General features: G+C 37.2%; 1 protein-coding gene across 1 annotated transcript; it reads left to right on the forward strand.

The window, feature by feature from the left end:
• Positions 1-14,964: 14,964 nt before the first annotated feature.
• On the forward strand, positions 14,965-57,928 carry TRHR (thyrotropin releasing hormone receptor). Its single transcript, XM_020970280.2, has 3 exons — positions 14,965-15,145; positions 15,730-16,609; positions 50,240-57,928. Exons 2-3 carry the CDS (start codon positions 15,821-15,823, stop codon positions 50,639-50,641), a joined length of 1,191 nt encoding a protein of 396 aa, XP_020825939.1. The 5' UTR covers positions 14,965-15,145; positions 15,730-15,820; the 3' UTR covers positions 50,642-57,928.
• The last annotated feature ends 6,261 nt before the right edge of the window (positions 57,929-64,189 follow it).

A 64,189-nucleotide genomic window follows, 5' to 3' on the forward strand; every position in this document is an offset into this window, starting at 1 on the left:
GATGAAATAAAGGCACAATGCAGAGTCAAGTCATTTCTGCCATGTGTTTTGCATGAAAAGGGCACTTAGAAGGAATACATCTCTTGCCGTGGTTTCTTGCTGTGTTCTTACAACCACTCCTAAGTCTACACAGCCTGAATGGCTACAATCTTAGCTTTGACTGACTGTCAGGAAATTGAAAGTTGGAGTTAGTGAAGACACTGAGGAAGGGGGGAAGAAAGGAAAGGGGATCAAAGGCACTACAATTTTCGAGAGAGGAGATATTTGGGGTCAATAATCAGGTTCATAAAGCTTAAAGGGGTAGAATTTTTTTCAGTCTGGACCTGTAATTTTATCTGCATAACAAATTCCCACTGTAAAAACTACTACCAGTGGAGATCGGCTACTTTCTGTAATTTGTAGTCTTAGAGAATTGCCTGTGTCACTGAGTAGGTAAGTGATTTAACCACATTAATATCACTAGTATGTGTCCATCTAAAGATCTGAACCTAGTCCTTCCTGACTCCAAAGCAAGCCCTATATCCACCATGCCTGGCTTCATACTGTCTTGCATATAACAGGTGCTTAGTAAGTAATCTGCATTGGTGGAGGAATTACTGACAATGATATGATCTTGGATCCATCAAAATATTTATAACCATCATAACTGTTTATTTTCTGCTAAGGTGATGAGATATACATGTCATTTTATACACACACACACACACACATACATATATATGTAAACCCTATTTTTTAAAAGGAAGAGAGTCATTTTCCTATGTAGAAAATTCATTTAAGATTATTTTGATTTAGTGGCAAATTGGGTCTTTTATAAATGTTGAATTTCATTGATAATTTCACCAGAGAACATTGGCAAATTGCTTCTACTTGCATTTCTGCCAAGGTCTTTGAACTTCTTTAGTTTAAGAGAATAGTAGTCAGTTATAGGCAAAGGGAAAAGGATAATATAGAGAATTACTGCTTGCTCCATGATGCTTTTTCTTAGAATTTTATGTCGTATTTTCAAAGTTGCCATGATCTATGGCCAAAAATTCACACAATTTACACACCATGAATTTATACTCTACCATCACAGACTTTTGAAATTATACACCATCTATCTTTTTTTTTACCTTATTTTATCTCTCATTTTTATATCACCATAATTTCTGAAGATATTTTCCCCTCCATGCTCAGCAAGCCATCTTATGTAACAGAATTTAAAAAGAAAGAGGAGGAAAAAGTAGTTTATGAAAAGCAATTTAAACTAATCTGCTATGTCTGGCAGTATTTACAGTATTCCCTACCCATAGTTCTATATCTCAGCAAAGAAGAAGAGGCATATTTTCTCGACTCACGTTTTCTCTAGGTCCCAGTTTGTTCATTGTAATTACATAGCCTTCAGTTTCAGGTTTTATGTTCTTTCCATTTACATTACTCTAGTCGATTTGAATTTTGTTTTTCTGGCTATGGAGCATTTTCTGTGTCTTCATAAACTTTTTAAAGAATATATTCTTATTTGTCATTTTGTATAGTACAGTAATATTTCATTATATTCTTGTATCACCATTTGTTTAATCCATTCCCTAATCAATCAATTCCCCAAACTATCTCTGCTCCACTGTGCCAACTAGCTACCTCTTTGGGGAGACTTATTTTTATCCAAGTTATTATCCATCATTGCCATCCCTCTAGCATCTACAAATCTGATAAGCACGCTATCTACTTTTTAAAAATAAAAATGGTAAGTAGCAAAGGGCCAAGAAGGAAGTAGTTCCTGGGTTTGAAATGTCGGGAGGAAGTGAACACAATATTCTTAGAAATAAAAGCATAATCTAACATGCTGCTATGCCTTATCTTCAAAATCACCTAATATCCATTTTGTTTCAACTTTTATATATACCTGTTTTATTCCCTAACTAGACTATAAACTCCTTGAGGGCAGGGATTTTTCACTTTTGTCTTTGTATCCTCAGTGCCTACCACAGTTCCTGGCATATAATTGACATATAATAAGTGATTGTTGAGTGAGTGAGTGAATGAATGAGTGACATGTGCCTTAAACTTCTGAGAAGCAGATTAAAAAAAAAAAGGTTTATTGATGTTATGCCTTTCCATTGCATTTACAAGCTATTTTCTCATGAGAGGTCTCTTATAAGAAAACAAAACAGCTAAGCTTAATAATACAGTGATTTGATCTAAATGTATATAATCTGCAAAAAAAAAAAGTAATAATTTTTGTTTTTCTTTATCTATGGTTATTCCCTCAATTTCTTTCTCTTAACAGTATTGCTATAGTCAGCACTTGAAGTATTGCACCAAGTAGAAGTGGTTTCAGTGAACTTTTTTTTGTTTTAGTCCTGTGTTTACTGGATATGATAATAGTTTGTCTCTTACAAATAAAGGTACTTTTTGGTTTTATATATATATATATATATATATATATATGTATGTATATGTATATGTATATGTGTATGTACATATGTATGTATATGTATATATACACACACACATATATATATATTCAATATCTATAGTACCTCCCCCTTCTTTTTATGAAAAAAAAATAATAAATATATTTTCTCTCCCTCCCAGTCCTTATACCACTGGAAAAAGAAAAGAATAAAACTTTTTTTTATAACAAACATGCATCATCAAACAAAATAAATTCCTTCAGTGGTGGTGCAACACCACACACACACACACACACACACAGATACAGATATAGATATAGGTATAGATATAGATATACTGCATTCTAAATCCATCACCTTTCTGAAATAGATGCCATGTTTCATTACTAGTCCTTGAGAATCATGCAATCATTATATTGAACATAGTTCTTAGCTTTGAAAGTTAATTATTTTTATACTGTTGTTACTGTATAAATTATTCTCTTGGTTCTGCTATTTTCATCCTTCATCAGTTTTTAAAAGTTCTCCAAAAATATTTACTTTCATAACATTGATTTTATAAATTGATTAAGTATATATTGTTCTTCAGGTTCTACTTACTTCATGACACATCAGTCCATATGAGAATCCACATCTTTTTTAAATCATCCATTTCTTCATTTCTTACAGAATGATAGTATTCCATTACATTCATAAACCACAACTTATTCAGCCATTCCTCAACTGATAGGAATTCTCTTATTCTCCAGTTGTTGTTTTTTTGCCACCACAAAAAAAGAGTTGCTGTAAACATTTTTGGATATATAGAGCTTTTTCTTCTTCCTTTGATCCCTTTTGGGTATATGCTTAGCAAATGTATAATAATAAGAGTTATTCTTTAATTGATAATCTAAGGATATGAATAGAGAGTTCTCAAGAGAGGAAACCCAAGGTATTTTGTAGCCATGTTTTAAAAATTCTCCCAAACACTACTAATAAGAGAAATACAAAATAGAGCATTTTTAAGATACCACATTACATTCATCAGAGTGGCAAATATGACAAAGAAAAGGAAAATTATAAATGTGAGGGATTATGGGGAAATAGACACATTGATGCACTGTTGTTGGTCCTGTGAATGATTACAGCCCTTCTGGAAAGCAATTTTAAAATATTCACAAAGATGTTAAAGTAACATACTACTAAGACCATACAGTATGATCAGGCTGGATTTATACCATGAAGTCATTGTTAGTTTAATATTAGAAAAACTATAAATTTAACCAGATTAATGACAAAATCAACAAAACTCATAGAACTGTATCAACAGATGCAAATACTATTATTATTATCTCTTCTATCACAAAAGAAATATTTAAAGCACAAAAGATTAATAAATTCAGACAAATAACATAAAACCAAAAAATAAATGCAAAGTTTTTGATAGAATATACCACCAATTTCTGTTAAAATCCTAGGAAGCATAGGAATAAATGAAATTTTCCCCAAATGGCAAATATATATATATATATATATATATGTATGTATGTATGTATATGTATGTATGCATATATGTATATGTGTGTGTATGTATGTATTATATATATATGTATATGCATATACCAAAAGTCACTTTATTTGTAACAGAGATAAACTATTAACATTTCTAGTAAATACAAGACTAAAAAAAAAAACAAAAAGTTCACTAACACCACTTCAACTTGGCATAATGCTGCAAGTGCTGACTATAGCAATACTACAAGAAAAAGAAATTGAGGGAATAACCACAGATAAAGAAAAATAAAATTGTTATATTGTCATAGATCATATGATGATATATTTAAAATGAAGGTACATTTAATTTTAGTGTCAATTAAATTGATTAAAACAATAACTTCAGCAAACATCTTGCAACTGCAAAATATAAAATAAATCCACACAGATCATTAGCACTTTTGTATACTGCCAATGAAATCCAGTAGGAAGAGATAGGAAGACAAATGCTATTTAAGATTACTCTATATTGGGGCAGCTAGATGATGCAATGGATAGAGCTCCAGCCTTCCAGGCAGGAGGACCTGAGTTGAAATGTGGCCTCAGACATTTGACACTTACTAGCTGTGTGACCCTGAGCAAGTCACTTAACCCCAATTGCCTAAGCAAAAAAAAAAAAAATTACTACATATTGTAATGAACGCCTGGAAGTCTAACTTCCAAAATATTCACAAGAACCGTATAAATACAACTACAAACCTTACATAAACAAAGACAGAGCTAAACAACTGGAAAATATTACTTGCTCATGAGTAGGACAATATAATAAAATGATAACCCATGACCCCGTGGACCATGCTGGAGTAGTTGGCCATTTCCTTCTCAGCGGTTTAAGGAGAACATAGGTTAAGTGACTTGCCCGAGGTCACACAGCTAGTAAGTGTCTGAGGAGATATTATGTGGACTGGAAATGAAGAATAAAAATAACTACTAGAGAGCTGTTACTAACATCTTGCTCCTATCTCCCTCTCTTGTCCACAATGATTACATGAGAGATTTTTATTTCCAAATGCTTTATTGAAGTCCAAGTAAACTACATGTATAGCATTTGCCCTGTCAAGTAATTCTGTCATAAAAGATAATGTTGATCTGGCATGAATCTGTTCTAGTGGAATAAGATTTTTTTTCAAAGAAACCCATATATCCAAATCATAGCAAAATAGAAGTCAGAGGAAAATATACATAGAAAAATATCTACCAGACAATACAGAGGGAAGGAGATCTCCCACTAGGAATGATGTAACTCAGTTCAACCAAGAAAGAGAGTCCTAGAACTCACCAAAGGGGAAGTTCCCCAAAGTCTCTAGTGAAGCAAGTTAGAGACAGTGGCATGATGGAAACTACTAGCTCCTGTCATATAGACAATCTGAATAAGCATTCATATAGCACCACTGTATACTATAGAAAAGAAGGAAAAAAAACATTTATTAAGTGATTACTATGTTCCAGGCACTGTGCTAAGTGCTTTACAAATATTGTCTCATTTGATCCTCACAACAAAGCTGTGACATAGGTCCTATTATTGACCACATTTTACAGTTAAGAAAACCAAGGCAAACCATTAAGTGACTTGAGCAGGGTCAAGCAGCTAGTAATTATCTGAGGCTGGACTTGAACTCAGCTTTCTGACTCAGCCTAGCACTCTATGCATTGTGCCACTTTGCTGGTTAGGAAGGAAACCATGCCTATTCTTTGTGTTCACTGCTCCTTTGGGTGAGCATGGTGTAACGTGTATGAAGCATCCCTTTAAAAATATGTTCTAGAATTTTGCCCACAGAGTCAAGCTTACTAGTTTAAATCAAGCTCCAATATTTTTGCTTTTTTGAAAATCATGAAAATTATTGTTTTTCTCCATTCCTGCAAAATCTGTCCCATCCTCTATGACTTTTTAAAGATCAGCTGATAGTGGCCTAGAAATCACATCTATCATTTATTTCATTGTCCTAAACAATGTTGTCAAACTCAAAAAAGAAATGGAGACCACTACTCTGTACATAAAAACCCCTTACTTAGGCTTCAGATATAATATTTATTATTATTATCTAATTAATAATCAGTTAACATTTTAAATATTACCTGTATTTTATTATATCCTAATTTATTTTAGACAAGTAAGTGGCACAGTGAATAGGGTGCCAGGCCTGAAGTCAGCAGGACTCTTCTTCCTGAGTTCAAATCTGGCCTCAGACACTTAATAGTTGTGTGACTTTCAGCAAGTCACTTAACCCTGTTTGCCTCAGTTTTCTCATCTGTAAATGGGCTGGAGAAGGAAATGTCAAACCACTCTAGTATCTTTGCCAAGAAAACTCCAAATGGAGTCACAAAGAATCAGACACAACTGAACAACAATTTTTTTTTAATATTTCCCTCTTATATTTTAATCTGGTTCAGGTTGCGCTTGGAGTGTTGTGGGCCGCATGTGGCTTTCTGGTTGAGCGTTTCAAATGTCTGCCCTAGGATACAGTTTGACTTGGCCTGGTGATTTGAACTTAAGGGCAGCTGAGTACTCTCCTAGCATTCCCTTATTTATCATTGAATTGAATTCCTTATTTACAATTTCTATTCTTTCTTTTCCAGTCCAAAGAGTGTTCTCCTTGGCAGAAAAAAAAAGTAGCAGGATAAGAGCTGAGTTTTGCCTAGTCTCCATCACTGATTATAATCATCCCATTTCTAGTTCATTTTGCTAGTTACCCTTGCCTTATATATTTATGTATAAATATCTGATTCCTTTCTCAGATTTTGTATTTAATTAGTTATTTGCCATCTTTAAAACTCTTTTTATTTTATAGTTATTCCCTGTGTTTGAAATTGAAAAGGCCTTTATTAAGAACTTCCTGTGTGTCAAACACTATGCTAAGTATCAGGGCATACAAAGAGAAGCTCCTTGCTATCAAAGAGCTTCCATTCTAATTAGGGAGGACAAGGTGTATAGACTAGGGCAAAGATCTTTGTGGGATTACACTGTCAGAGTGAGGCCTGAGTGAAGAAGTTTTATACTTTAAAGATAAACTTGGTTGAGGACTTGTAACCCATGTCAGATACTGAAGGGAGCATTCCTAATCAGACTTGGATGTGGTAGGGAAATTCCTTTGATTGCTTATCAAGACTCAGGGAGGGGTGTTTCCTCATCAGGACTACAAGGATCTGAATCCATAATCAAGGATCCCAGAGATGGGTGCTGGTGCAATATTGCTGCAGTCAGCCAGAAGCCTGGTCTAATCAAGAGCCCTGATCAACTACATGTTTGACACAGAGTCAAAAGGAGTCAGGAGAGGTGAAAAGTAGAGGCTTCAATTCATTGCTTCAGTGTTTGTGGTCATCGGTACTATTTAGCTTAAGTAACTCCATATTGGAGTCCTATCACTTAACCACAACATCAATACATTTCAAAAATCACAGCTGTCTCAGAAACACATTGAACTTTTCAGTGCTAAAGGCAACTTTCTAAACCTATAAGTTACTGAAGAGCTGCAAATCCGTAAAGATAGAGAGAGAGCCACACACTGATTAAATCTGTTCCTACTGTAAGTTTAAAAAAAAGTAGCAGGAACAATGCGAGGCTTTGGAGATACAAAGACAAAACCAAAACAATCCCTCATCTCAAGAAGCTTATATTCAACTGGAGAAACAACATGTACTCAAGTAAGTGAATACGAAATATATATAGTTAATACAGATTAATGGAGGGTGGCACTACCAACCAGAGTGTATCCGTACAGGTTTGGCTGGAATTCAGAAAAGTGGAAGTGAGCCTGTGCAAACGCATGCAGGTAGGAGATAAAATGTCACAGACAGCAAACTATAAACAGACAAATTTGGTTAGAGCTTGGAGGGTACAAAAGGTAGTAATGTGGAATAAGTTTGGAAAGGTAGACTGGAAATGGACTGTGAAGGGCTTTAAGTTAACAGATGAGCTCTTGAGCAGAGGAATTGCATGATTATGCCTGTACTTTAGGGAAATATCAATAGACCAATTGGGATGTGATTGCAAAAATTTAGGCAAGAAATGATGAAAACCTCTGATGTCACTTGTATTTCTGAGATTCTGTGAAACCTCTTAGCTATACCTGAGGATTGCAAGTACAATAAATGTCCAAGAAGCCTCCTAGATATAAATATTGAGGCAATGAAATAATCTCACTTTTTTTTTTACCTTTTCCTGATTGTGTTCATCCAGCAATTTGAATTTGCCCACCTTACTCATGTGATTCCATAGCCTTTGGGTCTTTTCTACCCTTTGTTTAGATTTACTTGCTCTGAGTCACGTCCTTTCAAGGCTCTGCCTTTTGCCAACTAACTCAGAAAATGGAGCAAATGGAAGTATACTAATGTGTTTGTGGATTCTAGTGGGTTAATATTCTATTTAACTAAGGCCATTTGGATGTGGTGCCTTTACTAAAAGAATAGCTGTCATGTTTGAAATTGTGGACCTTGTACTAGTCCTTTAGTAAAGGAATTTTGGAGTAAATATACTCATCAGAATCTCACCATGCTGGTATGCTACCATCCCATGCTCAGAAGTATCTAAGTGGCACAGTAGATGTAATATAGTACCTGCAGTCAGGGAGACCCAAATTTAAATCCAGCCTCAGATGTTTACTAGCTGTGTGACTCAGGGCAAAGCACTTAACATTTGTTTGCCTCAGTTACCTCAACTGTAAAATGGGGATCATAATAGCACCTACCTCCCAAGGATTTTGTGAAGATCCAATGAAATAATATTTGTGAAGTGCTTAGCACAATGCCTAGACTTAATAAATGTGTCTTTCCTCCCTTCATTTATTCCTTCCTTCCTTCTTTCCTTCCTCCTTTTCTTCCTTCCTTTTTTTCTTCCCTTCCTTCCTCCCTTCCTCCTTCCCTTCCTTCCTCACTTCCTACATTCCTTCCCATGTATATATAGGGGCCAGCCCAGGTAATATAATAATATCATACACATTTACATTGCACTTCAAGGTTTGCAAAATGCTTTCACTAAACAACACACTGAAGTAAATGGTGTAAGCATTAACTTCAATTTACTGTTGAGGAAATTAAAGCTCAGGGAAGCTAAATGGTCACATTTCACCATAGTCATGCAGTCCATAGTCATACAATTAGCAAATTTTAAGAACCCGGCTTTTGAAGAATATGAATGAAAAAGTATTTATTAAGGTATGATTGTGTGCCAGATACTATGCTAACCACAAACGGCTCCTGTCCTCAAGGAGCTGACTGTCTAATAGAGGAAGAAAACAATTAGGGAGAATGCCAGAAAAGTCTGGTTTGGTCTGGAAAGTGACAGAGATGTTGAGAGGAGCTAGAGGGCAACTGACTGAGAAATCTTTTCCAGGAATGGTAGTGTTGATTTGATTAATTTTCCCAGAGCTAGGAACTTGCTGAGATATAGGTAGAGAGCTTATAAGGGGAAAGATAGCACAAAGATGGCCAAAGAGCAGCATGGTGGGATGGCTTAGGCTAGATATGGAGGATTCTGAGCAGTGAGGGCCCACCCAGAAGCCCAGGGCCCCAGGGCAGGAGCTGGAGTGCCCAGGGGGAGGCAGAGGTAGAAGAAGCCAGTCCAACTTCACCACATCACCATAAAATACTAAGCTTAAGACTAGAGTCTAACATCTATGAATACTTCAAGCTTACAGTCTGAATTGCCACTCCCATTTATTTCCCAATAGTAGTGTAAAGGCCTTGGGTTCAAATTCCACCTGTGACACTATTTGTGTGATCTTGCCCAAGTCACTCTACTAACCAAGGCCTCAGTTTCCTAATCTCTAAAATGAGGAGATTGGACTAAATGGCCTCTGATATACTTTCTAGCTCAAGCTCTGTCATCCTTTTTCTCTTGTGCACCTGGTGGCCTACATTTGGGAAATATGTTTCTCTCTGGATTAGCCAAGGTCTGAAATACTAGAAGTACAAAAACTCCTAGTTGATGAGAACTTAATATATCCTTTCCTGAATTCTCTGTATGCTACAGTTATGCCCCTGAATTGACATAATACATTATACATAACTATTCAATCAATATCAGCTGGTTTGGGGCTGGAGACAATAACTTGATGTAAATGCCATTGTTTTGTAAACTCAAATTTTAGATGGGTATGAAATTGATTGATGGACATGGGACCACAGTACAATAGACAGTTTGGGGCCAATATGACTGTGAGCCAGGAGTTATGAGGCAGTATGGGAGATATCAGGGAGGAGAGTGAAAAGTGAAGAGAGGCTGAGAATGAATGTCTGTGCTCTAAGAGTAGAAAGGAGATAATAAATCACTCCAAAGCCGAAGAGAATAGGAGCTTGTGCAATTGGACCAAGACTGGAAATTTATGGAAGAGATATGTTCAGAAAGTTCTGGAATTGCAGAGCACTACAGGGATAGCAGTTAGAATCCAATATGGACACTATGACTATGACCAGAGTTTAGCCAGAAAGGACCTTCCTTTCTACAAAGATCAGAGGTTGAACATACCTGGCCTTAAAGTACAGGGTTTCTGAAAAAAGTCAGAATTGGGTATGGGGATGAATAAAGATAAATTGTGTAACTATTCTAGGTATGCCAGAGGTGTCAAAATACCCTCTGCAAAACTCTTGAGTTTAACTGGAAATGTGTAACAAAATAAGTAAAAATACAGTACGATATAGATAATGTTAATTTGTGGTTTTCCAAGTCAATACATTACCTACAAGGATCTTTTTTTCTATTTGAGTTTGATACCACTGTTCTATGCCATTGAATCCTAATATTATAGCAAAGTATTTCATACCTGTCTGAGTTTAAGACATATTGATAATCATCTATGGAGAGAAGATTGTTCTCCCTCTTCATCTTCATCTCTGGAGTCTCTGGCTTCTTTCAAGACTCAATTGAAGTTCCACCTTCTACAGGAGGCTTTTTCCAATTAACCCTCCCTTCATATGTTGGAGTTTTCCAATTTTACCTTGGGTATGCTTTATTTTGTAGATGTACATATCATATTAATGTCATGTAGTATCAGTTCATGTAAGCCTCTCCACGCTTTTCTAAATTATATATGCATATACACGTGTGTATGTATGTGTTTGTGGATGGATAGATGGATGGGTGGATGAATGGATGGCTGTGTGGAAGAATGAAGTAGATAACTACTACGTAATCATCCTTCCATTCATGACACACACATATTGCCTGTAATTGTAAGCTCTCTAAGAATAGGGACTATTTCACTGTTTTCTTTGTACCCCCAGCACATGGTAGGCACTTAATAAGTATTTACTAATTAATTAATTGGCTGATCAATTGATCCTAGAGAGGAGCAGCAGATGCCCAGTCTATACTACCAAGGTATCAGTCTTTTAGTAAGAATCCAATGCCCATTTTTCCCTAGGAAGCAGCTGCAGAAGGAGCAGCTGCCTATGACATCAGGGTTCTATTTGAAAGGGGTCCTGCCAAATTCATCACAATCTTAAATCAACACCTGTGTCTCTTGAAGATGTCAGTTGAATGATCAAGGTTAACACTTCACTGGCAAAAGAAGAAGGCATAACAAATGAACAACAATCCCCCCCCCCCAAAAAAAGTGTGGCATAAAAAAGAATACTATATTTGGAGTCAGAGAAGTTGGGTTCAAATTTCATGTCTGCTATTTACTATATGTATGAACTCAGATGGGTTTCAGTTTCCCCATCCATAAAATAAGGGGGATTGAATTAGATGATCTTTAAGTTTCCTTTCCTATAACCCTTGCTGCTAAAAGGTAACATGATATAGTAGATTCACTAGGAGACTGGGGTTCAGGAAGATCTGAGTATCACTGGAGGCACTTACTTTCTAAGTGGTGTTTAACCTCTGTAAGGCTCACTTACCTCATCTGTAAAAAGGGTGTAATAACAATAGAACCTCCAAAAGATTACTATAAGGGCATTTGTAAAGTACTTTGGAAATCTTAAACTATTATATAAATATAAACTATCATAATTGTTATCTATGGTCGTATGCTGTATTACAGATGCCATTTACTCAATAGAGCACAATGTGTATTTTGGGGAGGTTAAGTGACTTGCCATGGTTACATAGCTAATACGTGTGTGAGGCTGGATTTGAACTCAGGTCCTTCTGATTCCAGGAGTGGTATTCTATGCATTCTGCCACCTATCTGCTCCATATACAATGTGTATTGAAAAATCTTCCCTGGCATCTCATTGATTATAAATGATTTTGAAGACCTCTAAATCAGTATCTAAGCAAAGATTTTTTTTTCATGCCTGAAAATAGTACCTATTTATAAGGAAGAGTCCAAAATTTCATACAGAAGCCATCTAACTTCATCTAACCAACAAAAGAGTCATCTAATGTCTTATTTTTAAAAAATTAATATTTTCTGAAATGTGTTTATTTGTTTTTAAAAATCATAACATAAGGAAGGTACTAAAATTAGTGAAATAGCTCCAAAGAAATGTGTTCCAGGTTTTAAGAGGGTTGAGGAAGGAGGTACTCTGAATTTATTTTTAACCAGACCTCCCTTTCCTTGTTTTCCCAATGTCCCCTGCCTGCAAAAAAGAAACACTCACTTGGTAATATCTGATTAGATATGTGCTTTGTGGGTGTAATTAATTAGTGGTACAAGAGAAAGACTGCTGGATTTGGAGTCTGAGAGTGTGGGCTTATATCCTGGCACTACTACTCACTACCAGTTTGAACAAGTCACTTAATATCTCTAAGATTCAGTTCTTCATCTGTAAAATGAAAAATTGACCTAGGTGATCTCTAAGATTGTGGTTCTAAATCTAATTATATTCATTTGAAAAATCTCTCTTTCTCTCCCACATGCCATTTGTTTATTTATTGGCTGATGAAGAATGAAAGAGAATAAGCATTTATATGTTACCTACAGGCACTTTACAAAGCACTGTAATCTTATTTGAACCTCATTAGCAATGGTGGGAGCTAGGAGCTATGATAGGCAAGCAAAAAGAGCTTAAGTGACTTGCCCAGGGTCATGCAGCTAAGTAAGTGTCTGAGGGTGGATTTGAATTTGAGTCTCCCTGAGTCTAAGCCCAGTATTTTATCAACTGTGCCACCTAGCTGCCTCTGATGAAAAGCCATTAGTCCAGGAGAATAGGAATCATCTAGAATATATTTTGGAGGGAAGATCTTTAGGTGATTGACCAAGGGAATCAGAGAACTGCCAGACATCAGAGCCCCTGAATTTACACTTGGTCAGGTGAATAAATTATGTTTCGTGTCCAGCCTGACTGATCCTCCAAGCAAATGACAATCCAAGCTTCTTTTTTTTTTAATTTTACTGACATTTTTAGAATTTACATCTTTTTAAATTTTTAAATGTATCTTTCTGCCCTCCACTATCAAGAGGACCTTCCCTAGTAACAAAAAAAGAAAAAATAAAGAAAAAATAAAAGGAGTAGGGGGTGGTTTAGCAAACCTAACCAGCGCATTGAGTGCATTTGATAGTATAAAGGAGATACATTTTCTCTTTCCTTTTTCATAGCAAAGCTTGTTTATTATAGTTACAATGTTAAGTTTATTCTGTGGTTGTTATTTTTATTTTTATTTTCATTTTGATACAATACATATTGTTTTCCTGATCCTGTTTGTTTCATTCAATATCAGTTTATACAAGCCTTCCCATGTTTCTCTGAATTCTTCATATTTATTGTTTTTGACAGTGCTATAATATCCCATTCCACTCGTGTTGAGATGTCACCTGATCAATAGACATCTAATTTATTCCTGAGCTTTCTGTCGATTGAGGTGGGGGGTGAGATAGGAGGTGATTAAAGAGCTTCTAATTGTCTCCCATTTCATAGACTGCTCTTGTATCCACTTCACCGTGGCTGGGCCATTTCTTATACATTCTGACCCAGGACTCACCAGTGGAGTTTGACACTTTCCACTGTAATCCCTGAAAGGTGGTATTTTTTCAGGATCAATTAACAAGACCGAGGAGGCTAACCGTTGGTTTTGAAGAGGCTTTAGCATTCTGAGGCCAACTGGGTTTGGGGAAGATGGATTTATTTTTCTGGACTTTCAGTAAAAGTAGTAAAATATGCATAGGAGCTACAGAAAAGAAGTAAGGGTCAAGTTAATAACCCTCTGGGCCAACAATGTAGCAGGAAGGTTGCACTTTCTGGAAGAAGACAGCCTCCAGGAACCTTCCCTTACAGGGCTGAGGTATCAAAAATTTGTGTAGAATTTGATTTCTATTAGGATCCTCTTTGACTTAGGAACAAGGTGCAATGGAAATATAACAACAGAGTAAATAGAATGGTGCAGGAGCACAAGTGAAGAAAAAGAAATGGGTGGAATAGTTAAAACATTTGACAAAAGGGACTAGTACTCCGGGGCCAGAAAGTCTTAAAAGTAAAGTTAGGTCATTCCTACCCTCAAAATTATGCCTTCATAAACCACTTTTTAATTTTTTTTTCACAGACCCTGGAAGATTGAAATGAAAATGCTTCAGAATCAACTCAATCTTCATTTTCTCCCTCTACAGTTTGAGAGGTGAGAAAAGCCAATTTCTCTTTTGTGAGGGGAAATAGTCCACAGGTTTCTAAAGCAGCGAGTGAGAAATTGATTTCAGCTCAGACCCACAGACGTTTTCAAGATACAAAGGCTCTGGATATCTCTTTAACTCTGAACTGAGGAGGTTTTGCTAGCCACTTTCTCACTGCAAGTAGCATTAAACAGCAGGTGACTGACTCAGAGCCAGAAGTTCCATCAAAAGAGGAGTGAGCATATCCACATTTCAGGTTAGCTTGGCTTAGAAATGGGAATTTCTGCAGTGCTGCTTAGACTCCCCGTGAGCTGCTGAGAGCCCTGCTTTTCTGCCAGGTCTCTCGTTTGTGGTTTGTTTTTGTTGTTTGTTTGGTTTGTTTTCTTTTTTCAAAGTCCTCTTGGTTAAGGCTGTCAGAAAAGGAATTCTCCAAAGAAAAGATTCTGAATTGGTGAATACTGGGTAGGAAGATCGTGTGCATGTGTGTGGGTGCTCTTATTAAGGGGACGGTCTGTCATTTGACAGTTTTAGTGAGGCTGTATGGTCTGTCGTCCCTTGGAAAGGACTGGGAGGGTGGAGAGGGTGGAGGGAACTGCAGTTCTGAGGACTGAGCAGCTGCCAAGTGATCTCTTCACGAAATAAAGTACAGACAAGATTTTCTGCAGGACTGGGAACTTGGACTTGTCACCTTTTCAACTACCCAGGAAACAAGGCAGTGCTACAGAGAACAAGGTAAGGGAAGAAGCCCATCTATCCTTATCTGGTACACAGGGACAGGAAGCATTAGGCAAAATTGTGGATCCTAATATTTGCTATTTTATTGCACAGGGACATCATCCCTTTATAGGAAAAAGGAGAAGAAATTAATTGCTAAAGTTACTGATATTTCTCTTTGATTTTTTTTCCATCTTTATGCCTTTCCCTCCCACTTTATATTTCTCCTCAATAGTTAAGCTGGACTGTTTAAATTTCTAGTTCTTCGTATTTAGTTTTCTGTTTCAGCATCACAGTCAGAATAAAGAGCTCTCCTTTTCCTCTCGCATTCAGTTTTCCCCAAGGTGGGGTTGGGGGCGTGGGGGGAAAGGCAGGGAGAGAAAGGCTTTATTCCTATAAACTAAACCAATCTGTCGTCATATTCTCCAACAGAAGGGTAATGGAGTTACTGAATGTCCCTCTGCCAGACACACCATAGAAGGGGAGAGGGAGCTCAAATGAGAAGTTAAAGTTACATGGGAGGGATTGTCATTTACTATGAAGTGGTAAAAAGGTGAATGGGTGTCTCATACAATTATCCATTTGTACCCACTTTGTTACAGGGAAGGCAGTAACACTGAATGAAAGTGAAGACCCTGGAAGATAAAATGTGCTGAGCACCAGGGGTTTGAGAGAAGCTTCAAGCTGCTAAAGATGGAAAATAAGACAGGAGGTGAACTCAACCAGACACAACTTCAGGCCCGAGCATTGGTATCCCTAGAATACCAAGTGGTCACTATCCTCTTAGTTCTCATCATCTGTGGATTGGGCATCATAGGCAACATCATGGTGGTCCTAGTGGTGTTGAGAACCAAACATATGAGGACCCCAACTAACTGTTACCTGGTGAGCCTAGCAGTAGCTGACCTTACGGTGCTGGTGGCTGCAGGTCTCCCCAACATCACTGACAGTCTCTATGGTTCCTGGGTCTATGGCTATGTAGGATGTCTCTGTATTACCTATCTCCAGTACTTGGGCATTAATGCTTCTTCTTGTTCCATCACAGCATTTACAATTGAGAGATACATAGCCATCTGCCACCCCATCAAGGCCCAGTTCCTCTGTACCTTTTCAAGAGCTAAAAAGATCATTATCTTTGTGTGGGCTTTCACCTCCATTTATTGTATGCTTTGGTTTTTCTTGCTTGACCTCAATATGGTCACTTACAAAGATGCCACTGTAGTGTCCTGTGGCTACAAAGTATCTAGGAATTACTACTCACCCATTTATCTGATGGACTTTGCCATATTCTATGTTGTACCAATGATTCTAGCCACTGTCCTCTATGGACTCATAGCTAGGATACTATTCTTGAATCCCATTCCCTCAGATCCTAAAGAGAGCTCTAAGGCATGGAGGAATGATCCAACTTACCAGAAGAAGAATTTGAATGCTAAGACAGCCAGCAGATGTTTCAATAGCACCATTTCTTCCCGGAAGCAGGTAAGAAATCCAATTAAATGAAAAAGCAATAGGGGATGGAATACAGGAGTGAGAAGGGATTTTTTTTTAAGTGCTCAGCTGACAAAAAACAAAACATGTCCAGTTTCTCATGTTTCCTATCTTCATGTTTCCCACATTCAGCTAATGCTAAAATCAAGTCCAATTCCAAAGCAACTTAAAAACCTAAAAACTGATATTATGAAGTTTTAAGTATATATGTTAGATCTTAAACATTGAGCTACTAATAAGATTTAAAGGAATGCTAAAAATCTATTCTTCAATTTTATATTCCTCTCTGGAAAATGTTATATTAAGTATGGTATACAGATCAACGTCAAGAAAGTACTCTCACCTGAAGATGTTAAAGTATGGTTTTATTGAATGTCAAGAAATTGACAAGATCATAAAGATGAGTAAAAATATGAAAATTAAAAAAAATTTTCTCTACAGTAACTTACAACTCAGACTCACAACCTCTATTGGGGTCTTAGAATTATTGCTCTAAACTACAGCGAACAGAGGCAGAGAAAAATGAGTTGATAGATTCCCTTCCTTTTCCTAGAAAAACAGCGATTCTCAAGAATGGTATTTACGAGACTGAGCAACAAGCCCAGCCTAATGCATATAGTGATTGAATTTTAAAGACTACCTGTTATTTTTGCAAACTGATTCTTACAAATTAGTCTGTATCAAAGGCAATAGAAGCACATGTGGTCACAACTGCATGGCAAAACTCCAGGGTAGTTATGTATAGCCATAATTATCCAATTAGCAAATGTTCATCAAGACAGAGAGAGAAATAGCCACCGAATTACATATAAGGTACATATATGTTTACATTTGACTACTTTCCTTGTTTCCATATAGTTATTCTTTTGTACATGCCAATGCATGTACAAAACATTCAGTCTTTTTTAGCTCTTTGCTGAAGAGACAATACTCAGTAAATACCAATTGTTGTCATTGAAAAAAGTAAACACTGGAGTGCTGCTGCTTTTACATGGATGCTGAATGTCATCAAGATATTTGGATGATGAATATAATTCTAACTGTGTAAAGTCAAAATACACAATGTATTTTGTGCATGTTTTTAGAGGCTGGGAGTTAAGGTAGATACAAGTAAATATGATCAGATATAGAATATCCTTTTTCTTTCCAATCATCTCAGATCTGTGAAAGAGACACTGGAAACAGTGATAAATATTTGTTGAATGGAACAGGATGGGATGAAATGGAATTGATAAGGCAGCATGTATAGTTGGAAGGAGCAATAGCTGCACTTGGAGGCTCTGGGTTCCAATTATGACTCTGACATTAAGTGATATTATACAAGTCATTAAAAACCTCATTGGTGCTCAATTTCCTCCTCTTTTGGCCTAGATTGCCTGAATTTCATTTCAGCTTTAGATCTATGATCCTATGAATATACTAGAATGGAAAATATCAACTTTTTCATCAGTGCTTTCCAATACTAAGTTTCAACATCGACCAGCACATTTGGCAGAGTTAGTGAAAGTCCTAACTTCACTTGGGGAACTGTAGAGAACAGATTGGTTGACCACTGCCAAATCTATAATTAATTGACATAACAAAATAGTGAAAACAAGGACTGCATGAGGGGGAGGAGATGACATGCTGAGCATCAGAAAGCTCTGAGTTCAAACTCCTTGTCTGATATTGTGTGGTCTCAACAAAATATTGAATGTCTTTGTGCCTAATGCATGTCTCCAGGACCAATCTACTACTACATCAAGTAAACAAAGATGTATTAAGCGACTACTATGTGCCAGACACTCAGTTTGCATTGGTGAGGGGATTTTCCCCAGTCCAGTTGAAATCAAATACATGTATCACAGACAAAAGTCATGATAGGGACTAATATCTGGAGTAAAGAATACCAATTAGGAGGTTCATTAATTATACTCCTATTTAAAATTTTGTTATCAATTCCATGCACATTAGTCTGAATGCCTCCAATGCTTAGCACAGTACCTGGCACCCAGTAGATGCTTAATAAATGTTTATTGATTGATTGAATGAAAGTTCCTATCCTTTATCTCGTTATTAATACCTAATAACAAATGAGGTATAATGTTTCAAATTTCATGAATATGTTACATTTTTTATACTCAAGCATTTCGAAGCACTAACCCCATCTCCCTCTTCCCCGCATACCAACATTTGTATCCAAGGTGGAGAAATTTTTTGCTGTTTAGTCATTTTCAGTTATGTCCAACTCTTCATGACTCCATTTTGGGTTTTCTTGGCAAAGATACTGGAGAGGTTTGTCATTTCTTTCTCCACAGAAAATCATCTAAGGTAAAATTTATTCATTCATATATTTCTTCAACAAAAATTCTTTGAATCTCTTCTGATTATTCCAACCTCAGCTTCCTACTGCCCCAAGGATCTTCATTTAAATCCTTTCTCTTCTTTTCCCTTTATCAGGCAAGTGCAATTTACATTTTAATAAATGTCTTGTCTAAGTCAGCTTTTTGTTTATAATAAAGCCAATTTCACACAACTTAAAAGAACTACACAAAAAGGAAATAAGGGCATAAAAAACTTTCTAGGAAATGTGAGGGGCACATAGGAGTTTTTTATGAATTTCTATCTAATGGAGGAGCTGCAAAGAGTGAGTTGTTAGCATAGTAGAAAGAATGTTAGACTGAAAATAAGGAAACATGGGTTTGAATTCTGGTTCTGACACATACGTGCTATGTGGCTTTGGTCACACTTAATCAACTCTCAGAGTCTCATTTTTCACACCTGGGAAACAGAGATAATAGTTGCTGTATCTCCTTCATAGGGGTATTGTGAGAAAAGTGTTTTGCACAGTCCCTTGTGCTGCTTAACTATAAATTGCTATAATATTCACTTACATTGGAGTCTTTCTGAAGCCTCTTAATGGTTGTAGAATTGATCCTGAGTCCTCAAAAGCTGTAATATCAGAGCCCATCTCTGATAGAGCCCACTAATCTAGAAAGACTTTGAGGTTAGTTGTGTGTCTCATCTGCGGACCTGTCTAGGTTAGTTCAATGAGATTCAGCCACGTAACCACAGAGTAATGATCTTTCAGGGCTCAGCAATTCTCAAGACCATATGCCAAGTCATGGAAGGGTTGCAATCTATGTCAGCAGAGGGAGTGCCCCCACTGGGGAAGTCAATAGTCCACGAAATAATGAAACATTATTATTGTACACAGTCGAGAAAAGTGGAGGCAAGATGCTTTTCCTAACAGGAACAGATTCAATAACATTTAAAGGTCATACCTAAACACCTAGTTAACTGAAGCAAATCAATGAAAAAAAATCATCAAACTGGTCCTTCAGCATCACAGGTAAACAAATCAATTGATTTTCTCCCTTTTCTACTTGTTGTCTGGAGGTTGTATAGAACTCAGCTGAAAGCAGGATCATTTCCAAGTTGTTTTCTTGCTGCTAATTTTTTAAACTCCATGTGCCAAGGGTCGAAACAGCCATGAATTGAAACATCATCCAAATGATTGGCGTCATTCAAATGAAACATCTCAGTGGTGGATTGATTCTGTACTAATCTGACTAGATATTTTCACATTGTGAGCACAGCCACAGAACACACTTTTGTGAAAATATTGGTTTACAAGCAAATTGTGATACAGTGGAAAGAACTTGTATTTAGATCCAGAGGACAATGGATTCAAATTCTTCTCCTGCTTTGGGCTATAGTTTTCCTTCCAACTCAAAAATCTATAGTCTAATAAGAATGTTTAATTTTAAAATTAATCTGCCTTCTACTAAGTACAAAGAGAAGCAAGTAAGACATTGTGCACAGCAGACTTGTGCTTCTGTCTTCTACCAATACCCATTAAAATGCTCCTTTACTTTTCTCAGAATGAATGGTGTGATAACAATGTGTCATTATCTAAATGAGAAAACTCCAAGAGAACTTGGCAAAATGTTTAGAATAAGCTTCACTGACTACTAGATGTTTTCAATCAGTATGAAAATCCATGTATCCATCAATGTTTCCAAGACTTATTTCTTCAAAGGGGCTATTTTAGTAGAAAAAAATAGGAGGAAAAAGCAGTCTTATTTTTATTCATACAAACAATGCTACACACTTCAGGCAAAATCATAGAGTGAGTAAAATTTTCCCTTGCTATTCTGTCTCTCTCCATTCTCAGAAGTTTTCTCACCTTTTTGGTTTATCCACTTTCCCTCTACTTTCACTGCTACCACCATAACAGTGTCCCTTTCAAAGTCTCAATTGCAGATCAATTAATTATTTCTAAGGTGTTAACTGATTATGAGCCAAGGTATGACCCTCTCCTAGGAGTATTTGTATTTAAAAAGAAACTCTTGAAATGGAAAAGTAAAAGTATAATAGCATCCTGATAGGCAGCCCTTCCAAAATTCAGAGAGAAGAAGCATGCAATACTTCCTCAACAGCATAGCCCATGTGTAGCTGTCAAGTCTGCCTGTTCTTATAACTGGCCTCTATCTTACATAATTGTTAACCACAGCATGATGGGTAAGTAAATGGCCATTCACAGGGCTAAATAAACTCACTAATAAACATTCAGTCACATCCATGATGAGTATGATGGGAAATAATCCTTACCTTCCAGTCTATCAGTCAAAAGTATTTATTAAGTGCTTCTGATTTAACACTGAGGTTAAGAAGAGAAGCAAAAACAGTCCCTGCCCTCAAGGAGCTTATATTCTAATGGAGAAAACTACATGCAAAAAAAAAACCACTTATGTACATACTCTTTAATTAAGGTGGCCCAAAAGTCATAGTGCAATGTTAAGTAACTGAAAAGTGATCTCAAAAGGAAAGCAGTAGACCAACAGTATATAGGTGGGATGGGGCAGGAAAAGCTTCCAGCTAAAGGTGGGATTTGAATTTTGGCTTGAAGGAAGCCAGAAAAGCCAGGAGGAAAGAAGAATAGAATTTCAAGCACGGAGAGAACACCAAGCAGGCATGGAGTCTAAGGTGTGACATATAGCAAAAAGTCACTGAAACAAAGGACATGAAGGGTTACAAAGTATAAAAGGAAGGGGAAAGAAGGAAAAGGTCAGGCTGTGAAGGGCATTAGAGGTGAAAGAAAGCATGAAATATTTGACCTTAGTTGCAATAGGGAGTCACTGGAGATTACTGAGTAGGGTAGAGACATGATCAGAACTGTGCTTTCTGAAGATCGCTTTAACAGCTGAGTGCAGGATGGATTGGACTGGGGAGAGATTTGAGGCAAGAAGACCAACTGGAAGGCTACTGTAATAGCCCAGGCATGAGGAAATGAGGGCTGTATTTCTAGGGAGAAGGTGATGTACACTAGAGATTTAAAATTAGAAATGACAAGACTTGGAAACAGATTGGATGTTTGGAGTGAGTGTGAAAGAAGAGTCTAGAATGACATTGAAGTTGTGAGCATGAATTACTAGGAAGATTGATTACTCAATAGTAATAGTAATAGGAAACAGGAGAGGGGATGGTTTAGGGGGAAAGGTAATGAGTTCTGTTTTGGACATGTTGAGTTTGAGATATCTACAGGCTATCTAGTTCAAGATGTCCAAAAGGTAGTTGGTGATGTGAGACTAGAGTTCAGGGCTGCATAAGTAGATCTGGGAATCAACAGTGTAGAAAGTAAATTAACCCTTTAGGAGCTAATCAATCTCCCATAATAATATACAAACTCCTTAAGAGAAAAGACATTGTTTTTATCTCTGTATCCCTAACACCTATTAAAATGCCTGGAATATAGTGGGCTATTAATTAATGTTTTTTGAATTGAATATAGGTATGTATTGACCCAATCCCATAATAAAAATTGCTGAAACAAAATAGTATACAGATAAAGAAAAATGGTAAGAGAATAGGTAGCTTCCCTTGATAAATTTGTCACCTGGTTAAAAATAACTACATCCTCTGTATTGAAATAATTGGTACATATGATTGCTAAACTACTGTCAGTGATATTTGAACAACCATGGAAAGCAGGAGAGATATGACAGGAATGGAAGATATATGCTATTCTTATTTTGAAACACATGGATGGATGAATGAGAATAAAATCTACAAACTATAGACAGCAAGCTAACTTCCATTCCTGCCAAAATTCTAGAATGAATTATCAAAAATATGGGAAATGAATATCTAGAAAAGGAAGTAGCCATCACAGCAAGCCAGAATGATTTTATCAAAATAAGGTTATTCTAGACCAATTTCACTTCCTTTTTCTTGAATGAGTTACTGGACTGTTTGATCAGCAGAAAACTACAGATATAATTAAATTAAGTTTTAGCAAAGCAGTTAATAAGGCATATCATATTATTCTTGTGGAAAATACAGGTGCATGTCCAGGACTTCTTAAACTTCTTCCACTCGCAACCCCATATGGAGTTGCAACCCACAGTGTAAGAAGCACTAGACAAAAGCACAATTTCATGGATTCAGCCAGACACTAAGTAGTTTTTAATGGTTCCTCATCAGCTTGAAAGTAGGTATCTGAGGTAGTTCCCTAGGGATCTGTCTGACCTTGTGCTCTTTACTAGTGTAGTACATGCTATTTATGTTACTTTTTTTAACCAGTGTCTTAGATGAAGATGTTTTGTTGAGTCATTTCAATCATGTCTGACTCTTCATAACCCCATTTGGGATTTTCTTGGCAAAGATACTGGAGTGGTTTGTTATTTCCTTCTTCAGCTTATTTTGCAGATGAGAAAACTAAGGCAAACAAGGTTAAGTGAATTGCCCAGGGTCACACAGTTAGTTAGCAGGTGTCTGAGGCCCGTTTCAAACTCATGAAGATTAGTCTTCCTGATTCCAAGCCTAGTGCTTGAACCCAACTTAATCTTTACATATCCCTGTGAGATAGATAGTAGAAATCTTTATTCCTATTTTATAGGTGCAAAAACTGAGGGATAGACTTGATTGTATAAAACTAGAATGTAGCCTATGATCAGTGTTATTTTTCAGTATAGACCTATGTTTCCCTATCCTTTGAAAAAGATCCCATTTTTAGGAATGTGGACTCTGTTTGTTGGTAGCTGATATTCCCAAGTAGACGTGCCACATTCAGCTACTACAATCTGTCCTTACTGTCCAGAAAGACAATTAATAAATTTAAATCACCAGATAATTAGACAATTCTGTATTTCACTTCACACTGAGAGAGGGTCACTAAGTTTGACCAATTTATTATGTCTCTTCCAATAGCACTTGGGTTGGCATATTGGAACTCGTGGGGTCTGAATTTCCTTGCTCTGTTAAGCTTGTTTTTCTTTTCATGTGTTTCTGGCTTAAAATGTATCCTCAATCACACAGAGATGGCCAAGTTTAAAGGAAGGCAGTTTGATCCCCAAGTACCTGGCTGCCTGTCTGCTCTTTCATTTTCCTTGTTAATATGGCACCTTTCCACAGCAGCCAGCAAACAAAGCAGCACACTGTTCACAGTGAACACTTTCTGATTTACACACTGGAGATGGAAAAGCTTGTACATGCATTCTATCAATCGATTGGATGGAAATGTCTTGCAATTAAGAGGCCTTTTTTTTCCTTCTGTTAAAAAATAAATCTAATTTTAGATCGTTAGCCATAAACTATCATTTCAACCCTAGGAAAAATGCTTTTCCCTTCTTAAATGTCCAAGAGAAAATAAGTTCTCTACCCCTACAAATTCACTAATTTGAGCAAAGTTCTTAAAATTATGACTATAATTCAATCAACAAATATTTGTTAAGTGCCTACTATGTGCAAGCACAGCATTAAGTACTAGGAATGGAAAGGCAAAAATTTTTTAAGCAGTTACTGTCCTCAAGGAGCTTACATTTTACTAGGACAGCACAACATGTGAGAAAGAAGTATATTCTAGGCATAGAGAATGGCTTTCACAAATGAACAAAGGCCAAGATAGACTGTTGAGCTTGGGAAATGACTAACAATCCATTTTGGTTGGAACATATGGGAAGAAGTATAAAATGAGGCATTTTCTTTGTTATTAAGAGTTCATTAAGCACATAGTAAGTGCTTAATGATTACTTGTTGATTGACTGATTGAAAGCTAGGTGGGAGCTAGATTATGGGAGACTTCAAATACCAAGTTGAGAAATTAAGTTTTCTAAAACACTTTGTACACAAGTCCTTGCTTAAACTTCTATTAGCTACCAGTTTCCTGTATATCAATCCACAGTGTCCTTTTTCCCCCTTAGAGTTCCTCTTCTCCTTCCCTCCACCAAGGATAGATCTTAGAGTAAGGCCATCAGAGAATCAATCTCTTCTCCTTGCTTTCTCCTTCCTACCCTGACTTTGTGACATCTATTTTGGCTTTTCTTGAGTTCCTCTTGTGGAATTGACTGAAAGTGAAGACTAAGAGTCTCTTGTGGTCCTCTGGGATCCCTTTTTTCCTTGCATGGGATAAAGATATAGGGGCTTACCTGATCAAGTCTGTGTGGGCCTGTGGAGCCCTTTCAGTTTTTTAAATAATGTTTCTCTTCCCATCCGATGATCAGCCTTGAGAAGAAAAAAAAAAGAAAATTATCTAGGGCTCACCATTAGGATTTTAGATCTAGAAGGACCCTAGAGGCCAACTAGGTCAAACTCCTCACTTTACAAAAAAAAAAAATTGAAGCTCAGAGATGTGATTTACTCACAATCACTTAAAGCAGAATTGAGACTAAAACCCAGATGGTCTAATTCTCAATTCAGTCATCTTTTCTTTCTTTTTTCTTTTCTTTTTCTTTTTTAATTTTTTGGTGAAGGCAATTGGGGCTAAGTGACTTGCCCATAGTCACACAGCTAGTGAGTGTTGTATGTCTGAGGCCAGATTTGAACTGAGGTCCTCTGACTCCAGGGCCAGTGCTCTATCCACTGTGCCACCTAGCTGCCCCCAGTTGTCTTTTCACTGAACACCATACAGATCATTTGTGGATAGATTCCAGGTGGCCCATGAACTTGGATGGGAAAAATTACATCTTTATTTTCATTACCCTCTAACTAAAATTTAGCATTCCATTCAATTATGAAGGTAGATATCAAAACATTATTCTGAAAAGAGATCTCTCCATAGATAGGCTTCACCAGACTCTCAAAGTGTTCCATGATGATCCCCAAAAGGCTAAGTCTCCTTAAGACTGAAAATCTTATGTTCAGAGCTGTAACTACGGTGTTCTAATCAGGGCTTTTCCCACTGTGGTGCTAACAACCAAGTGGTAGTAATCCTATAGCACAAGGTCCTTGTTTCTCTTCTTCTGTCTGAACCTTGCCATGGAAGACCCCATACACACACACTGTTGCATGACCATTGCTATTCTCTCTTAGTCCAGAGCTGCTACCCCTGGGTGTCTTATCAGTACCATCTCCTGGAGTTTACATTCCCCTATCAGGAGTACCTCCTCCATCTCTGCCTGGAAGTTGGGGTCATCTTCTGGGACACAAGCCAGATTCTCTTGAAGACCAGCTTCACTTCCTTCACAACTGCACTTGACAAGGATGGGCTACTCGGGCCTCACTTTTCACCACAAAATAAATTTGCCCTAGATACTGGAATTGATTCATACTTATGGCTCTGCCTATGTTAAATAAGGACACAAAGAATTTAGAAATTTTAGCATAGATGAGTCAGGTAATTCAACTCATATGTTCAGCAACTAAATAAGTCGATCAATCAGTTGACAGGTATGTATTGAGTGTCTATTATGTGTCCTGTACCACAATAAGTAGATATAGGAGAAAAGGAAACTTGTGGAATAATCCTCCCTACTGTTATTCATAAATCACACATCTCTAGATGATTACAGGCAGCTAAGGCTTAACTAAAAATTTCTGGGTAGTCTTCATATCATTGCTTCTGCTGATCATCGTCTTTATCTCCTCCCCCCAAAACTTTGGATTCCACCCATTGGTCTGCCAGCTCTAATACATGAGATTTTGCCTTCTCTTGACAGGATGCTGGCCTCTATTCCATTTGGCTGTCTCCTACTCATCTTGCTTCTCCAGTTATGTCCATCCTTTCCTAGCACCCCTTTACATGTTGTTTTCTCTCATTAGAAGTTGGAGTCCTTCAGGGAAGAAACTGTCTCACTTGCTTATGCTTGAAACTCCAGAATTTAGCACAGTGTCTGAAAAATAGTAAGTGATTAATAAATGCTTGTTAACTAACTGACTTCCAGTGCTGTCTTTGGAAGTACTGTATTGGCTAGACAAAAACTAGTTAGATTGCTTCTCAGAATAATTCTTCATAATGGGAAGGCCCAGACTCTGAGTAAAATGCCATGTTTTCATCTTCAGATCCCTTCTTAGAGTGAAGAGTATATAACCCATGGCCAGGGAAAAATGGTTTTGATGTATTGCTACAGGAAAGTGATTTCTGAAAGTGGCAAAAAGTGTGATAGAAAGTTTTGACTCCAAAATCATTTTAGAATGGATCTCTCAATAATAAACCCCTTACTCAAAAAAAATCAATCCAATCAATTTCATGGGCAATCATTCTTCCTCTACTTTTTAGAAATGCTTCTAGTAGGAAGGATCACTTAGTTTTCTGTCTCCTCAACTATCTGTTTTCCAGTATATGAAGTTTATTTTTTATTCCCCCAAACAGCCTCACTACTGCCTCATTATCTTCCTTGTCTTAACAGGTTAAAAACACTGTAAGACAAAATTCTCCTTGAAACAATTATCTGTCTCTGAGCTCTAACTAAGACAGTCCATCTTACTCATGATTCTTGACTTTCTCTACATAAGAAATAGATGATACCCAAAGATGTAAGCACACAACATGTAATAAATTGAGATTACCAGGGCCTGGGGTAATAGATACTTTTCTGTTTCTTCTGAAGTACATTGCTGTCATTCCTTCCCAAGAATATGGAAAGTGATAAAAATGAGAGCTATTGCCTGTCCTCATAAGTTTTCTACATCACTGCCTTGCTCCAAAACTCTTTTGCTTTTTTAGACTACACTGTTGTTTACTGCAGAAGGTACCTCTTTTCCAACTGAAGTTATGCAAAACATGGTATACTTCTAAAATCCAGAAAGGTATTAAACCTTTTGTTTTTATTATAGTTGCCAAGCAGGTAGATTCTAGGTTGTTTCCACCTCCCATTATTTTCCAAATATACATGAGGTAATATAGTCTGAGTAACATTATTATAATTTCTCAAAGAAGGGAAAGGGGACAGGATAGAGACTGGATGTAATTCCATCTCCCTGGGTTTACTTTCCTCATCTGTAAAATTTGGGAAATTGATGGTTTTCAGTATAGATGTCACAGTGAAGTTTCAAATCTTATTTCTTTTTAAAGAAGGGTAATGACTGAATAAGCGGCTAGGTAGTGAAGTGGATAGAGGACCAGATTTAGAATCAGGAAGATTCATCTTCAATAAATTCAAATCTGGCCTCAGACACATGCTAGCTTTGTGAGCTTGTGCAAGTCACTTAACCCTGCTTGTCGTCTGTAAAAATTGAGCTGGAGAAGGAAATGGCAAATTATTCCAGTATCTTTGCCAAGAAAATCCTGAATGAGGTCATGAAGAGTTGTACTCTACTGAAATGACCAAAAAACAATAACAGGTAACTGAATGGAAAAATCATGGGGTTATTATGCAGCATTAGCACTAATGCAGAAACTTCTGGCCTGTGGCTAGATAAGTTAACTTTTCTAATGATTTTAGTGGTCATTAGGCAAAGAGGGAGAACATATTTTTAAAGGTATACTGATTTTGCAACAGAATGCCTGTGTACAAGGCTACCTCATCCCTTTAATTTTTAAAAGAGATGCTAAGTAAATACATTGTAATTGGTCCTCTGTTAACATAAGATTGGTGTCGGTTTTATAGATCTAGCCCTACAATACTGACAGGTAAGCTCACTGCCTATAGAATCTTTACACATTTAATAGCCATCAGGAGTTACTTGGATAACATGACCCCAATTATTGAGACTAGGGAAGGAAAATTATTTAGAGGTACCAAGGAAAATAAAGCATACTTTTAGAAAAGCCATTTATTTATTAACAGTTGTATTGTAGAGGCAATTTGAAATGGAAGTGATTATCAAGAAACTTACAAAAAAAGTTTCTAGAAATAAATGAAATCACTGAATTACAAACTGAAATTCTCCTGAGAAGACATTGCTATCCATAGTTGTAATGCTAAGGGAAAATGGAATACTCAAAAATCTTTCATAAACGATTCTTGGTTTTCCTGAAATTGCTTTGAGATTCTCAGAATACCAGCTACCCAATAGTCTGTATTTTTGCTGTATTTGAACTCATTAGCACATAAGATTTGTTTATCACATGGTAGTAGCACATTTAATATGACCTAGCTCAGGGTCTTCATGTCAGTGATGTCTAGTTTATATCAGATAGGAAAAGTATGCATAACCTTGGGTAATATTTCAGCTCTGTGACAGTAGTAATGAGATTTTCTGGGTTTTGAGACACAAGGTCAAAGTAGTTTAGCTTCAACAACTTGGAAAAAACACTGGGCTTAGATGCAAGAAGACCTGGTCTTACATCCCCATTCCACTAGTAGATGTGGGAAGCGAGATGTACAAGTTTTGAGTTTGATTTTCTCATTGTGAAATGGAGACAATCAATAAATTAATCAACAAGCACTTATTAAGTGCCTTCTGTTTGCAGGCACTATTACAGGCACTGGGGATACAAGCATAAAGGATGAAATAATTCCTACTCATAATGAGGATTAATTCCAATAATGAAGACAAGTACATATGAAAATATGTACAGGTCAAATATGAAGTTAAGAATAATAATACTTGAATTATTATTATCCTACCTCAAATGGCTATTGTATATTTGGTAAACCATAAAGTATTATATAAATGTAGGTTATTATTAATCAGTTCAAATGTTAGAGGGAAAAAAAGATTGCCAGATTTGGGTTTCTCACAATTCAGGTTCACTAATTTCTAGCTGTGTGACCTCATATAAGTCACTTCATACCTATGGGATTCAGTCACCTTTAAAAAAAAGGTGTGGGGGGGATTGGCCTGGATAAGCATTAAAGACTTGTCCAGTTCATTTCTTTGAAATGAGCATATCCCTGCTAAGTTCTCTTCATCAACAACCTCTTAGAGCTATTAAACCTTAAAATTGCAGTAAAACTTGAGAAAACCTGTATATGTTGATAGAATATTGCAGCTATTAGGAAGGAACCTTAGGGACCGAACATTTTTATTACAGATGAATAAATGGACCCTGAGAGAGAAGAAGAGACCTATCTACCCCAGGTTATCCATATTTTCAATGTCTTACAGCCAGGGCAGCCTGGAGGGAGATGCTTTCCAAAAACATATTCCAAAAGTATCTTTATAATAATAGACATCCAGGAAGCTTCCATCCCCAAGGATAGAAGAGACCAAGAATTTCTTAAATTTCAGGTACAGAGTTTATTAGAGTGAATGGCCCAGAGTCACAAGCACAAAAAAAAACAAGGAGCAAAGGAAGGAAGTTGGCAGAAAATTTTGTTTAGCTACATTTTTAAATAATGTCTTTGTAATACTAGAAAGAAACCCATAGGAAATACTCCAGACCAAACCCAGCACAATGCAGAGGGAGCTACAGCATTATTCTACAGGGCTCAGGAAAGAATTCAGAATGTCTTTTATTTTCTAAACTGAGATATTATAATTTGAATCTCTGTTCTACAAGCTGAGTTTTTTTTCCTTTTCCTCTTGCTATGTTTTCAAGTATTCGCCTCCTGTGAGCGAAAAAAAAATCCAAGCACTAGGGACTAACTTTTCATCATATGCAATTTACAGTCTCTGTAGTCAATATTCAAGTTGGCAAGTCACTATGGTTGCTGGTGTCTTTGGAAGGTTTAAACTTGATCCTTTAACCCAAACACAGGGCCTACCTGGCATACCACCATATTTCCCCCTTTTTCAGCAGAGGCACACCTCATAACAAGCCCATGAGGTAGGTAGAGTCATATTATTATCCCTATTTTACAAGTGACAAAAATAAGTCACAGAAAGAATGTACCCAGAGTCACGCAATTAATGTTAAACATAAACCATTTCTGTTTCCAAACATAATATAACATAATATAATAATGTTATATATTTCCAAAAATAATATAACACAATAATGTTAAACATAAACCATTTCTGTTTCCAAATTTATTAACCTTTCTAGCACACCATGATGTCTCTCAGGAAATTCAGATAACCTCATTTCCCTTCAAAGGAAAGGGAAAGAGAAAGAACAAACATTTACAAAGTGCCTACCAGCGCCAGCCACTACACTAAGTGCTTTAGAAATCTCATCTCATTTGATCCTAACAACCACCCTGGGAAATAGGTGCTATTGTTATCCCTTTTATAGTTGAGGAAACTTGAGCAAAACAGGTTAAGTAACTTGTCCTGAGCCACATAACTGGTAAGGGTCTGAGGCTGGCTATGAACTCAGGTCTATCCTGACTCCAGGCTCAGTGCTCTATCCTTTATACCATCTAGCTGCCTCTAAAGGTGAGAGAACTTTATAAATGTTAACATTCTTAACTATTGCATTATGACATCTTTTTTTTCCCTCTCCCTTGTGCATTCCCCAACAACACCCTCACTAAACCCATCACTATCAATGCAGCAAATCATAGAATTTGTGAGTTGGTAGGGACCTCACTGATCATTTAGTTCAACCCTCAACAAAACAATATTCCATCTAAAATGTACCCAATAAGTCATCATTCAATCTTTGCCTGAAAACTTCTAATAAAAAAAGGAACCTTTTACATCCCCAAGTAACTCAATTCACATTGGAATAGTACTAATAGGTAAGGTTTTATGTGTACACAAGGGTGTGTGTGTGTGTGTGTGTGTGTGTGTGTGTGTGTGTGTGACAGAGAGAGAGAGAGAGAGAGAGAGAGAGAGAGAGAGAGAGAGAGAGAGAGAGAGAGAGAGTTTTCTTTACAGGCCTTCCATTTTTTACCTTTGATAAGTTTTTTTCATGGATATTTTTAATATGGTGAAGTGCAAGAACACACTGTACATTACTGGGTGGACTAGCCATCCTGAATATGAAACATTTTTATATTGTGCTTGACTGACAGAGAAGAGAACTTTTGCATTAGTCTTGGTGGCTTCCTTTCAAGACAGCCATAAGCAATCTATGCTGAAGGGCATAGCAGCTTCAAAAATCCTTTCACCATCAATCATGACTAAAATCATATCCATTTTTATTATTTGAATGAATTTGGGTTGTATCCCAACCTTTTCCAAGGTCCTATACTTCATTTCATTTAAAAGTGCATGGTGCCCTAGATTATTTCCTTTCATGATTCAGAATTCTCTGCATGGGTTATGTTTTCTTACCATCCACTCAGACATCTGGGAGCAAGTGATACCTGCAGCTACAATGGCCATGTCAAACAAAAGCCATACAAACTCTAAGGGAGGCTCTTCTTGAAGCCCCCAGCTCATGGGAGAGGTCTGGCTAAGTTCAGAGTCATTGCATTTTTACAAGTCCTGTCTACTTTCCAATTTATTCGATTAATCTGCCAAAATGAAAAGGGGCCATTGATCACTTCGTAAGACACACCATTGAGATTTAAATATTCCCTGTGATTGCAACACCAAGGTTGATTTCTATGGATCTAGCCCAAAGACAGCATTTGGATAAGAAAGCATTAAAATGTTAAGGAAGATTATCTGGGCTCTTGTAAAAAGAAATGACCAACACAATTTTTTTTTTCCAGCATGAAGGGGACTCTTTAAAACAGAGTGATGCATCAAAGGAGAGAGAAGGAACTTGAGTAGTATGCTAATGTAAAATGCACTAAATTAGAACTGAACTCTGCAACCATATTCTTAAATTGAGAGCAAATGGTAATTTATATTCCAAACTTCCAGGATATAGTGTTCTCCTTGAGGATAAGAGCAATCTCTATTCTCCTTAGTATTCAGTTTAATTCAACATGCTAGGCAGTGTGCTAGGTACTAAGGATAGAATGAGGCAGTATAGAAATTGGATCCATAATTTCATTTTTATAAGAGGAGACTCCCTCCACCAAAGAAGGTCAGCAGTTTCTTGCAATTTATAGTCTTAGCATGTGGCCTAGGGTACTGAAGAGGTTAAGTAATTCATTCAGGGTCACAAAGACAAGGTGATAAAAGTAAAACTTGAACCCAGGTCTTCCTTTCTCGGAGACTAGCTCTCCATTCTCTCTAATAAAATGGCCCTCAGGGCACTGGAAATACAAAGTAAAAAATTCCTTGCTTTCAAGGATTTTATGTTCTATTAGGAGGCTACAATTTAAAAACAGTTATGGCTTTAGACTCCACAACCTCACTAACATGAAAACATCAATAATTTAAGTGTCTGTGATATCCTCTGTGTAGGTTCTCCTTCCATCAGAACAGATTGCAGCCTCTCTGTGATTTAGTAGATGGTCTATAGGTCCATTTAATTACCCTCCCCACACCCCTCCAAAAGCCTACCTGGATGCTTTCCCAAAGTAGACACTACGTAAATATTTGCTATTAACGTACAAGCTACACACTGAATCTGTTCTGATTCTCATACGGTGTTCAAGGAAACCATTTAGTAGTATTCCAAAGGGCAATTAATCGACAGAGATTTATTGAGAACTATTTATTGTTATTGGTAAATTAGCTTTAGGTGGGGCACTGCATTACTTCAACACTTTCAAGGATTTATTATACCACTGGATGGAGTACTCTCTCCACTGACACTGATCACACTTACTATATGACTTAGTAGATGGTCTTTGACAGTCACTGTGACTAAAAAATTTATTACTAAGAGGCAGTGATGCAGTAGATAGAGCTCATTAACTTGAGACAGGAAGACCTTAGTTCAAATCTGGCTTCAGACGCGCAGTAGCTGTGGGACCCAGGGCGAATCATCAAACCTCTCTTGCCATCAGTTTCCTCAGCACCTACCTCACAGGGTTATGGTAAGGATCAAATGAGATAATATTTTTAAAAAGCTCTTAGTACAGTGCCTCGTACTTAGCGGGTACTATAAATGATAGGTATTGTTATTACTCACTCAGTTTTTATCATAATTCACTTTCCACAACTGTGCTTCAATGGACTATGTTGAAATGTATATTCAATAAGTTGATCCCTATCTTCTAGTTTCACTTCGTTCAATGTTGTTTATAGAAATGTATTCCTAGGGGCAGCTAGGTGGTACCATGCATAGAGTGCTGGCCCTGAAGTCAGGAGGACCTGGGTTCAAATCTGGCCTCAGACCAAACACTTAACATTTACTAGCTGTGTGACCCTAGGCAGGTCACTTAACCCCAAATGCCAAAAAAAAAAAATGCACTCCTATCGCCGCCCAGCTATTTTACTAGGTAAGTTTTGTGAGGGCAATACTGTACTTTTTACTTTTATACGTATCTTTGACATGTAGCACAATGCCTAGCACACAGTAAGTGTTTAATAAATGCTTGTTGGCTAATTGACTTACTGACATGTTATGGGTTATCTGAGAAGCAGGCAAAGAAGAGATAGATCAAGGAAAGTCTTTAAATGGAACCAGAATAAATAATTCTAAGTGCCTGCCCTTTTGATAATGAGTGAATAATGCAATTTTTGGACATGAAGGATAGTCCTGAAGATTTTTATTATCATAGAACCTAGCACAAAGACCCAATAAATAATTGTTAAGTGAGTAAATTAAAAGTAACTAAGGGAAGGAAAGTATCAGCTCTGGGTATCAGGAAACATTAAGCATAGCTCTGAAAGATATGAGTATTTTTTTTTTTTGGTGAGGCAATTGGGGTTAAGTGACTTACCCAGAGTCACACAGCTAGTGAGTGTTATATGTCTGAGGCCAGATTTGAACTCATGTCCTCCTGAATCCAGGGCCGGTGCTCTATCCACTGAGCCACCTAGTTGCCCCAAGGAAATGAGTATTTCAAAGAGGCAGAGGAAAATGTAGTAGATTCCAGAAATGGCCAATGTCCTGTGCCAAGGCATGGAGATGGGAGTTGGAGGGTCATGACTGAGGAAGAGTAAGGAGACAAGAGTTGTGAAGAAAGTTGTGTGAGGCACACTGGAATCAATCTGTGAAGGGCTTTAAATGACAAACAGAGGAGTCTGATATTTACAAACATGAACAATGAACATATATCCCCAGAATAGAGCTCATAGATGAGACCAAAAGAACTCTTATGATCCCACTATAAGGAGTTTGAGGTCACTAGAGAAGAGAGACTACTGGTGCCCAAAATATGAGCATGGGGAGGGGTAAGAGCAATTACGGAACCTCTGAATGAAATAAGGGGCCTGATGAAATCTGGGCTCACAGAGATGATAAAGGCAAGAGTTATATTAATTTTAGAAGTTCACAGCAACAGCTTAGGAAAAAGTTGGAGGAGTCTTTGGTGAGGTCAAGCTGAGGAGTAGCTCTGGCAAGAACTGACCCAAAAGGCCAAAAAAAATTTGGCAAGCCAAGAAGACGGAGGACAGAAAGCCAATGAAATGAAGAGAAATATGGTTTGGAAAAGGAATAGGCAAATAAACCAAAAGAAGAATTGAAAAGTAAGGGAAGAGCTGATGGAAAATAATAATGTGGGGGAGAAGTGGCCCCCAGTGAATTATGAATGAGGAAAAGCTTTCACCCAGATGGAGGTTTTATTTGAACACTGTGGAGTTTACTATGAGGCGGTGGGGATAGATGGTCATTATGTTGTAGTTCCTTCCCTTGCCCCTCGTTGTGGAGACATGCCTGAAAGACCACTACTAAACTGGGAGCATTGAAAGAATGAGTGAATGAATGAATGAATGAATGAATGAATGAATGAATGAATGAAAAATCATTGAGTGCATTATTATGCATTAGTTACTGTGCTAAGGGATGGGAATACAAATACAAGTAAGCAAGAAAATCCCTGCCCTCAAGGAACTTGCATTCTAACATATAACATGATGCATAAAAAGAAGGATGTCATATGTAGTGACATAGGTTAGAAATGACTGAAAGTGACACAGAAGCCTGATTCCACACAAGATGATAGGAAAACTCATCTTAGAAATCCCATGGTGGTAGAGTCCAAAGTCCTAGCCAGAGAGGGAATAAGAATGAGGATACTGACTGACATGTAAGCAGCATGGTCCAGCTATAAAAGAGGGTCCACTGATAAAACTAATCATTGTCTGGTATAGTGGTATGTTTATCATTCCCTGGGTGCTCGGAGATAAAGCAGTTTCAAAATGAAATAAGGATTGAGAACAAAGTATGGATGGAGAGTTCACATTTTAGCCAGTGTGATTCAATTTACACAGTGAATAAATGTAATTGGGCCCATGCCACCCCCTTCCCAATGAAATTATTAAGTACAGGAAAACAACACTTACAGGTCAACTCCAAACTATGCTGCCTGCACTGCAGCCCTACTCCCATCAGAAATTTGACCTCTACCCCTGAAACCACCCACCCTGTGTTTCATAGGTGAGCTCTCACCTAATCTTGCCCAGATATAGGCCTACTCTTCTCTTGGCAGACCTGTCCAAATCATACTACTTCTGGTATACATTTCTTCCCCTCCACCTCTGCTTTCTTGCTACCCTTTTCATGGCCCCCATTAGAATGTTAACTCCTGAGACCAGAAGCTATTTTGTTGTCTTATGTTTCTGTCCCTATCCCTTTGGACAGTGCCTGACACATAATGAGTGCTTATCTATCTGTATAAATATTCCTGCACACTTTATATTTTTCAGTCTTCTTTCCTCAATGAGAGTTATAGGCTGTTTGGTCTGGAAAGGATATTAGTGATCATCTAATCCAAACCACTTATTTCAAAGGTGAGTAAATTAAGGCCCAGAGTGGATAAGTGCCTAAGATATATTTAGTTCATATTAGTGGCAGAGGTAGACCTAGAATATAGGTATCTAGACTGACAAGTCATTGCTCTTTCCATAAAGTCTCCATTATTCTGTTTCATGGTAAGCGTATGCCCTGGATTTTTAGCATCGAATAATTATTGTACCAACAACAGCAAATCCCAAAGCCATTCTCTGAATTCCTCCTGTTTTATAGAGAACATTCATGGTGATTTTCCACATAGCTTTTGAATATGAAATGAGCTACTGGTCTCAATGTAGATTCTGCATAGAACACAAGAGTCCAAAGTATGCCAAGTTTTGATTCAAGGGAGCAGAGTCATCAACTAAAACCACAGGTTGTTTTTGGGCAACTAACAAGTCGATCTTTAACAGTCAGCTTCTGTGTGAATCAGAACCCATTTAATCAGAATCCCTATGAGAATACCTTTTGATTAGGCTGCAGCTAAACAAACAGATGCTTCTGTTTGATTTTTTTATTTAGTATTTCCAATCATTCTTTGTTTTAAATCACGGATTAAATACACACTTGGCACAGACTTTGCTCTAAGAATCTATTTTTCCATGTGTTATATTCCTTACCTCCCACCATGTTTCCTTCTTACTCGCAGCTGAAAACTTCCATATGCATTGTTTCCCCCATTAGAATGTAAGCACTAGGATTGTGTTCCTTTTCTATGGGTAACTCCACAACTTACTACAGTGCTGTCCACATATGAAGCACTTAATAAATACTTCATTCATTCATTCATTCATTCTCTTTAAAACACAATAAACAACAACCAAAATAACTGGAAAGATATTTAGTTCTCATGGCTAGGCTAGGCTAGTATTATAAAAATGACAACACTGTCAAAATTAATTTAATATTTAATGCTCTGTCAATAAGACAAAAGGATACTTGACAGATCTAGAGAAGATAATAACAAAATCCATTTTAAGGAACAAAAGATCTAGAACATCAAGAGAAAAAAAATAAAAAGAAGCATAACATTTTCCACACAGCAAGCTCTATTCCAAAGTAGTAATTATTAAATCCATTTGGTATTGGTTAAAAAATTTAAAGTAGATCAGTGGAACAGACTGGACAAGGAAGAATCAGAAATAACCATATAACAATAACAATGTTTGATAAACCTGAAAACTTAAATTACCTTGAGAAGTATTTCCTATTCAATAAGAATTTCTGAAAAAGTAAACAGTCTGGTAGAAATTAGGCTTAGATCAGCATCCAGTACCATACATCCCAATAAATTGAGACTTGACCTAAATATTAATGATCATACCATAAAAAATTAGAAGTGAAGCAAATCTCACACTGTTCATGAATAATGACTAGGGACTGAATTCTCAAACAAACAATGGATAGAATTGATTTTATGAGATAAAATAATCTTGATTAAGATAAGAATGGAAAAGGTTAACTAGAAAAAAATATCTTTATATAAATTATCTCAGATAAGATTCTAAGATCAAAGATAGATAGATCACCGACAGGAATACATAATACTGAAAGTCATTCTCCAATACTCAAACGGCCAAAGAGTTCTCAAAAGAATAACAGGAACCTAGAACCATATGAAGGAATGTTCCACTCACCAATAATAAGACAAAAGCAAATAAAACAACCCTGGGGCTTCAACTCATACACAGCAAGTTGGAAATAATGAAGGGAAAATGTGAAGAGTCAATGTTGGAAGGCAGAATAATTCATTGGCTTAGGAATTGATCCAACCATTCTGGAAAATGATTTAGAAATAGAGACACTAAAATGTCCGTGCTCTTTGGCTCAGCTGTTGTACTGTGAGGTATATGCCCTCAAGAAGGTCAATGACAAAAATAAAGGCTCTATATATAGCAAAATATTTCTAGCAGCACTTTTGGTGGTAGCAATTAACTGAAAACAAAATAGATGCCTGTTAATTCATAAACGGCTAACAAATTACTGCATTATAAAAAACAAATATAATAAATGCAGAGAAGCATTGCAAGCTTTATATGAAGCAATGCTAAGTGAAGCAAAGAGAACCAGGAAAACGATATGCACAATGACTACAATGCTGATAATAGAAAGAATAATAAGAACAATGAAATAATCAAAACTAAATATGGCAAAATTATAATGATCAAGGCTGGTCCCAGAAAAAAAAGATAACATAAAACACCCTTTCCTGCTTTGCAGAGGAAGGGAACAATGGCCATGGTAGGGAACAAGGACTAAAGTTAGACTTTTTTATATGTTGTTTAGTATTGCTGAATTTTTTTTTCCTCTTTCTTATTTCCTTATTCTGAAGGCTCTCTAGGAGGAAATCAAAGGAAGGAGAGAGCTGGGAATGTGTGTAATACGGAAAAAAGAAAAGATATAAATTTAAAATGAACAAAAAAAGTACTTTTTTTAATCTGGCCACCAACCTAATTCTAAATAATTGGATTATTTTCTAGTCTATATCTGTCCATCTTCACCAAAAAATCATGGGTTACTTTAACAAAAGTATTGCCAAAATCTAGGCAAACTTTATGCATAGCATCCTTTTTACCTACTGGTTTAGTTAGCCTTTCACAGAAGAAGATGAGGTTAGTCCAGAATGACCTGTTCTTCATGGAGTCATGCTCGCTCTTTTTAATCACCTCTGCTTTCCATCTCTTTCTTGTGCCTTCCATCTGTTCCCTCATGTTCTGAGGGAAAGAGGCAAAGGGCTGGGGCTACTTCTGTCTGTCCCAATATGACTTCTTTCCTCCTGCCTCCTACTGCCTATCTGAATTCCAGCCTCAAGTTAGAAGAGCAAGGATTTCCTCTGACCACATGCTTTCCTTCTCCTGCTTCCAGTGTTTCCTGAAGAAAGCTGGCAAGGGGCCATGTGACTACTATCTGCCCTCAGCTCCTACATGTGAGATTTCTGCTTCCTGCTCCCTGCCCCTGATTTCCAGCCTCAGATGAGAAGAGGAGCCAGATCTTTCACTGACTTTGCCACTTCCATTTCCTTCTGCAGGTGTCTCTTGGGGTAAGGCTACTAGGGCCCTACAGAATGACTTCCATCTGTTCCAGCACAGTCAGCTTCCACCTTCTGTAGCCAGCCTAATCTCTCAGCAATGTGGGCAACATGAGCAAGGTGGAGAGCCTCCACTGCAAAGAGAAGCAGCCTTCCCTCTGACCTCAGGCCTTCCATCTCCTGGTGCCCCATCTACCCAATCTCCAACCTTTGGAGGGAAAAGGAGTAGTAAAACAGAGTTTCCCATCTGACCATCTGACCATGTGCTTTCCATCTTGTCCTGCATTTGTCTCCTGCCTGATCTCCATTGTCCTGTGGGAAGAGGAGCTTCACCTTCCATCCAGTGATGAACATTCTCATACTTGTCAATACCCTACACATCCTAGTGATTCTGAATCCATCCCTGCAGGTCATCAGCCAAACCCGATTCTCAATTCCCTATTTCTAAATTCCTTATTCCCATCCCCCTCAAACCCTCCATCTCACAGTCCTAACCAAACACCACTACCCCTTTCATTATGCCCTCTGGAATGCCTGTTCCACGGACAACAAACTTCCCTTCCTCCTAAAACTTTTCCTCTCTCATGCCTTTCATATTCTAACAATCATTGACACATGATTCACCTCTGATGACAGCCTCTCTGGCTATCCTCTCCAGTACTGGCTTCACTTTCGCTTATTTCAGCTCACTGGTGGAGGTGGGGGAGCTGGAATACTCCTCATCCCCATTGGCACTTCCAGGTTCTCCCCCTACCTGCATCATTAAGTAACTTTTCCTTCTTCCAGGTCCGTGCTATTCATATTTAACACTTAATCAAAGTCCTGGTAGCTGTAGTACCTATACAAAATACCAGAGTGCTACCAAAAGAGATTAAGCAGTACCATTTAGAATTGTTAAACATGAAGATGGTTCATTTGTGGATGATGGCAAGGTTAATGCACCATCTCCATGTTCAAGAATTCCAAAATCCCCCTATCTCACCAGAGTCTATTGGCTTTCCACCTCTCGCTCTGCCTTCCCTTACAAAATCCTACTCTTCATCCACACCAAGACTTCCAATCCTTTGACCCCTCAGTTCTCTCCCAGGGCATCTTCCCTGCACTAGCCACTTTCCTCTTTTTTCCATTTTGATCCCTTGATGAGCCAGGTCAACTCTACAACGTCCTCTGCTCTTGAGTTCCTATCCACCTTATGTTGCTGATTGCACCCTGCCAAGCCTCAATCTTATATGATTCTCACCATCTGCCACCTTTACTTTTACACATGTACTACTGAACATAGAGAAAATTATGCAATGATTATAACTGGGTCCACTACAAGTTTTTGTTATATAACCTCAACTGAGCCCTCACAGCAACTAGGCAATCCTTCTACAGCTCCCTTATCAACACACTGTCACTCTCCACAGCAGCTCTTTCACACCTTTCATCCCTCCTCTAGTCTCCCATTGCTCCCCTTCCCCTACACTCTCAGCTGAGAACCTTTCCTCAGAAAAAAATTTGAGGCCATCCACCATGAGCTCCCTCTTCTGTTCTCTTCTTCTTCTCATATCACTCAGATGTCTTCTGCCACTATCTCTTCCTTCTCCTCTCTTTCATATGAAGAGATGGTCTTACTCCTTACCATGGCCCTCTCCTCTACTCACAAAGGATCCCAATTCTTCTCATTTCCACCACTGGATTATCTTCTCTGTCATCCCCACTCATTCACTTAATTTCAATCTCTTCCTGTCTCCTGGCTCCTTCTTTACTGCCCATAAGCATAAATATATCTCTCCCATCCTCAAAAAAAAACTGTTCACTTGATCCTTCCATCCCCACTAACTATCATTCTATATCTCCTCTGTCCTTTGTGGCCAAACTCCTTGAAAGGCCACATGCACTAGGTGCACTCTCCTCTCACTTACTTCTTAATCCTTGACAATCCAGCTTCCAACCTCATCATTCCATTGAAACTTCTCTCTAAAGTTACCAAAGATCTCTTAATTGCTGAATCCAAAGACTTTTTAGACAACATCATCCCCCTATTCCCTCATGCTTATAACCTAGGTGTCATCCTTGACTCCTCACCCCCAGGTCTAGGCTATTTCCAATGCCTGTCAATCTCACCTTTGCAACTTCTCTCAAATATACCCCCTTCTGTCCTCTGATACTGCCAACACATCGGCACAGACCCTCATCAATATACCTGGACTATTGAAATAGCCTGACTATGGATCTGCCTACCTCAAGTCTCTCCCTTCTCAAATCCATCCTCTATTCAGTTGGCAAAGTGATTTTCCCAAGGTACAGGTCCAACCATCTTACCTCTCTACTCAATAAACTCCACTGGCTCTCTATCACTTTCAGGGTCAAATACAAAACCCTCTGTTTGGCATTCAAAGTCCTTCATAACCTAAACCCCTCCTATCTTTCCAGGCTTCTTATGCCCTCCTCCTTGTCATATACTCTCCAAACGAATGACACTGATCTCCTGGCTGTTGCACAAACAAGATAGTCCATCCATCAGTACTGGGCATTTTCTCTGCCTGTCCTCCATACCCAGAATGCTCTCCCTCCTCATCTCTACCTCCTGTATTCCCTTCAAATCCCAACTAAAATTTCATCTTCTATATGAAGTAATTCCAAACCCCTCTTAATTGTAGCGCCTTTTGTCTTTAAATATTTCCTATTTGTGTTTTTCTATTTTTGTTTGCTTATCATATCCCCTATTAGACTGTGAGCTCCTCGTCTTTTGCCTCTTTTCACATCCCCAGCACTTAGCACAAGGTGTGATTCATAATAGGTTCTTAACAAAGTTTATTGACTACGACTTTTATGTTTGAAATCTACTTTTCCAAAATCTAGTCTGTCACACTACACCCAGATTTTTTCTCCTCTATCAATAACTATAGGATGGAATGGTTATTAACTGAGTTTATTTCTAACCTAGTTACCAGTTACCAATAACCAAGATTCAAACCCAGGTCTTCTGACTTTAAATGTAGTTCTTTTTTTCTGTTCTATCATGTCAAGGTCACATTGCTTATTAGTGGCAGAGCAGAAATTATAATCTGAACATCCTGATTGTATATATAGTATGCTTTCCACTAGCTCCTGATGCTTCAGCAAGCCTCACTCTTCCAAGCAAGAGGGCATGAGAATACAACTGGCTAGAGGGGGAAAATCTGAATCAATCATACTTTGCCTGTGTTTTATGTGACACCAACTACTACAATGAAAGAAAGACTTCTGAGCTGTCTTTTTCAGAGGATTCAGAGCAACATTATTACCACAGAGGTTCATGTCTGTATACATGATGCGCCTTTTCCCACCTCTGGCCATACTCCCTCTTAGACACGAGGCCTGATAACACCATTCCATCTTAGAGTTCATAGTATCCATAGACTTTGAGCTGAAAGAGACCTTAGAGATTATATCTTACATAAGAAAACTGGGGCTTAGAATTAGATTATAGGATCATAGAATCATGGAATTAGACATAGAAAAGACTTTAGAGCTCATATTAATGATGAGAAAGACACTGTAGCCCAGAGAGGTTAAATGATTAACTTGGAGTCACACAAGTAAGTTGAAGAGCTGTGATTTGAACCCAGGGCACCTTACTTGAAAAACAGTGATCTTTCTGCTATTACAGCATGGTGCCACCATTCATAAGAATGCAGAATGATGGCTCCCAGGATTTCTATGCCATCCATGGGGGAAAATAGAGAAGCTCACTTTGTGTTTATTTGCATACTACTGAAAGAGAACCCAAGATCACAATCAATCGTTAGTGAAGGACTCATCCTTCCACAGACTGTACCCATCACACTATTTTTTAAAGAGAAACCTTCCCCTCTTTAAGAGAACTAAATTCTTTAATGGCTGATATACCTTTCTTACTACCGCAAAGGCAATTTTAATGATGAAGATTGAGAGGAAGTTCTCTCTTATCTTATTTAGCCTGACAATGATTCTCGATTTGCATTTTGTCATATTATTCAGGATTAGAGACAGTGACCAAACAAGAAACCAAACAGCCACAGAGCTAAGGTCAACAGAGTGAGAAATTCCTGGGTATTCTCATTCCAAGTGTTCACCCCTATGTTGACTCAAAAGATCTTTAAAAAATCTATACCAAAGCCAAAGGACAGGACTTGAAACACAATAAAGTGAAATAAAAATCTTTGAGCCTTTTGGAAAGTTATGAGCTCTTAGCAGATATTCAGTGATAACTAAAATATTATTATAGACAGTGTCCAAAACATACATGCTATTGTGCCGCCACCACCTCCAGCCATGGATTTAATGACTGAGAGGATATATTTGTCCTCTCTCCCTCCCTAAGTGAACATGATGCCCCCTTTACTGAAGCATAGTCCCACTCCACCACCTCTACTGATCTTGAGAGCTCTCCAATTCTCACAAAAGCCCCCTTCCCCCACTCTTTTTCTCATGAAAGAAAGGACTGAATGTAGTCTTATTGAGAGGAAAGAGAAAGTTAACATAAGTGAAATACATCGTAAATGGAGAAGGCTTTGATGGTATGATGGTATTTAGGGCTAAAAAGTTTTATAGGTTCTTAACCCCATTGCCTCAGGAAAATGTCTTACAGGTGACTCTCTTCATTTTACAGATGAGAATACAGAGACCCAGAAGGGTGAAATAAATTTGCCTTAGGTCACACAGGTAGTAAGGATCACAGCTGGGATTCTAATTCAGCTTTCCTAATTCTAAATTCGTGTTCTTTGCATTACATCATCATATTACCTCACCATTCACCTTCTGGAATTAATGTATTTTCCTCAAGCTTCCATCCATCAGCCGCTTCTTTGCTATTGGAGATCTTCAGATCTTGAATCAGAGAATAGTAGAGGTTAGACTCTAAATATATCAGCCCATCTAAAGCTCTAAGCAGAGGATTATGTCCAGAACAGTGTATAGATGAGAGGGTTTGCCCGGTCTTCTTGAGGCACAAATATGTCTTTTTCCCACTACCTGAAGTGGGAGCTGGATGGTGGGGAGTCTAATTCTGCTGTCAGTGGGTAAAAGTGAAAGAAAGGGTGAAAAAATAAGCAGCAGGAAGATATGGGAAAGACTAGCATTAGTGACTGATGTTTCAATGCACTGGAAAGAGTCCTGGAATGAAAATCAGTGGACATGAACTCTAGTCCTGGTTTTACTGTTACATAAAATTGGGTGAGTCTTCCCACCTCACTATGCTGTCCTCACCCAATAGAATGTAAGCTACTTGAAGGCAGTGATCACTTCATTTTTTACTTTATATCCCCAATGCCTCTAACATAGTATTTGCTCAACAATTATTTGCAAAATGATTAATTGCTATCAAATAGGATAATTATCAAATTTGTTCTACCTGTTCAATAGACATTCTATAGAAATTAAATTAGATAACAGATATGAACATACTTTAAAAAAGAAAAAGCTAAATGAAAAGGCATGTTTTCTATATATGAAATAAATAACATTTTTAAACCAGAGCTATGGTTTCAGCAGCAGAGGGAACTACCAGTAAGTAATTTCCTCTATCAATGAAACTGGTATTTTCCCTGCAATTTATAGTCATAAAGAATGGCCTGGGGCAAGGTTATAAGCCTTGTTCAAGATCAAACCACCAGTATGTATCAGAGGCAAGATTTGAACCCAGGGCTTCCCAACTCCAAGGCCAGGATTCAATCTATCCTGTTACACACTGTTTCTCAAATATCTAATATGTGCTGTAAATAAACACAATAGTAGAAGTAGTTATGAGAACAATATAAATATATCATGATTAAAAATGAATTAAAGTATCTCCTGCTTCACTGAGGTGAACTGAGTGTCCTATATGTGTGCTCCCCACCCCCCCAAGACCAGAAAAATTCATATACCTTATTCTCAGTCCAGAATTAGCCTTCCAGATTTTTATATAGGTAAATAAATGTCCACTGGCTATCTATACTAAAGAACTCTACTATGGAACTACATGAGGATCTTTATTTATCCAAGCAAATCAGCACAAAAATCTTTCTGTTTCCCACTTGTGCTAGAACTGTCCACAGGATTCATTTTGGTTTATGTGCACAGAATCAATCAGAAGTTTGATCTTTGTGGGGGGTAGAAGTACCATAATTCATTTAAAGTTGTATTAATGCTTTTTTAAAAAATCTCTGGCACTTCACAGTGATTCCTCCCACTCCCCCCAGCAATAGAACACTTCCTTATAACATAAAAATACAGCTAAGCAAAGAAAATCAATTGAATGTTAAGCACTTTTTGATACCTAGGAGGAGGGAGGTATGTTTCAGTTCTATGGAATAAAGAAAGATAGTTTCATTGATCAGACATCTATTGCTGTCTTCTTTTACATTATTGTAGTCATGCAGATTTTTCTTTTGGCTCTGCTACTTCTTTCCATGTCAATTCAAAAAAGACTTCCCAAATTTCTTTGTGTGATACTCATCTCTAAAGGGGAAGGAAAGGGGGCAAATCTCACTCCCCCAAAGGGGAAGGGGTAATGTGTACATTCATGATTTCTAGGATTTTGAGTTTATGTTCATTTCCCTGGGCAAGGAAATATCCCACAGTTTGGGAGATGGGAGAAGATTTAGAGAGACTGAGGAAAAATAAGTTTTGGAAAAAGAAAGAGAAGGGAGAGAGGAAATTCTCCCTCTCAAAAAAAAAGAAGTTGGAAGCAGTTTATTAGCAGCAATGCCAAGAAGAGTGACAGAGATACAGTTCTCCTTCCAGGTCCAAGGGGAAAAACGAAAAATTGGGGATGATTAGAGAAGTATATGTACAGACTGTTCTTTGTCATTGTAGCTTGTCTGCATGATTGGAGCTCTGGTAAAAGCAGATGTATTACATGCATTGTGGAGAAACTGAACAATCCTTATCCATTTCCCCTTCCACCCCTGCTTCTGCTGGGTATGACTAGCACCTATTTCTGAACTTAATTCCTTATGTTGTTATATGTTATTATCATCATTATTGTTGTTGTCGTTGTTTTAACTAATCTAGTTTTACTGCATTTAGCTCTGGTAATTTTAACCACACAGGAGAAAATTGACTAGGCAGCCATCTTTCTGGCTCAGGCAGGGCTGGTGACTCTAATTCTTGGCCTGTTCTTAAATCTTAGTTCTTCATATTCATTATTCCTAATAATACAATCATGTTCCATGACATTCTTTTACCACGATTTGTTCAGTCAGTCACCAAAGGGAACCCTGCTGTTTCCAGTTTTTTTTTAAATCACAGAAGTGCTATATATATGTGTGTGTGTGTGTGTGTGTATGTGTGTGTGTGTATGTGTGCGTAATATGTACATAACCCTCTCTATATATGCATACGTATGCACATATATTTATATTTACATATCTATGAGAACTTTCTGCCTTTGAGCTTCTTCAGGGAGAGATAACAATAGGATAGCCATATTGAAGAATATATATACTTTAGTGATTTTTCTAAGATAGTTCCAAATACTTTTATAGAACAATTGGACCAATTCATAAATCCATTAACAGTTCATTAGTATGGCTGTCTTTCCATATCTTTTCTAACATTTACCATTTTTATCTTTCAGACTATGATTCTTTAGTGGATTTCTACTATCTACAAGCAAAGTTTAAACTTTACTTGGTTTTCAAATACCCTCCACTGTCTAGCCTTTTGCAGTTTTCCCAGCTTTATTTCTGGTACTTTTCACAATTGTATTAATATTTGTGTATTCATCATGTCCCTTAGTAGAGAATAAGCTCTGCGAGAGCAGAGCCTGTGTCTTACCTGAATTTTCTATCTCCCTCAATTCTTTCACAGTGATCTACACATAGTAGGAACTGGCAGGTGGGCTCTTTCTAGTCTAATGTCCTTGTTGGAGAATCAACTAACAGTTATTTATCTACTGTTGCCCACAAACATTACCTGCCCTGGTTTCAACCACCCTTTAAAAACTTCTGCCTGACTTCTTTTAATGTCAAAAAAATTTCACAGGTCCTCCAGCTATCTAATTGTAGTTGACTGAGAAAATACCTGGTGATAAAAAACTACTATAAATCCAGCAATGCTTTTATATGAATTTGTGTTTTATTCATGCAACAGTATATACATATATTTGAAAAATAGTAATGCACGTATGGCTGAGGCATTCTGTTGATTCAGTCTGCAGAACGTGTGCTTATTTATTTATTGCAATGAGTCAGACTTCACATTTTGTTGGAGTTAAATACAGATCAAAGTGACAAATGCTTAGTGTATCTGTGGATTTACAGTACCCTTGCAATAACTCTGTGTCTTTCAAAGGCCCAAGAGTTTTGAAACACTTCTCTAAAAGGCAAAGGGAGTTGGATTAGAAAAGGTCTCTTCCACTCCTAAATTCTAGTTTTGTCTCTTTGTACTATTGGTCATAAAGTCTGCATTCCTCCCATTATAAGAATAAAATTTCAAAAGCTATGCAAATGCCTCTTTCTGAGACATCGTTAAAAAAAAAACAGAACAGGGTCAAACATAGATCCCTTTGACACTGCTAAAGACCACCTTCCTCACTGATATCCAGCAATTAATGACTGGCTACCTTTGGGGTCTGGTCAATTAATAAGTTCTAAAACCACTAAACTATACTCAGTCTAACCCAATAGTCTCTAAACTTTTTTTTATTATGTACCACAACCAAATTTTTAAAAATTCAACACTCATGCCCAATATGTGTATGTTTACTTATTTACAAAATATGTACATGCAACAATAGTTAACATTTTATAGCGCGTTAAAGTTTGCAAAGTGCTTTGGCTATATCATCTAATTTGATCCTCACAAATCTGAGATAAGCGTTATTATCAGCAACTAGGTGGTGAAGTAGATAGAGTGCAGGATTTTGAGTCAGGAAGCCTGAATTTGAATCTTGTTCTAGATACTTACTAGCTCTGTGACTTTAAGCAAATCAATTAATCTCTCTGTGCCTCAATTTCCTCTTGCATAAAATGGGGGAAATAATATCATCTACCTCATAGGATTATTATGAGAATCACATGAGTTAATGAATATAAAGCACTTTGTAAATCTTAAAATATTTTATAAATGTTAGCTATTATTATTATTACCGTTTTAGAGATGAGGAAACTGAGCCTGAGATTAAATGACTTGCCTAAGGTCATACATTTAGGATCTGAAGCAGAATTTGAACTGACCCCTTTCCTAATTCCAAGGCCAGCATTCTATTCCCTGTGCTACCCAGGTTCCTCCATGTGCAATTATATTTATAATTAGGCACATTATAGGACTTAGAGATAGAAATTTTGAAAGAATGAGATAAAGATGAAATTATTTAACCCTGGAGTTAATCATGAGTTTATTGAGTAAAGGACTGATATGCTCAGACCTGCATTTTAGGAAAATTACTTTAGCAGCTGTACAGATGAAAAAGTTTGGAAGGCGGAGAGATTTAAGACAGGGAGACCAATTGGGAGGCTATTGTAATAGGCTAGGCAAAAAGTGGTGAGACAGAACTAGAGTATCAGTAGGGTAGAAATGGGGAGGTTTGTCAACTGATTGGATATGTGTAGTGAAGAAGAGTGAGCAAATGATAATACAAAACTGTGAAAATGAGGGTATGGAAGAAAAGTGGTGCCTTCAGTAGTAAAAAGAAGTTTGGAAGATGTGTGGGTTTGGGGGGAAAGACAATGCATATAAGGTAATGCAAAGATAATCCATGATGCACATCAAAACCCATCCATGTCTGTAGGTGACACGCACATGAGGAAGGGAAAGGTGGAGTCTTTACTCACCAGTCACTGTGCTCCCTCTAAGGGGTGCCTGTCTCAGCCAGTGGTAAGAGATTTTCCCAATGGCACTAGCACAGCTACTACTTTGGACTCCTGAGTGTTGGATGGAACCAATACCAGTTCAGAAGTGGGGAGGATGGAAGCTTGCACAGAGGAGGGAAGGGACAGAATGGGGAATGTTGAAGGATTAGTGTAAGAGGGGTAATGTTGGAGATAAATCCCACTATGACTATATAGAGAAGATGAGATTCAACTATTTTCCATTTGGCTTAACACATAGCCCTTTGAGTCATACCATGATCCCTTTGAGGTCAAACCATATCCCCTACTTTGGAGAAACTGGTATAGTCTATTGCCCTACAACAATGACATAGAAGAACTTGTCAACATTTTTTAAAATTTAAATGATATCCATAGTATTTTCCTGATTTGACAGTCTAGCAGCCAAGGAAATTAGGTTAGTCAGAAATATCCAGTTTTTGATGAAGGCATGCTGACTCTAAGTTATCTCTACCTCTTTTTTAAAGATATAAACTAACCAAACTTTCAATAATAATTGTACCAGGAATTGCAGTTAAGACAACTAGCCTTTTCTAATTTCCAGACTTCCACTTTTTATTCCAGTCATCAATGCTGTCAACTGACCTGTACTAGTTACCACCCTAAGGCGAGACTGCATCTTTGGTTGTTCTTAAAGCACGTATGTCCTCAGCCTACTACTATTCTCCTAAAGCATCTTGAGATGGTAAAGAAATGAGAAATATCTGAGCACAGGCTTCGACAATACAATATCTTATATTTCTTTATACTTTTCAAAGATCTTTTGCATATTATCTCTTAATCTTCACAGGAATCTACTGAGGTAGGTATTAGTCTATTTTAGAGATGACAAAACTGAGAATTAGAAAGGTTAAATGACTTACTCAGAATCACACTGATAGCCAGTGACCAAGGTAGGACTATAACCTGAGTATTCTGATACTTAAAAAGTTGCTTGTCTGGAGATCCTGGGGGCTTCTTTCTCATCAGTTTTCTTTTTATTTCTTCTTGTTCCCCAACAGGTTACAAAGATGCTGGCAGTGGTTGTGATTCTATTTGCCCTTTTATGGATGCCCTATAGGACCCTGGTTGTGGTCAACTCATTCCTATCCAGCCCTTTCCAAGAAAATTGGTTCTTGTTATTCTGCAGAATCTGCATTTACCTCAACAGCGCCATCAACCCAGTGATTTACAACCTCATGTCCCAGAAATTCCGGGCCGCCTTCAGGAAGCTCTGCAACTGCAAAAAGAAGCCTTTAGAGAAGCCAGTCAACTACAGTGTGGCCCTGAATTACAGCGTCATCAAAGAGTCTGACCACTTCAACACAGAGCTTGAAGATATCACAGTCACAGACACTTATCTGGCCACTACCAAAGTGTCTTTTGATGAGACGTGTTTATCTTCTGAGGTAACTTTTAGCTGAGCTTGAGTCACAATATGAAATGTGATGGACCACAAAGTGGAGGGGGCTATTGGGCTGTTATGGAAGGAGAGGAAAAACTGCCTTTATGGTTGGTTATATGTGAAGTGGACCAGGGAGAGGTTTTCCCTAGGTTCTTTAGTCTCCTTTGACTTTGTTGCCCATTTGTTGTCCAGGAGAGGAATTCAGAATCTTTATCTTGGTAGAATTATCATACAGAAAAATTAAGCTTATCAGAGAAACATTTAGGTTATAGCCAATCAGAAAAAAAAAAGTACCTTTTTTAGATTAGTTGAATAAATTCACCTTATTTTCCAGAACTCAGTAACTGAGTACAGCTTCTATGAGCTCTGGCCATCATTTTACTCAACTTACAAAGATTTTCTCATATGGGATTATTCTCCCCACTCCTCCAAAAGGCTACATAATGCATTCAAATTATGTTAATGCCTACAGTATTCTACAGTAGATTCATTTAAAATATTAATTAAAAATCCAAGTTTCCTTAATATTCTTAATATCCACTTAAAACACTCAGATTCCTGCTTGCTAATAGATTGTTATTAAACTTTAATGTAAAATGAGTCTCAACTGTTTCCAAAATTGTACTAATAAGATTTACATTTTGAAGCTAAAGCCAGCTTCTTCCAACTATTTAAGCCTTTATAAATAATGATTGGATAGGATGAAAGAAATATTTTCAAGGAAAATCTTTTGAGATATCCTTAGGTATAAACTACTGAGTCATGTCAAGAAAACTTACTCAAAAGTCTAAATCATTTATAAAAACTTAGTTAACTTCCAGTCTGCCAAAATTCAGCTTCAAATATGGGCTACCCACCAAACAGTCCATAGTCCGAATTTAAAATAGTTTTCAATAGCCTTTCTTGTCTAATTTTCTTTTCATTATTCTTGGGTTCAACTTTTTTCTAGGGGTTAGAGATATTCTGTTAAACATGAACATTTTAGAAACTGTGCAATTTCTGTAGACTTTCTTTTTCCTCAGCTTTTAGGCAGGGGTACAGCAGTGAATAGAGCACTTGTGCCAAAGTCAGGAGCACCTGAGTTCAAACCCAGCCTCAGACCAAACGCTTGACACTTACTAGCTGTGTGACCCTGGGCAAGTCACTTAACCCCAATTGCCTAAAAAAAAAGTTTAGGCAGACTCCTTAATATCTTTAGTAGATCTGTTCAATATATGGCTTATTCCTGTCCTTCCCATGAGCCATTAAGCATGTTTGAATGTGAATATGCCTAGAATATTTTGTCATAGCCCTACCTGGAATGCTTTCAACTGTATTAGTCCCTTGCCCAGCCATTCGGTAGAGACTGTACATTTGTACTCACTGAGTCATCATCAACCAGATCCTCCCAGTACAGAAGCTACTCTTTGTGAGTAATTTAAGCACCCAGCAACGGAGTCTTAAATGATTGACCCTTCCAAGTCATTTCTGATGACAAATTTAAGAGATGCCAAGCACTTGAAGTACGATATGGTCAAGTATCTATCCACTCCAGCCTATATTTCTGGTTAATTCTAGAACCTCAATCTCCCTTCTTTATTATGGAATCAACTCTATATACTACTTCCAGTTTTACATCCTTCTTCATGGTGGTCTTGCCTCTGGAAGTTCCCTCCAGTACTTGCTTTTGTGAAATAGACAATTGATTAAAAAGGGAGGGAAACAAAAGGCAGAGTGACATCAGATTCTTCATTAGGCCCTTCACCAGATTCTTGAGGTAGGATATTACAGTGATATTACTGCCTTTGGAGTCAGAGAAACTATGTTCAAATTCCAGCTCTACCACTTACTCCTTTGTGATCTTGGATAAATCATTTCACCCCTCTAGGTCTAAATTTCCTTACCTTTAGAAATGAGAGAGTTGGGTTTAATGGCTGCTAAGATTCTTTCTAGGTCTAAGCCTATGATAATTAGTTTTCTGACTAATTTTAGATTAGACATGATATTTTCATAGAAAAGGTAAAATTGTGGGGATGAGTTTAAGTGAAAAACACAGCTTAGTGGAAGACTATTAGATTCATGATCAAGAGATACCTGGCTTTAAATCTTATTCCCAGTACTTTTTTCACTTGTTTGATTGTGGGGAATTTAGTTAATCTCTCTAAGCCTCAGTTTTTTCATCTGTAAAATGAGAGTTATCATAGCTGTTATCCCTTATCTCATATGAATGTTATAAATTTCAAATGAAATAATGTATGGACCATGCTTTAAGGTTAAAGAGCTATGGAAACATCACCCTTTTATTAAATAGGCATTCAGGACTTGTAATGGAAACTTTTAAAAGACCTTATGACAAAATTAGTTTTTTAAAAAGTATCCTTGGCTTAGCAAAATGGTCCTATAAAGTAACAAATAGAAAGATTCATATTTCATAGTATTTTTTTAAATGCCTTTTCATTTCATTCACTTCAATCTAATATATGGGTTCAGTTCTATTCATTTTTAACTTTTCCCAAAAGGTTATTAGTTAATAATCTCTCAGCTCTGAACAAAAAGGGGAATTCAAAAGAACAGAGCTCAGAGCATTTCAACTCTAAAGCAAATGTCATTACAAAATTAAATGTTCCCAAACAATGCCCTATAGACATGGTGCTTAGCCAGGAGCTAAAGATACATTTTAAATATTTGTCATCTCACAGAACCAAATCACTAAAGATTTCTGTAAATTAAAAGAAGAAACTGAATACTTAATCAAACAAAAAATGAAGGGCCAAAACCACTGATTGTTAATGATATGACACTTTTTTTAAAGCCCTCCTTCACCCAAATGCTTTGCACTCTCACCCCTCTTTGTTTCCAGCTGTCACTGGGCATATACTGTCTTATGTTTGAATCTGAACCAGGAGATAATTTAGGCAAAGCCTAAAGAAGGCTGTTTGACATCACTATCTTGGACACTTTTCAGAAACATCCTCTCTCACATCTCCTACTCCCCACCAAGAAAAAGAAAAAGATTTTCCAATCCTTAAGATGAATGGAAAATAACCAAATTTTAAGCTAGCCAAAATAGGAGACTTTAGTAAGACACTACAACACCCAAGGCAGTGGTCATTTCAGCCAAATATTCAGATAATCAAGTCAGGGGAAAAATATATATGTATGTAAATATACATATATATGTATACATACATGCGTGTATATATATAGAGAGAGATGTATCAGTCAAAATGGTCATTTCATATCATGACATCTCATAGTCACTCTCAAAAATATTTGTTTGAATTTTTTCTCTTTTCCACAGATTGTGTTAGCATTGTATAGACATTGCCTTTGAAACTGGTTCCTTCAATATTGATGCATTGGTCTAAAAAATCATTCTTTCTCATATCAAAGTCTCAAATCAGGAACTTATCACAGGATCATAGCTCTTGAGTTGAGAAGTTGCATGTTTCAGTCCTCTCACTTGATAGATGAGAAAATGGAGGCTCTGAGAAGGGGAATGATTGTTCAAAGTCAAAAATACAGTATATAGGAAAGGAGGGATCTGAACCTGATTTACTCAACTCCAAATTCAGCGCTCTTTTTTTTTTTATTGTACCATGGCAATACATTCATTCTTTTCAAGTCCCTTTTACATACTCTGTAATACAGAAGCAGACTTCAGTTGATCCCTAGAAAGGGACTATTGAATAGGAATTTCTACTTTATCATTCACTAAATTAGACCAGGAGGAAGGAATAAGGGAGATATAACCCCATGTGACCATGGGCAAATCATTTTAACCCTTTGGGGTTCCAGTGACTCATCTGTAAAATGGAGACAATAACAGTACCTACTACATAAGTTTTTTAAACATTTGCAACATTTTATAAAAGCTAGAATGCTTTGTAATGCTTTGATTATATATATTCTATGTATATATATTCTATGTATAGAAAATACAGCCCTGAAGCAAATTTTCATTAGCACTTTCTTGTTTCCTTGGTGATACAGAACAACTTACCAAAACATACAAGTATGCCATCACCTGAGAAAAATTATTTCAATTATTTCATTTTACTCTCAGAAGTGGAGAGGAAAGTAGTTGGATAATTCCCAATATAAAAGTCCTTAATTACATATTAAAATGTCATTTGCAGCACCTGTAAATACTCCATTTTTGGTTTGACTGCATAACTAATATATTTATTATATGCAAATGCTAGACAATAATAGCCCTCAAGCAATCTTTCTTCAACTGTATTCATTTCTATATACTGAGATAAAAAGCATAGAAATTGTTTGATTATTACATAAAATAATCTAAAGCTATGAAATCTCATCTGGCTATATTAAAGCATTCCTTATCTCTCAGGAGTACACAAAAGCAAATACTTTTGGTCCTGGGTTCCTAAAATTAGAGTTGGAGGGGCTTGTAGGATCATAAATTTAGACCTGGAAGGGACTGGAGAGTCCATAGAATGAAATCCTCTTGTTTTATAAAGAAACTGAAGGAGAGAGACTTTAAACGACATTTCAGAGTCAGAAAGCAAGTAAATGTTGAAAGTCAGATTTGAGCTAAGGTCTGTTTGACTTCAGGTCTATCTCTCTACCTACTATGCCACCTGGGAATCTTAGAGGTCATATAGTAGAACTACCTTATTTTATTAATCAGGAAACTAAGACCCACATAAGTAAATAACTTCAGCAGGATCAAACAGGTAGTGAGTAGCAGACCCAGGATTAGAACTTAGGTCCTCTGCCTCCAAATACAAGCCTTCCACCCCTATAACACACTTTGGATAGTCCTGAATTTCTCCCTGTGGCCTAATACCTCAGCCCCTCTCTAAGAGAACATTTAGCCATCAGAGTTTGTTAGTTTTTCTGATCCTGATTCTGTGTCCTTTCATTTTGTGTTTTTAAAAATTTCCTTCCTCCACTCCCTAGTTTTTGTGTATTTGGGTAAGATATTTATGTACTTGAAGATGTAACTGTTTGGTATTTTTCAGTCTAAATATTAGATTTAAGAACTGTGTCATATGATAACAATTATGAACAATAACTATATAACCTCATTGGTTACATTGCTAAGCATCCCTTAATATAGTGTAGCAATTTATGTGTTGATATTTCCATTGACATTTGCATAGATGTTATTCATTGCTTACTTAACTTTATGCAAAACAAGATGGAAAGGCTATGGCCCAGTCGTATTCTTTATATTTTCTCCTCTTAGTATAATTGCTATTAATTCCTTAGCAAATTTCATGTGCCTATGTTGAGTATTAGTGAGCATTATTGTGCCTGAAACCATTAGCTCCATTGGATTGCACTAGCTTAACCTAATGCAGTATGTAACCTATTTAAATATTTCCATGATATGTTTTGAAATTTTGTATTTATTAAGAATTGTACATAACACTGTGTTGCCTATTTGTCTTCTTGGCGAAAGTACTCATGATATTAGACTAGATTCAGATTTTTATAATCACATCTGGAAAGACCTGGAAATTTCACATTGCTAGGACAGCACCCCATTGGAACCAGGATCTGAGGCTATCATGCTTTCAAGGAGAAGCTCTGCTGGGACTAATTAATGCCTTCAATTGTGGTCCTTGAGACCACAAATTGAAACATTCTTCTGGTGTCATCTGGTGAGACTGACTTTAAGGAGAAAAAAAAAAGGGCTTACCTGGATTCCATGTAGGCCATCTGTTATTGCTGAGGCAGCATTAAAATACTTCCTGATAAATGGAATATTCTCTGAGTCCAGTTTGCCTGTATACATGAGTTAAACTCTTTGATGAACGCTGTAAGGGATGCAACAAAGAATACAGTAAAATCTAATAAACATTTATTTAGGGTTTAATGTAATCAGTTCAAGGTACAGTGCTAGATACTGATAAAACAGACAAAAAGAAACAGTACCTGCCTTCAAGGAGCTTACATTTTACAGTGGGATGCAATATGTGAACTGCAAAAAACTCTACATTATTATGCAAGAATGGTAAGAATATTAAAACCTGGAGGATGAAAAGAAACAAATCAGAGACCCTCAAAAAATAAAATACCATCCAAGCCCTCTGGAATCATACTAAGTAATTGTGGAGACAAGACTAACTTAATATGAAATAGCTGCAAGTAATACAAGACACACATGTAATTAGGTAGTCATCTGCATGGTCCAGGCTATAACTACAGGTAATTAGAAGCCAGATCATTGGGTGGAATGGAATAGTCAGGGAGGGCCTCATAGAATTCACTTTGTACTGGGACTGAAAGAATATATATTCCTTGAGTACAGGCACTGTTATATTTTTGCCTTTGTTATCTCCAGGGCCTGACACACTGTAGGTGCTTAATAAGTGCTTCATGATTCATTGAAGTATTGGAAGGATTTAGAGATGCAAATGGGAGAGGGAAGAGCATTCCAGTCAATGAAGAAAACAAAAATAAAGACATGAAGATAGGGAAAGATCTTTAGGATGAGTACACAGTACATGGCAAAAAAAACCCAAAAAACCTCTCCTAGATCCTTATGCATGGTAAGCATTTAATAAGTGCTTATTAAGCTGAATTTAATTATAATGACATGGACAGGCTGAGGATGAACGAGCTTTATCCTTTATGAGAATCAAAATTTCATAATTGGAAGAAAAGGAAAATTAGGGGTATAGATGCTCATATGCTAACTTGAGAAACTCTTTATACATACAAAAGAATATGAAATAAGTGTGCTTGTATATGTAATCCTAAATCGACTGTGGTTATTTTCCAAACATTGTGAATTATATTTATTCTCTTAATAATAAATATTGTACTATTTATTCTAGGCATGGCATGATACTGGAAGTAATTTCATGTCTTATTTTTCAAAGGGGGAAATGCATTATCACTATATTATGCAGTCTCTACATATGACATATATTATATGTACATATAAATATTTATGTGTATTTTTGCAAGGCCCTTAACTAACTGAATCAATACAAATATATAATAACATAGTAGGGATTCAGGGAGATTCAGGACCCTGGAATCACCATTAAAACAAACTTTAAAGTTGAGCCTTGAAAATTCCTAAATGTTTAAAAGAGTTTGCATGGATTCTACTATTAGTTATAGCATCCTTTTTTCATTGCATGTAACTTGTGGTTTAGCTCTGAGACTCAAGAGATATGCCTCTGACTACCCTTTTTCCTGTTGTAGAAATATATGTGCTTAGAAATAAAAAACCCAAGTCTCCACATGAGACAATACTCTTTCAGAAAGTGGAATGTTATATATACTCTCTGTGACGTCTGTGATCTAATGTTTTTATGATGAGTAATAAAGTATCAAAATGAAACTCATGGCTATACAACTTGCATTCTTTTTTCTACAACATAGCTTTTCTAGTAAACTTACCCATAGATGATCAAGCTAAGAGAAATTTCTTCTTCAAGCAACTGAATTAAATAGGTAGCAAGATGATGCAGGGAATAGATCACAAGAGTCAGGAAGACTTGAATTCAAATCCTTCCTCAGACACATACTAATTGTGTGACCTTGGACAAGTCACTTAACATCTCTGTGCCTCAGTTTCCTCATCTGTAAATTGGAATAATAATAGTACCTATCTTCCAGGGTTACTGTAAGGATAAAATTAGATGATATTTGTAAAATGGTTTGCAGACCTTAGGATGACAGAGATACATACATAGGTTAATAGATATTATATTATCATTATTATATATCCAGAACTTATATATTCAGAACTAAAATGGAGTATTACCAAATTTACCTAGTGTTCTAAGTTTGATGTGTTGTCTGTTATATTTAGTAATTGTTGTAAAATATCATATTGGTACAAATTGATATCACATTTCCCACACATACACCCCAAATAAGACTCCTTTAAGAAAAATCTAAGTGCAGCCAACAATTGTACTCTTTAGTGTCATAGGCCTCATAGAATTATGAGGTTTAAAGCTTGGAAGGAATCTTAGAGGTTATATAATCCAAATACAAAATTTCCCAAAGCCTAGAGTTTGAATGACTTACCTAAGGTCACATAGCTAGTAAGAGGTAGAGGGAGGGTCAGGCCTTCCGGCTCTAAAGCTAGCACTCAACAGAGTCTGCCCAGCAGCAGAATAGGAATAGCTTCCCCACCAACCTCTTCTCACCTCCTTATTCCCTGCCCCACCAACACACATACACAAACAAATTGAAGGACCTGTGTCAGAGAGTCTGATTACAGGTTGTTGTTCTTGTTCAGTCATTTTCAGTCATGTCTGACTATTCATGACCCCATTTGGTGTTTTCTTAGCAAAGATACTGGAGTGGTTTGCCATTTCCTTCTCCAGCTTGTTTTACAGATGAAGAAAGTGAGGCAAACAGGGTTAAGTGACTTGCCCAGGGTCACACAGCTAGTAAGTGTCTGAGATCTTCCTGACTCCAGGCCCAGCATTCTATCTACTGTACCACTTAGCTACCAGGCAAAGAAATACATCATTTCCACTTGATCTTATTTCTGAGCTGGGCTGCTCATTTCTTCCTCTATCCTGACATGGACCAGGTCTTTCCCAAAGAGTTTGTCCTGTGTCACACTGTCAAGTTCTACTTCCAAACTTGTGGCCAGGAGATAATATGGTCTAGTGAAAAGTACTCTAGAACCAGAAGCCCTGAATTCAAGTCTCACCTTTGATGCTTGCTACCTGTGTTTTCCTTGCCCACTCTAAGTTTAGTTCCCACATCTATAAAATGAGGTAGTTGGAAGAGATAGCCTCTGAGTCTCCTTTCAGATACAGGTGCCTTTGATCCTATGATCTTAGCATCCAACAGTCATTCAAGTAATTCCCCTGGTCTGGCTTTCTAATTATATCAGCTTCCTTTTTAATTTGCATCTCAATTATTCCTGCCACAAGAAAAAATCACCATCCTTCTTCTTGCCTGTGGGTTTCCCTAATTATTGGCATTTCTCAGTCATAAATTGGGCAGGGTATGACATTTCTGTCCAACTCTAATACATTGCCAGGAAATGTAATGGTAGAACTGACTACCGAATTGTTGTTAGTGTTACTGTTCAGTCATTTCAGTCATGTCTGACACTTCATGACCCCATTTGGGGTTTTCTTGCCAAAGACATTGGAATGGTTTGCCATTTCCTTCTCTAGATCATTTTTTTACACATAAGGAACTGAGGCAAACAGAGTTAAGTGATTTGTCTAGGGTCACACAGCTAGTAAGTGTCTGAGGCTATATTTAAACTCAGGTCTTCCTGACTGTAGTCTCAACACTCTATTGCCCAAGGCACCTCGCTGCCTCAACCTGGAGTCTGTGAACTTGTTTTTAAAAAAATTTTGATAACTATATTTCAATATAATTGATTTCCTAGCTAGATGGCACAGTGGACAGAACACTGGATGTGGAATCAGGAAGACTTGAGTTCAAATCCAGCCTTAAATATTTATGAGTTGTGTGACTCTGGGCAAGTCACAATTTCTACCCACATTTGTTTCCTCATCTTTAAAATGGGGTTAATAGGGGCAGCCGGGTGGCACAGCAGATAGAGTGCTGGCCCTGGAGTCAGGAGGACCTGAGTTCAAATCTGGCCTCAGATACTTAATACTTCCTAGCTGTGTGACCTGGGCAAGTCACTTAACCCCAATTGCCTCACTAAAAAAAAAAAAAGAAAGAAAAAAAAAACCAAAACACATGTCTTGAAACAAAACCTTGTAAAATAAAAAGCCCAACATAAACTCATTAAAATGGGGGTAATAAAGGCACATACTTCCAAGAATTGTGAAGATAAAATGAAGTGATATCAACCCTAAAGTAGCTTTATAACCATAAATAAATGTTACATACTATTATCCATTATTATTATAATCCTATGCATTTTATTTTACAGATTTAATGATATCACTCTGAGAAAGAGTATATAAGCTTCACTATAGGAATTCATGACACATAAAAAGTTAAGACTCCCTGTAAGTCTAATGAACCACACTGAAGGGATTCTCCAGGAGTTAAGAGGTTTGAGAGCTCCATTCAAGCCAAAGTGGCCAACCATCCAATTTGCTAGCTCCACCAAGTGACAGGGACTGTGACAGAATACTCTTTCTAGACCCTAAGCCATGACTTGGTATGAAATGTCTTTGTCATAGTGGATCAGTGTTTGGAGTCCTAGGCTGTACCCACTCAGAACTGATTTCATCCAGATAGATGTTGCTGCCTACCTGCTCTCTTTAATCCTGCAATGTGTTCAAGTTGAATCTAGTAGCCTAGTTCAACCACAGGGAGCTAGCTGAACAGTGGGGATAAGGGAGCATGAAGCTGGTATAGCTAGGGATATGCTATGTCTGGCCTGCCCACAGTACTTGATCAAGGCAGAGAGCTATCCAAAAGATATCCCTACTTATCCTATATCGCTAACCCAACTCTGCCTCATTACTAGGCCTCCAAATACTGTAGATCCCATCTGTGGTGAATTCATAACCCCCTGCAAACTTTATAAAGTACGCTTGAGTTAGGCAAAATGATCAGTGAGTTCAAACCAGAGATTCAGCAGACCCACGTCCTATGGGTTTAGGTAGGAAAACAATTTGAGATCCTTAGGTAAGTATGGATACAACTGACCTGAAAATCAAGAAGACTTAAGTCCCACTTCTGATACATATCAGATGTCTTACCCTGGCCAAATTACTTAGCCTTTCAGTGCTCTGGGTAGTTTTATAAAACTATAAGTTTCAGGGGTCATACCAACCTGTATTTATCAAAAGAGTTTCCTCCCTAAGAAGTTCCCCAAACCAATGAAATCACAGATCCAATCCTTATCCCTTTGTTACTTATCATGATTGTTAGTCATTATTATTATAATTCTACATGTCTTATTTTGCATATTTAAAAACATTATTCTGAGAGTGGCTTCACCAGACTGTTAAAGGGATTCATGATGCAAAAAAAAATTAAGAACCCCCACAAGTCCAGTAGACCAGTCTAGTGGAGGAGTTTCTCTAGGAGCTCAAAGAGAATTTTGGCAGCTACAATCCCTGTTTCTTATGCCTAGGTAAAATAGGCAAACATAATCCCCTTTCCTACTTCTGCTTCAATGACTACACTAAAACCTTTGACTGTGTGGATCACGATAAAATGTGGCAAGTCCTCAGAGACAGCAGTACAAATCATCTGACTTGTCTCCTAAGGAACCTGTATGCATATCAAGAAGCAATAGTTAGAACCAAACATGGAATAACTGGTTGGTTTAAGATTAGAGAAGAAATTCAAGGCTGCATATTGTCACCTTATTTATTTAATTTATATGTAGAGTATATCATGTGAAATTCCAGGCCAAAATTAAGGTTGCAGGGAGAAATATCAGCAATCTCAGATATGCAAACAATACCACCCTGATGACAAAAAGTGAAGAAGAAATAAAAAAGCTTCTTGATGAGGGCGAAAAAAGGAGAGTATAAAAGTTGGCTTGAAGCTTAACAACAACAACAAAAAAAACTAAGGTCATGACAACTGATCCTATCACTTCCTGGCAAAAAGAGGGAGAAAAAATGGAAGCAGTGTCAAATTTTATATTCTTGGGTTCAAAGATCACAGTGGATGATGACTGCAGTCATGAAATTAAAAGACTCTTGCTCCTTGGAAGGAAAGCTATGGCAAATCTGGACAGCATGCTAGAAAGCAGAGACATCACCTTGCTGACAAAGGTTCACATAGGTAAAGCTGTAGTTCTTCCAGTATCAATGTATAGCTTGAATATTTGAATTATGAGGAAAGCTGAGTGCTACAGAATCAGTGCTTTCAAATTGCAGTGCTGGAGAAGATTTTTGAGAGTCCATTGGACAGTGAGGAGATTAAATCAGTCAATACTTAAAGAAATTAATTCAGGCTATTCACTGGAAGGTGAAATACTGAAGCTGAAGTTTAAATACTTTGGCCATATAATGAGGAGACAGGACTCATTGGAAAAGACCCTGATTTTGGGAAAGATTGAAGGCAAAAGGAAAAGGAAATGGCATGAGATGGGTAGATAGCATCATGAAAACAATGAACATGAACTTGGACAGACTTCTAGAGAGAGTGGAGGATGGAAGGGGCTGGCATGTCATGGTCCATGGGATCACAAAGAATAGGAAATGACTGAGTGACTGAATGAATGAACAACAACAAGATCCCCTTGTAGAGGTTGGTGAACTTGTTCCAAAATCTGCTGGATCAAGAAACGGTGGTTTATTTCAACAATATTCTCATCTGCCGCCTGAGGAGAGGTCTTCCACAAATGTCGTCTCTCCAAACAGTCTCAAGACTCAAGAATTCTACAGAAGGGATTATATACAGTCCTGTGCTTTGGTAGGAGTAGCTGTATCAGAAGAGGATGACAGGCCCTGATTAGGCCTATGTGTGACATTAGAGCAAACTGAAGTAGTAGTGAACAGAGAGCTGAACTGGGATTCAGGAAGAACTTAGTTATTTAATATCTACTTTAATAAGAGATCAAGCCAAAGAACACACATTTGAAAAGCAAAATATTTAAATTGAGACTCATACAAACTCATGCCCATTTCCCACCAGAATATCCTGAGAAAACAGCATCTCAGAGACTTAGGGCTCTGAATTAGGGGAAAAACATCCTTGAACTTTAAGATTATTCCAACCATCATTTTAGTTGTGGTGTGAAAATCCTAGAAAAAATAGTGTCCAGAACAATTAGTTCTCTGTCACTTACTAGTTTTATGATCTTAGGAAAATCACTTTTCTGGGCCTCAGTTTCCTCATGTATAAAGTTAGACTGTTGACTGGGTTATCCACAAATTCCTTCTAGCTTTAATGTCTATTTAAATCCTAAAAGCTATATGGTTCTGTTTCATAATCTGCAAAATAAGAAGATTGGACTCAATCATCTCTAATAACTTCTATCTTTAAAGAGTCTCTGATTTATGTGCAGCCCATCTGGATTTACTACATGAAATAAACATGTAAGGAATTTTTTTTTGTCTAAACTAGTGATTTCACTGGTGAAGGGCACTACTGATATGGAAACTCCCTCTACTGATGCAGATTTTGAACTCATCTGCAAATTAGAGAATTGCCTGGGACACTGAATAGTTAAAAGACTTGTCCATTTTCATGCAGTTAATATGTATCAGAATCAGAATTCAAACCCAAGTCTTTCTGATGGCAAGGTCTATCACCTATCCACTATACCATTATATGTTGAAAAATAAAATAAATAAAACAAAATTATTATCTATTGAATGAATCTAAAATTTTAACTTATTAAAATGAATCTATTAATTTTATGAGTCTCTCAAGGAGAAAAAAAAATTCCTCTACTCCTGGCCAAACAGTAATTCTAATGTTTCAGCTCTTAAATATTCTCCCTCAGGTCTTTACAGGAGTTCTTCCTGCTTTCTATTACTAATGCCATTAGTAATAGAATAATAGTAGTAATAGAATAGCTACAATAAAGCTTAGATTTAATACCCTAAAAATCAGAGGAAGAAATCAAAGTAGACTTCTTTAGTTGGCATGGTGGCTAGAGCTCTGGACCTGGAATCAGAAGACCTGAATTCAGATCTGAAATTTGACACTAGTTGTGTAACCTTGGACAAAT

This window comes from Phascolarctos cinereus, unplaced genomic scaffold (assembly GCF_003287225.1).
Source record: "Phascolarctos cinereus isolate Bilbo 61053 unplaced genomic scaffold, phaCin_HiC Scaffold_4;HRSCAF=312, whole genome shotgun sequence".
Classification (NCBI taxonomy): domain Eukaryota; kingdom Metazoa; phylum Chordata; class Mammalia; order Diprotodontia; family Phascolarctidae; genus Phascolarctos; species Phascolarctos cinereus.

What these genes read in the sequence shown, in the direction of transcription:
- TRHR (XM_020970280.2), top strand. Translation starts at nt 15,821, where the DNA reads ATGGAAAATAAGACAGGAGGTGAACTCAACCAGACACAACTTCAGGCC. An exon ending in CCATTTCTTCCCGGAAGCAG is followed by an intron (nt 16,610 to 50,239) that starts GTAAGAAATCCA and finishes GTTCCCCAACAG; the next exon opens with GTTACAAAGATGCTGGCAGT.